General features: G+C 39.6%; 2 protein-coding genes across 2 annotated transcripts in view; both read right to left on the bottom strand.

Annotated features, from left to right (window-relative positions):
- Positions 1-26,646: 26,646 nt before the first annotated feature.
- Positions 26,647-28,320, bottom strand: LOC147608386 (uncharacterized). The gene is made up of 2 exons (XM_086789373.1): positions 28,150-28,320; positions 26,647-27,187 (listed from the first exon to the last, which is right to left on the bottom strand). The coding sequence occupies exons 1-2, from the start codon at positions 28,250-28,252 to the stop codon at positions 26,853-26,855; spliced, it is 438 nt and encodes a 145-aa protein (XP_086645499.1). The 5' UTR covers positions 28,253-28,320; the 3' UTR covers positions 26,647-26,852.
- A 43,726-nt stretch (positions 28,321-72,046) lies between these two features.
- The window catches only part of LOC147608385 (pentatricopeptide repeat-containing protein At2g13600-like), a 5,386-nt gene continuing 5,343 nt past the window's right edge, over positions 72,047-72,089 (bottom strand). The window contains exon 1 of the mRNA XM_086789227.1: positions 72,047-72,089. This exon is cut by the window's right edge and continues 5,343 nt beyond it. The gene's annotated coding sequence lies outside the window, so the exon portion shown is untranslated.

Here is a 72,089-nt window from a genome sequence, read left to right as displayed (position 1 = left end):
TATCTCACATACATCTTCATATTCATTATTCTACATACATATCCATGTTCGTACGTCCACATCATACATCCAATTTCACATTCATACATACGTATCTACATGCATACATCCACATCTACATTCATACATCCATACCTCCATTTCCACATCCACACATCCACATTCATATTCATACATCCACATTCACATGCATACATCCATTTTCACATCCTCATTCATACATCCACATTCACATACATACATCCACATCCGTATCTACATCCATACATCCACATCCACCTCTTCATTCACATTCATATCCATACATCCACATCTACATACATACATCCATTTTCACATCCTCATTCATTCATACACATCCACATACATACATACACATCCGTATCTACATCCATACATCCACATCCACATCAACATTCACATTCATACATATACATCTACATGTATACATCCACATCACATTCATACAACCATATTACATCCATTCTCGTCCTAACACATCCCATATACATCTTAACACATCCTAACTCATCTTAACACATTCTATCACATCTCATACACATCTTATCACATCTTTTTTTACATCTCATACACCTCTTATCACATCCTATCACTTTTCATACGCATCTTATCAAATCTTATCACATCTCATACACATCTTATCACATCTTTTTACATCTCATACACCTCTTATCACATCCTATCACTTTTCATACGCATCTTATCAATTCTTATCACATCTCATACACCTCGTATCACATCTTATCACATTTCATATCTTTAAAAAAAAAAGAGAATTCTTATATTTGATATAAGATTTCTCTACACATTTATTTATACATAAATTCCATTTAAGGAGACTAACACTTTCGAATTTAAAATCAATCTTTTATGCATCTTCTTATGCATACATTCAATTTGGTAGGAAATTACATTTTTAGAATAAAAGAATTTCTCTTATGCATCTAAGTTATGCATAAAATCCATTTATGAGGAAAATCACACTTTTAGTATAAAAAGAATATCTTTTATGCATACCTATATGCATGAAATCCAATATGATAAAAGTAACACTTTTGATATAAAACTTTTTCTTTTATGCATACTTCTATACATGAAAATTAAAAATGATAAAAGTAACACTTTTGATATAAAAAATTTTCCTTTATGCATACTTCTATGCATGAAAATTAAAAATGATAAAAGTAACACTTTTGATATAAAAAATTTTCCTTTATGCATACTTCTATGCATGAAAATTAAAAATGATAAAAGTAACACTTTTGATATAAAAATTTTTCCTTTATACATACTTCTATGCATGAAAATTAAAATTTGATAAAAGTAACACTTTTATGTTAAAATAATAATCTTTTATGCATACCTCTATGCATGAAAATCAATGATGCATAATATAAAAATCAATTTCTCTATGATTACAATGAATATCTTTCAATTAATCTAGGATGATAATTCCTAGAATATGGTAGGAAGTCCTCTTTTTATGCTTTGAATGAAATTATTTTATGCATAATTTTTATAAAAATTTTGCCATAGCTCCGCTGCTATGACTGATAAATCTCAATTTTTCTAAGGGATAAAGCTTATCATTAAGGAAATAATTAAAATGATCTCTAATTGGATCATTAATCCATAATGGATTGAATCATCAATATACATAAACTAAAAGCATAGAAAAAAGCCATTAATTTGGCCTCAAGCATAGCTTAATCTTGGGTAAAGGAAAAGCTTTATGAAAAGCTTGATTTGGATTGAGAATGGGTCATGAGTATGACCATTTCTTGAGTGAGAGAGAGAAATTACGTAAAAACCATTAGAATTTAAACATAAATGAAAGTTAACTTCAATAGCATTTATTAAATTATGTAACTCTTCACTACTATTCACCAATTAACTTCAATAGCATTTAAAAAACCATACCAATTAAGCTTCTCAAGCTTGAGAGGGGTTGAGAAGAGAGAAACATTGAGAAATTATAGAAAAGATCAATATTCACTAATTACCTTACAAATTGCTTGATTCTTTGTTCACGGTAGAGGCCCCCAACCAATCAATTGGTTAAGTATGTTGATGGAGCCACTAATTGGGATTGAAGAAAGAGGGAAGCTCCAAAAACTAGTGAATTATTAAATGAATTCACAGTTCTTGGCTTAGGTGGAGTAGAGTAACGATGCATAAACACTATATATTTTTCAACAAGGGGGAGGCTTCTATTTATAGGAAAAATTGAGCTCCTAACCAAACAAACTGATTCTAGAATTTTCCAAATCAGTTTGGTCAATTTTTGACCATTTTTAGGTCAGTTAAGCTAACTTTTTGGAACTAGACTTGAATTAGGAGAGAGGAGAGATGAAATATCTCAATTTTTATGAGTTTAAAACTCATTCAAGCATGTGAAATATGCACCTCCTTTAAAGAACTCCCCTTCCTTACATATGTGTCATAATGGAATCATTTTAATATTGCTCATAGTTTTTTTACTAATAAACCTTGTACATTTTCAACTCTTCATCTTATGTGAAATATGCACCTCCTTTAAAGAACTCCCCTTCCTTACATATGTGTCATAATGGAATCATTTTAATATTGCTCATAGTTTTTTTTACTAATAAACCTTGTACATTTTCAACTCTTCATCTTATGTGAAATATGCACCTCCTTTAAAGAACTCCCCTTCCTTACATATGTGTCATAATGGAATCATTTTAATATTGCTCATAGTTTTTTACTAATTAACCTTGTACATTTTCAACTCTTCATCTTATGTGAGCATTTACTCATTTTTGGATACCCAAAATATCTCATATTTTTAATATTGCTCATAGTTTTTTACTAATAAACCTTGTACATTTTCAACTCTTCATCTTATGTGAGCATTTACTCATTTTTGGGTATCTTCTTTTACAAATTGGATTTATCTCCTCCCTACACATGGATTGATGCTATTGGCCCATAGGAACCTTAATTGGACCATAATCCAAAAATTTCTGAAAATCTAGACCCTTAGGCTAAGGTCCTTTATACCCATTTCCAATTAATTCCAATTGCACATTGGAAAGTTCTTTTTGAATTTCTGTTTCAGGGAAACTTATTTTAATAAGATGAGATAATTTTCTATCCAAAAATATTAAAAATTTGAATATTCTTTCTCTAGAATATTTTCTCTCTCTAGGTTAAAACAGTTAGAAACAAGTCTTTTATATTTCTGAAGAGGGATTGATTACAGGGGAAGATGCTGGACATTTTGAGAGGCTGGGGAGGAATCTTACACACTTGACGGGGTATCCCCCAAGAGTACAATAGCCAAAGATTTAAGACAATGAGATTACTTTCCATTCATTAGAGTGCCTCTTCAATAGGCTGAAGGTACTCTTTAGAAGAGAGAATGGTCAAAAACTAATGAATTATTAAGAAATTCACAGTTTTTGGCTCTGGGGAGGAGTAGAGTAATAGTGCATAAAACACTATTTAGCTTCAACAAAGAGGGAGGCTTCTATTTATAGGAAAAAGTGAGCTTCTAACCAAGCAAACTGATTCTAGAATTTTCCAGATCAGTTTGGTCAATTTTTGACCATTTTTGGGTCAGTTTAGCTTACTTTTTGGAACTAGACTTGAATTAGGAGAGAGGAGAGATGAAATATCTCAATTTTTGGGAATTTAAAAGTCCACCACACATGTGAAATAGGCGCCTCCTTTATGAGGGGGAATCTTTTATGGTAGATAGTGACCTCTGGATATTTAAGCCGGTTGATGTACTTGCCCATCACCGAGTCCTTTCCAAGTCCTCCCACTCTTGACCCTGATACATGCACGAGAAAATCATCCTCATAGACCACTAGCTATAAAACAAAGTTGTCGATAAGCCAATAAAACAAATGCTTTATTCTAGAAGCTTCATCACAATATTCAAAATTATTATAAGCATACCTTTTTATTCTTATCATTAACAAGTAAATCGTTTGTCCATAAGTTGATTGATGACTCGGCAGCTTGGATAGTTGAAGACTCCTCTTCCCTTTGTTGCGGACTATTTAGTCTATGTTAAACATCTTGAAATTCCTCTTTAGTGGGAAGGTTGGCTTCATAGTGACAAGCATCCTTATACATCATAATATCTGAGCAGGAGTATGGTACTCATTGTTCTTGACATTTGAATCCAATAGAAGATACTTGTCAACACTTGGATTTATGAAATCATCATCTTCTTCAAGATTCTATGTTATGATGGTGAGACAGTAGTCCTCCGTGATGTCAAACAAAGCTTGAATACCTGTTATTAGGAGGACATACTAATGGTCACCTATTGGAAACATAGGGAGGACTAAGGCTGGAATGTGCCCTGTTTCCTCTACCTCAACGGGCTCCTCGACAGCACAGCTGTAACAACTTGGTGTCTTCTCTTTTAAAGGCATCAATATCAAACTGCTGACCGAGTTCCCTCACCGTGACCAAGTCTATCTCCTTCACAATCTCGTGAACCTCATCATCTTCTGCTCTTAAAGGTTCCTCTGACCTTTTCTCATCTCCTTCTGTTAAACCTTTCTCATCCTCAAGCAGCAGATGCAAATAGCAAATAAACCCATAGTGGTATTAAAAGACAACATTTGTGCTTATGTACTGGGCACTTATGTGTCTTCTTGTTGTTATCCACCGGCACCTTTGCAATATCCCTGTTCACCTTATCTCTTGAGGCTGTGGGGGCAGAAATAAGATCCTCCACGTGCACATACTGAACATTGTCTAGGATGACTACACATTTGAAGTTGTCCCCTGGTACTGCTGCTCTTTCTCTTGGAGATATGCGCATCCAGATAAGATCATACTCTCGATGGAGATGTTTCAAGAAAACATACATGAAATCTGAGGTTGGAGATGTTGCTGGTCGACTTTGTGAAGGAAATCAAATAACTTCTCATTAGGGGTTTCTTCAAACCCAGTATTGGGTTCAACCTTGATCTCAAAAAAGGATGCATTTACAAGTAGAAAAAGGTTGGTAAAATGATTGTTAACTACATACACAGCAATGAGACCTTCTATATTGCAAAGTCACTACAACGTGATTTACATTGGACGCTGATGAGGGGAGGCCTTATATCATGTTGTACTGACTTGCACTATACAAGATCTATATTACACTAATATGTAGCAAACATCATTACAACGCGATTCACGGTGGATGTTGGCGAGTGAAGCTTGATATCATGTTGTGTTGAACCGAAATATACACGATCTACATTGCACATATATGCATCAGAAGCTGGCGATACTATAACTTTTCATTACAACACAAACTATGTGGGTCCCAAATTCAAGATATACCATGTCTGCATTGCTAAAATTCCAGCAAACACCACTATGAGACACAGATATGGAAAAGGGTTCCATATTCGAGCTAAAAAGACCTTGTATATTGCAAGTCAACTACAACGTGATTTACCTTGGACGCTAACGAGGAGAGGCCTTATATCGCGTTGTATTGACTTGCACTATACAAGGTCTATATTACACTAATATTTAACAAATGGGCCTCTAAAGTTCATGATACTCAGTTTTTCGTTCTATACAAGGACCATACGGTTTCACATTGCACAAGCATGCAACGTAGCTGATCAGAAGTAGGCTTCCATATTCGCGCTATAATGAGAGCGTATATTCCAAGTCAGTACAAAGCGATATAGGGTGGATGTTAGCGAGTGAAGCCTTTTACTGCGTCGTTCTGAATTATAATATACTAGATCTATATTGAGCAAATATGTAAAGAATAATAAAAAGTGGCTTCTGAAAACGAGAGTATGGGTTGACCATCTCCCATATGGTTCTGAATTCGTGTTATACTGAACTTGTATAATGCAAGTCATTATAATGCGATTTAGGGTGAAAGTTCTCGAGGTAAAGCCCTACATCGTGTTGTACTGAAGCTCAAAGTCATTTCTACTAAAAATGAGAGTATGGGCCAGAGATCGCCCATATTTTTCTGAATTCGGGCTATACTGACCTTGTATAACGCAAGTCAGTATATCGCGATTTAGGGTGGACATTCTCAAGTGAAGCCTTACATCGCGTTGTAATGAATCTCAAAATTATTTATTAATTATACATGATTTGCATAGGAAAAGAAGGAATGGCACTCACAATCATACGAAAACGAACATTTTAAGACCGATAGGACTTGAGAACTCAACTGACCTTAAAATCACCCTAGGGTTGGAGACTGCTCACGAATTAGTGCTTGGGAAGGGAGAATTGCCAACATTGGTCGCATTGTTGGAGAGGAGCAAGCAAGAGCGCGAAAATAGTTGCATCGAAAAAAAGCCAAGTGTGCTCAAAACTCACGCTATAAATAATGGATGTGGGAGTACGTGCGTTATCCGACGGTCTTTACATGTGACATGATTTCATTGACGACGTCCACATTCATTCACACGAGTGATAGACACATTCATTCACACGAGTGATAGACACATGTTACTCATGCATTCGATCGTCATCATTGCCCGTGTGATAGACACGTCACTCATGCATTCATTCACACAAGTGATCAATAGCTACAACAACATTGTCAACATAATTATCGATTTATGTATTCCTAATAAATATCATTTTCACACTCCACTCTGAAATTTTTTAGACACTTTGTAGGTTTCCATCACCAATAATCTACTGGCAACATTCAATGGGCATTGTTAACAATATGTGCAGGTAGTTATGATATTTGTATTCTATGTTAGAGATTAGTTATTTGTAAGTAGAATGGCAGGTAGTGATGTATTTGGGATACTTTCCACTGAGGATAAGCTTCATGGGACAAACTACCCATGTAGTCTTATATGATGCACCATGTATTGGTCGCCAAAGGGATTTAGAATGTTGTTATTGGCATTGAGTCATGCATTGTCTTGCTAGCACAATAGTATAGTACATGAACTTTGGATGGTGATACAAGTTTTAATATAATTGTGGCATCACCTTTGCACCTCCCACAGTAGAACAAGCCATGTGGGATGGCAGGGATGGACAAGCACATGTATTAGTGGCACTTTTAGTAAAAAGGAGCATTATTCCTCATTTTTGCTCATGTAAACTATGAAACATGCTTGGGATCGTACACTACTTTACTAGGTGCATAACGAGGCACGAGTATGAGTATATGAATGAGGGAGATTTAATGGATGAGTTCCTCTCACAAGGATTAAAGATCTTAGGGAGTAGATGGTCCGTATTGATGAGGCCTATCTAAACAACTCTTTGGTATCTACTATTCTCACAGCTCTACTAGATTCATACTAGGGTTTTTATACTTTGGGGCTTATGTAATGAAGGGTAACCCCAATGCCTTTACTTTCCATTTCTCTTGCAAAACCAAACTAGTATGCGTGTGTGGGAGATCATGCATTTGCTACCAGTCAAAAAGGTAAAGGCAAAGCCTTTTCTCATGGGGTGGCTATAAGCCAAAGACAAAATTAGCCCAATCTTTTGGAAAGGATGCCAAGAAGGGGTGGGGGGTGGGGGTGATAAGACTAAGAAGAAAGGCAAATGCAACTATTATCAAAAGCCAATCCAGTACATCAATGAATGTAGAAAAAGGCTAGAGAAGGATAAGAATAAAGGGCCAGGCATGGCTGTGGCTAATGCATCAACACCAAGAGGTGCTGAAAAATAGAAGTCAATGAGTTAACTATGCACATGAAGACTAGGCATTCATTGTGCACCTGCAATTAGGAACCTTCTATCCAATGACATATGTATGTCAATGAGACAACAACATGAAAAGGACTCATGTTATGCATCTTATGTGTACCATGTCTTGCAGTAATTCTTTTAACATGAAATGCTTATTATTTACAGGATCAACTCATTTTTTAGGAAGGTAAATGCCCAAGAGCTATCACATAAGAAAACTTCTTGTGTCGAGATTGTATGATTGATGTGAAAAAATTTCTCCATAGGCTTGGCTATTGAACCACCCCAAGACCTAGCCATGCATTTCTTGGACATGTTAGAGTGATTTTGCAAAGTCCTAACTGTGAGAAGACTAGTTTTCTTAGCGTGGCTCTAATTCACTCCCTATTTGCTCGAACTTGACAATCTTTTGCATGGAGAAGTTCCTTGACCTATACTCTAACCTTGCCTAGATGGAACTTTTTGCATGGAGAAGTTCCTTGACCGATACTCTAACATTTTGCAGAGAGAAGTTCCTTGACCTATACTCTAACCTTGCCTAGATGGAACTTGATAAGAATTGCATGTCCTTGACCTATACTCCAATCTTTTGCACGGAGAAGGTCCTTAACCTATACTCCAACTTTATCTAGACAGAATTCTGACATCCAAGCTAGAAGTTGTGTCTAGGATCACAAAATGGGCCTCTCCCTTTAATTTTCCACCTCTGGCAAAATCTCCCCATCTAGGTAGGCTGACCTAGAACTGGGTATGTACATTAGTGTCGACGAGGTACCCATACATAAGGTTTGGTCCTGAATGGACAACTTTGAGGTATTGCCTATCTTTAGTCATTGTCCTTATCCTTGACTATCTAATTTTAGTAAATTGATGTTTGGAACTAGGACTTGAAGTTTATTATAACACATGCATGCTCAGATCCATCAAAAAGAAACCAGGGAGGGAGTTTAAGCGAGATGTGAAAAAATTGAAGGTTTTTGAGCATGCTAGATCTGACTGCTTATCTCATGTTAGTTTTTGAGCACGCTAGATATGACTTCTTATCTCATGTTAGTTTTTGAGCACGCTAGATATGACTTCTTATCTCATGTTAGTTTGGTTTAGATAGGGTTAGGGTGTGGGTTGAGGGCCTCCAATGTACAAAATATTGACAAGATTCGGGAATCAAGATTAGAGATAAATCTAGGAATGGAAAAGAATTTTCTTTTTTTTTAGTTTCAGCTCCCTTCATACACTTCCAAGGTCCATTTAGTGGTCTGTCAGGTTCTAGGGCTAGTATTGGCTCTAGGCACAAGAGTCCTACAAATTATGGTCCCAATTTGATAATCCAAGTGGCTACTAGAGCCATGTGTGGAAAATTCTCTTCTCCCTAAGTTTTGGGATTCCTAGACTTGGAAAAATTCAGCCCTTGTCTCAAAAGATTATAGATGCACACAAAACATGCCCAAATTCGGTTAATTTTTGCCCAAATAATACCAAATTGGACATGAGAGCTTCCCCCCATATCAAAGACATAGTCTGAGCCTAAATGGACAAAGTGGGTCAACTAGTTATTTTTAGCTATTTTTGCCCAAATAATACCAAATTGGACATGAGAGCTTCCCCCCATATCAAAGACATAGTCTGAGCCTAAATGGACAAAGTGGGTCAACTAGTTATTTTTAGCTATTTTTATCCATATCTAGTTAAATTTAGAAAACCATTGATTAGATTAGGACCTATGTGAATATCTCATCTAAGGCAAAAGCCTCACCATAACTTATCTCATCTAAGGCAAAAGCCTCACCATAACTTTCAACAACATAGAAGTCAAATATTCCTGGGAATGTGTGAAGGTAGCCCCCTAGTGGAACTTAGTATTTGAGACTACCAGAAAAAGTTTGTGGTCTAAAACCATTGACTAGATTTGGACCTATGTGAATATCTCATTTAAGGCTATAGCCTTACCATAGCTTTCAACAACATAGAAGTCAAACATTCCTAGGAATGTGTGAAGGTATCCCCCTAGTGGAACTTAGTATTTGAGACTGCTAGAAAAAGTTTGTGGTCTTCCACAACCAAAACTAATTTTTGTAGCTAAAAAAAGGCTAGAGGCTTTGGTGTTGGACTATTTTTGATTATCCAATCCACCAAAAGCCTAAGGATAATCCCTTGTGACAAGCCATGAAAAAATAGCTATTTTTAGTAGTCTTTGACTAATTGACTGTTGCTTATGATTCATGATTGGGATACAAATAACATTCATGATTCATGACTAGGATACAAATAACAAGGAACTAGTGTTGAAGGTGAATTTAGCAACATAGGGCTCATCTTGTAAGTTGAACTCTTATTAACCTTGAGTCAGATATCACTTTTACACTCATGATGTCAGCCATTGGAAACAAATGTTTGTTTAATGTGCCAATGTGAGATCTTAAATTTGGGGAATAAGACCTTTGAGGAAAAAGAAGGATTCATCAATGGAGATCTACGCATTGACCTTAAAAAGAAGGAGGCACAAGAAGATAAAGAGAAAAAGGAAATTGCTTTTATTCCTAGATCCCACTTATTATGAGAACTAGGCTCAGCTCTTGGCTACCCTTGATGTGTTCCAACACAAAGTGGGGCCCAAATTTATAAATTCCAAGGGTGAGGAGATTTCCAAGTACATTATATGTGCCGCATCTTATGAAGACATGCCTAGAAAAGAAGGATCAAATGAGAGTGAGTTTGAAAGCATTATACCATTGGTAGTTGGTATCATACGTGATTCCATAATTTAAATACTAATGAGCTACTGTTACTGGTGTATGTATATTTGGGGCCATGCTAGTGTTATTTGGTGTATGTATATTTGGGGCCATGCTAGTGTTATTGGTATTACGAGTGATTATATTTTGAGCTAGTGTTATTGGTGTATATGTTCGTACTTGTCCTATGTTGTCATGTTGGGATAAATTATGAGGAGTCCAATTGATTGTATGTAGCTAACATGGTTGGCATTGTTAGGTGAATGAGCACTATGATGGAGCTAACTACTAGGAGGTCGTATGGGTGCATGGTTATTCATAGTGCATATTTATCAATCATGCTATCATACAGAGCTACTTCGTTTATTTTGCCACACGAGTCAACATTTTGTTATTATGCCCCCGTCACCCATTTTATATAGTTGGTGCATGTAATATTTTGTGCACATATGAGTGCAATTATTTATGGTTATACAACCTTAGACATATGGTTACTTTTGTAAGATACAAGCTCAATAAATGACAAGCTTGATTTTGTAAGAAAATATATTTATGGTTCTTTAGCCTATTTTGGAAGAAATATCAAAAACACCAGCATGGTGGAATGTCGGGGGGAGGGGGGAGATTGCACCCAATGCTTTGTGTTGTGTAAATTTCTTCACCATTTTATGTGTTTTCTTATGCTTTTTCCATGGTTGATGTATTGGCACATGTCATCTAATTCTAATTTGAAAGGTGAGTGAGTGGTGAGAGATTTCTCCTTATACCAAGATCATGTTAGTGGTATGAGAACCAAGGTATCCTCTTGGGTTAAGTTGGCGATGGCTATCTCAAGAAAGAAAAAAGGAATGATATCAGGTATACAATCAACTCAAAGGTTAAGCCATCGGAGGACCAAAATGTGCCAATGGCATAAGAGTTCAAAAGTCAAGTTGCCAAGGGCCAAAATGAGCCTAAGGCATAAGAGTCAAGAGTCGAATATGCCCAAGTGTAATTCCTAAAAATGTTCACCTCACTTATACACATTAACATTACAAGTCAAGTCACTTGTGCTAGACAAATGAGCATAAGAGTTTAGTCGAGTTGCCTCTGCAAGATGTGGTAGTAGGCATAAGAGTCAAGTCCATCTAAGTTAGGAGAAGCAACAGAGCTAAGTCCTTAAAAATACATAAAAGTCACAGTAGGAACACTTTTAGTAAACCTTGCCAACTATCAAAAGCCCAAGACAAGAAGACCCTCTACACACAACTTTGCTTGCACCTCGTATGCTTGTTCGGAACATTCTTTTTAATGCATTTAGGTGTCACACCTAACTGACACAAGCATTAGGTACTCTTCTATCCTTTAACCTCTCGAGAACTTGCAAAATGTCACATCACTCATGCACTGTGAACACGGGCTACAAAACCTCGACATCAAAAGCCCATGTATCCTCACTAAGTGTCTTGCATAGCATGACAAAATTGCATGAAACATGACTAGGGCACTAGCATTAAACGATGTGGTATTAGGCATAGAAAGTTATTGAGACCTAAGCACCAGCACTTCAAAAATTCCAAAAAACAACTTCTTGGATCGAAATGATTCAACTCTCAAAATGATCATACTTCAAGAATCATGGATCCAACTCTAGGATCACTCTCGAATTCTGAAATTGTCATCACAGATGCGATCATATTTCATGAGTCACCAATGATCCAACTTCTTAAATCATTGAATTCTTAGATCACTTGAAGTTTGGGATCGACTAGTGTGATCGCCCGATTCAACTCCAAGTTTCATCGATCCAACCTTTTACCACGTCATCAAAAAGTACGTATAAAACAAAACTCGACGCTGATCCAACCCTACATTTAACACTTGACGCGCACGTGATTGTAGTGATAAAATGCTTGATTTAGGACAAGAAGTGACCTCTTCACGACCCCCATTGGCCCGTGTAGGATTGCAAGGTCCCGCTTCTACGATCATCAACATAGTGGAATCTTTAAAAGCTGAGTAGGATCACCATGATCCAAGCTCATTGTCACCCAACGATTTCCACAGATTAGTAGTTTTGGCCATTTGTTTACAAACTATTGTACTTGCCTAACATGAATGAATGCAAAGTGTTGGTAAATGCAAGTAGTGTATGCCCATTACTTGCACTTAACAAGTCAATGAAACTTAGCAGAGCTAAGTGCAGTGCAATCCCTTGTAGCCTAAAAAGGTATTTAGCACGATGACAACCAATACCCCTTCAAAAGGGAAGGGCATTTAGCATGATAACAAACTTTCTAGGCTACTGCAATCCCTTTATAGCCTAGAGAGGTATTTAGCATGATGATAACTAGTATCCCTTCAAAAGGGAAGGGAATTTAGCACGATGACATCCTTTCTAGGCTGCTGCAATCCTGATTAAAACCAGTACCCCTGTTGAGATATCGAGCTCATCTAGTGAGGCGGTGGACACTGGCCTGGGGGATAGGCCCCACACTTACACCACTGGCATGGTTGGTGAGATCATGGAAGATATGCGGCCAGTGGGATCAGGCTGTGTGACAGCCATTCTAGAGACTGGCATAGTTATAGCGCCAGCTCATTTAGTCGGGTTCACACTATAGAGAACCCGTGTATGTATTGGTTGAGTACCTTTCATATTGTGTGTACTCTTATCTTGTATATGGTGTGTTGAGTGTTGTGTAGAGAAGAAGAAGATTTTCAGCCTCTCACCTTGTGTATTCTCTATTAGGGTTTGTGAGTGTGTGTGTGTGCTTGCAAGAGCTCAAGCTCTCTTCCCCCTGCATCTTTTCATGGTATCAGAGCCTGGTTCGTGCTAAGGGCTGAGCTGCAAGCAAGAGAACCACAGGAAGCGGTACGAGGGTAAGAGCTTCAACTACTCTTCCCTATTGTGTTGGTGATTACACCCTTGTCGGGAGCTCTACGGGAGGCACCGGCAAACGGTCTCTGATTGAGGAGCTTTCTTCGCGGGAGTAAAGCTATAGGGCAACTATATAGTCCTTCGGACGACTGAAATTTTTGGGCCGAAAACGCGTTTCGGGTGCGTCTGGACCTCCGTTTTTCAGAAAGCAGGCGATTTCGAGCACTGCGGGTAAGTCATCGATTCTCTGCAGAACTCTGTTTTAAGAACTGCAGGAAGAGAGATTGACTGTGCATACACTGTGGGTGCTGCAAAGAGGTCTACAGTTGCCATTGGGTGTATGTATGTGCATTGAGGTCACTGGTTGTGACATTTGAGTGGATTGCAGTACCGCTGTGCAGAAAATACAGCAGTTGTGTAGGAAAAACCAGAGTGCAGTTTCTGGTAAAATTGTGTGTTTGGCAAGATGTCTAATGATGGCATAACACAGATTGTGGCTGAGAAGCTGGATAAGAATAACTTCCATGCTTGGAGGTTCAGGTTAACGAATTTCCTGATGGGAAAAGGCTATTGGGACTACATAGAAGGTGAGCATGAAGAGGCACCAGAGATACCGGATATAAATCCGACTGCTCTGCAGATGTGAAAGAGTTTAAAGACTGGAACCAAGGAGCCAGGAAGGTTATGTATTGGCTATCCATTAGTATACAGGACACCATGATTGGGCACATTCAGGATGCCAAGTCCCCCAAGGAGGTGTGGGACACCTTGGTAAAGCTTTATGAAACAAATACCAAGGCACGCAAGATACAGTTGAAGAATGAACTTCATACTGTGGAGAAAAAGAGCATGTCTGTGAATGACTATGCGCTGAAGATAAAGGGTATTGTGGAATCCCTTGCATCTATTGGTGTGTCAGTAGATGATGATGATAAGGTGGAGGTCTGTCTACGTGGTCTCGGGCCACAATACAAGGCGTTTAAGACGTCTATTCAGACTCGGGAAAACATTCCCAACTTTACAGATTTGGTGTCTATGCTGATTATCGAAGAGAAGAACTTGGGTGAAGACCAACAGTCTTCACAAAGCAAAAACAGTTCAGAGCAACAGGCCTTCTACACGAGTTTAGGAAGAGGACGAGGTAGAGGAGGCCGTGGACGCGGTCAAGGAGGTGGCCGAACAGGTAATCAGAATTATGGCCAGCATCAGCAGCAACAACAACAGTCCCAGAATCAACAACAACAACAACACGCAGGTGGAAGAGGCAAATTCAGAGGCAGGGGGAGTCAAAGAGGCCGTGGAAATTGGCAAAGGCAATATAATGATGCACGTGAATGCTATTATTGTGGTAAGCCTGGACATGTGCAGTCAGAATGTTATAAGAAGTAGGCTGACATGCAAAATGGAAAAGTGCAGCAAAACAACTATGCATCCTCAAGCAGAAATAATGAGGATAATGAAAGGTTGTTTGTTATGCAGCATGTCGTGAATGCCATGTCTGAAAATGTTGATGCAGCACAAAAAGATAATATATGGTATGTGGATTCAGGCGCTTCGAACCACATGACGAGTCATGGGGAGTGGTTCAAGGAGATGAAAAACCCGGAAAGACCAGGTTTTGTGGAAACAGGGGATGACACTGCTCATCCAATTGCCCACGTTGGAGATGTGCCATTGTCTATGCAGGATGGCAAAGTGAAGTACCTTGCAGATGTACCTTGCAGATGTACTTCGTATATGAAGTACCTTGCAGATGTACTTCATATACCAAACATAACAAAGAATCTGGTTTCAGTTGGCCAGATGATTGAGCAGGGGTTGCAGGTTCGGTTTAACCCCGCCGATGGTTGTTATGTCGAAGACTTCAAAGACAAGTGCAGGTTGGTTGCAAAAGGCAACAGAGTGGGCAGAATGTTTACGTTGGATGTAGACATGCCTGAGATGAGTGCTGCGATGTTTGCAAATGGTTCAAGAATTGTTGTAGACACAGACATATGGCATAAAAGAATTGGACATGTGAATGTGCAGAGATTGAAGTCTATGCAGACAAAAGGAATTGTGACAGGCTGCCAAAATTTAAAGTGGAAGGTATGCATAAAATCTGTGAAGCATGCCAATTTGGGAAGCAAACAAAGCATGTGTTTCCACGTAACAAATATGTGAGCAGAAATGCACTAGATGTTGTGCATTCAGATGTATGGGGTCCTACGAAGACCATATCTATGGGAGGCTGCAGGTACTATGTGACTTTCATTGATGACCACACAAGGAAAGTGTGGGTATATTTCATGAAGGAGAAGAGTGAGGTGTTCACTCACTTTCAGAATTTCAAAGTTTTGGTTGAAAAGCAAATAGGGAAATATGTAAAGTGCCTAAGGTCAGATGGAGGGGGAGAGTACTTCTCCAATGAGTTCTCTGAATATTTGAAGAAGAATGGTATTCGGAGACAGTTCACATGATGCAAGTATACTCCGCAGTAAAATGGAGTTGCTGAGCGAAAAAACAGGCACATTGCTGAGATTGCGCGAGCATTGATGGAAGAGAAGAATATGCCGCATTGCTATTGGGCTGAGGCTGTTTCTATAGCAGTATACATCATGAACAGGACTCCAACTGCAGCCATACATGATGTAACTCCTGAGGAGAGGTTTACTGGCAGAAAACCAGATTTGTCTCATCTGAAAGTCTTTGGATGCATTGCATATGTGCATGTGCCAGATGAGCTGAGAACTAAGCTGGATCCGAAAGCTGAAAAATGTGTGTTTATTGGATATTCCCTTGAGCAAAAGGGATACAGGTGTTATAACCCTGCTACACGTGAGTTGAGGGTAAGCAGGGATGTTGTCTTTGATGAGATGAGCAGCTGGTATGCTACTGAAAAAGAAGCTGTTGGGGCTGATGTGAGTGGAAGTGTGGTTGCACAGAATGCAGGTCAGCAATCACAGTCTTTGAGTGGACCAGGAGAGTCCTCATCTAGTGGGTCTGTTGATAGACCATGGAGTGGCAGGCTGCGTCATAATACCAGTCCTGCAAATGTGATTACTACATCACGTAAAGGAAAAGAGAAAGTGGTTGAGCCCCTTGGTATGCCTGACATTTCTGCAGGGCATTCTCATGTTGATGGAGAGTCTAGTGGCTCAGATATGAGCCTTGATGAGGAGCTTGGGATCCCAGCTTTGAGAACACCTGGTGTAAAGAAGGCTATGGAAGCCATGAATGAGAAGCTGCGAAGATCTGGGAGAGTGAGAAATCCTGTGCAGAGATTTACCTATGATGGTTATGTGGCACATCACTATGCATATATGGCAAAGGTTGTGCAGGTTGTTGAGCCCACATGCATTGATGAGGCTGTTGGAAATGTGTGTTGGGAGAAAGCTATGGATGAGGAGATGGATGCACTCTATGGAAATGAAACTTGGGACTTAGTGCAATTGCCTGAAGGCAAGAAAGCCATTGGATGCAAGTGGGTGTACAAAGTTAAACATAACAGTGATGGAAGCATAAACAGGTACAAGGCTAGATTGGTAGCCAAAGGATATGCGCAGACATATGGGATTGATTATGAGGAAACTTTCAGCCCAGTTGCCAAGATGGCAACGGTGAGAGTTGTGATAGCAGTGGCTGCGTCAAAGCAATGGTCTTTACATCAGATGGATGTAAAGAATGCATTCTTGCATGGGGATTTGCAAGAAGAGGTGTATATGTTGCAGCCACCTGGTTATGAGGATGAGGGTCACCCCGAGCATGTTTGCAGGTTGAAGAAAGCCTTGTATGGCTTAAAGCAAGCACCAAGAGCATGGTCTGACAAGATTTCTGAATATCTTGTCACTATTGGCTTTCATGTAGCCAATGCAGATTTCTCGCTGTATGTGAGACATGGTGATAGAGGAGTTGTGCTTGTTGTCATCTATGTAGATGACTTGATCATTACGGGGGACCATGATGCAGAGATCTTTGATGTAAAGATCCTGCTTAGACAGAAGTTTGAGATGAAGGATCTGGGGGAGCTCAGATATTTCTTGGGCATTGAGGTGATTAGGTCACCACATGGTATTGGATTACTGGAGAGACAGTATGGCTTGGACATGTTGTCCAAGTATGGTATGACAGGCTGTAAGCCTATTTCTGTGCCATTGGATCAGAATGGCAAGTTGAGTGCAGATTCAGGAGAGATCTTGGAGGATCCTACTATGTACAGGAGCATAGTAGGAAGTTTGATCTACATGACGATCACCAGACCAGATTTGAGCTATGCTGTTGGGTTGGTGAGTCAGTTTATGCAGGTTCCACGGAAACCGCATTTGGATGCAGTGAGACGCATACTGAGGTATGTGAAGTCTACTTTGCATTGTGGACTATTCTATGAGACTGGGACAGAGATATGTGTACATGGGTACACAGATGCTGATTGGGCTGGTAGTATCTCAGATAGAAGATCTACCAGTGGATTCATGTTTTCTTTGGGGAGTGCTGCTGTGACTTGGAGTAGCAAGAAGCAGCCTACGGTTGCTCTATCGAGTACAGAGGCCGAGTACAGAGGAGCTGCTATGGCAGCATGTGAGGTAGCTTGGTTGAGAAAGCTACTTGCAGATTTGGGTCTATCAGTGGATAGACAAGTTGTCATTTTCTGTGACAACATTAGCAGTATACAGTTGGCCAGGAACCCAGTCTTTCATGCTCGTACGAAGCACATAGAGGTCCACTACCACTTTGTCAGAGAGAAGGTCTTAGCAAGAGACCTTGACCTTGTTTATGTCAGCATAGAGGATCAGGTAGCTGACATCTTCACCAAAGCATTGGGTACAAAGAAGCTCCGCAGATTCAGGGCTTCGCTTGGTGTACATGAGATGGAGTTGAGCTCGAGGGGGAGTGTTGAGATATCGAGCTCATCTAGTGAGGTGGTGGACACTGATGACCCGCCTGGGGGATAGGCCCCACACTTACACCACTGGCATGGTTGGTGAGATCATGGGAGATATGCGGCCAGTGGGATGACAGGCTGTGTGATAGCCATTTTAGAGACTGGCATAGTTATAGCGCCAGCTCATTTAGTCGGGTTCACACTATAGAGAACCCGTGTATGTATTGGTTGAGTACCTTTCATATTGTGTGTACTCTTATCTTGTATATGGTGTGTTGAGTGTTGTGTAGAGAAGAAGAAGATTTTCAGCCTCTCACCTTGTGTGTTCTCTATTAGGGTTTGTGAGTGTGTGTGTGTGCTTGCAAGAGCTCAAGCTCTCTTCCCCCCTGCATCTTTTCAACCCCTTCAAAAGGGAAGGGTATTTAGCATGATGATAACTAGTATCCCTTCAAAAGGGAAGGGAATTTAGCTGCTGACATCCTTTCTAGGCTGCTGCAATCCTTTCTAGGCTGATTAAAACTAGTACCCCTCTAAAGGGAAGGGTAAGAAGTCGACGGAGCCAAGGCTCGTCGCGCCAGTCCCTTGCTAGAGCCGCACAAACCCCTAGAGCTCTTTGAAGCCAGGAAGAGTTATTTTGAGGTAGCAAGTATTAAAGCCATGGATTGCGCAATCATCAAATTCCAATTTTGGGACTCGCACACTAGCCTTCATGCGTTACTTTGTGGCAGTTCCCACCCTAGAGAATGCCGAAAGCTTACATTGGAAGATGAGACAACAAGATAGCTGCAAACGATTGCATTGTTGTCCCTATTTGGATTACTTCCATGGGGGATGGACCTAGTCAGGTGTTGCTAGGCCATATATTCATTTGACAATAACATAGAATCGTTTGTCATATAGCCACTTGGACCACCAAGCAACGAAAGAAGAATTGTGAAACTCACACAGACAAGAATTGATCCGATAGACTATTAACTTACCCATGGTCTCACCAGAGAATGGGATTTCAAGCGCATCAATAAAAAGTTACCCTGCTTCAAGATAGACATGCACAAACCACATTGGGAAGGTCACTTCATGCCTTCTTGTAGGTTGAAATCCTATTCAGGCAAAAGAAAATTGGGTCAAAATTGTCTATGCAAGAGATTAAGTGGGCGTGTACAATGAAGAACCCAAAGGAACCCTACTTTGGAATAGCTCCCTTCTTGCTAACAAGAGTAATTTATCAAGCCACTGAGATTGCAACAAGAGCTAAAGACACCAACCAAGGGTAAGAAGGACAAGAGGCCCAATGGCAGCAATCCACCTCCCAAAAAATACAAATTTGCCACTGATGATCACGAGAACATCATGATTGAGCTTGGGTCACAGCTTGAGACTACCACTGAAGTAGATATAAAGAAGCCCAGAATGAGAAAGAGAAGGGTAAAGGAAAGGTAGAAAAGGGCAAGGCTAAAAACAAACAGCAAGGCACATCAATACCGTAGCCAACCCCACATTCTGTAACGCAATCACCACCATGATGTTGAGCAACCCCCTCTGCACTATTCATGCAAATGCAAGTAGCCAGACAATTCCCTAAATTTTTTGAAATACCAAGCAAACAACACAATTGCTTATATAGGTGATGTTGTGGATTATGCAACAGTGCCAAGCTTGAGGCTAGAGAAGGGGTGTACAGAGGTAATAGTGTACAATACACTACAATTACATGTAGCGAAAGTGCAGATGTACAAAAATGTATTGAGAGATGCATAAAGCATAGAGAAAAGGCATGCACAAGAGGCTAAAGTGTGTGGAACAGAGCATTCTCGAAGACCAAATGCAACAACTAAGCGCAGAGGTAGAACTAAAAGAGGTGGTGTCTTTTGAGCTCATGCAAAAGATATCCCTACTAGAAGACCACTTCTCTAGGTCCAATAAAATGGTATAGCAAAAATTCAAATTATCAACAAATGTAGTGCAGATCTAGCAGAAGCACGCTCTAGGGCTGAAAAAATGTAGGTTAAAGCCGACAAGATGCAAAGAGCCCTAGAGAAGAGTACTAAAGATATGTTGCAGCGTAGCTGATGGTTAAGGATAGTGCAGATCTATGGTGTAGATCTAGCAGAAGCATGCTCTAGGATTGACGAAATGTAGGTTAATGTCGACAAAATGCAAAGAGCCCTAGAGCATAATACCAAAGATATATTGTAGCAGTAGTAGTTGAAGGTCAAGGATGATCGAGTAAAGGCCCTGGAGGAGGAGTTGCAACTCTCGCTAATAAAAGATGCTTAAAAGTAGGTCGAAGAGCCTGCAACACCTTATATTCCTGCCGGTATCCATGAGAAGAGGGATGCTACTTTAAAAGATGTAGCTTTGATGCTCTCCCCGACCTCCTATGCGATAGTGAGAGCCCACGTAATCACATGAAGCTGATTAGATACAACTTAGGCCTCACCTTTATTTGCCAAGAGATGTCGCGCTCAATGAGCCCCTCTCCTAATTGTAGTTTGCCAGGCTACGTAGGCAAGTATCCCAAGCACTAGAAGCTCATGTCACCATGATGTTCTTTCAAGGGACCTTGGTCTTGCAAAACTTTACAGACTTATATCAAACTGAAATGCATCCTGATAACGAGCTTCATTGCATGGGTTTTCTTATTTGAAAAGGCACCTTTGGACTTAGATGAAGAGTGCATCGAGAGCAACTGAGGAATACACCGCTCGAGTGCTAATGGACATAGCCATATGCCAAGCAGATTTAAAATGGTTGGAGTTGACTGCTAAGGCTTATTGAAAAGAAATGGCATGCTCGACATATGAGCCTGCCAATTTTTTGTTGCTTTATCTCAGAGTCCATAGATAGCTAGCATTGCAAATAGAAGAAAATGCATAGCATATCCCAAAACCATCCCACAAGAATAGCATGGAGAAGTAGAAGACTTCTTTAAGGAGCTGGAGCACAAAGGCCTAGAAGATTCGGGCAGCTCTGAAGAAGGGGAAGAAGAAGAGTACAAGGATAAAAAGGGGCAGGATAAGAAGCAAGATGACAAAGACCCCAAAGAAGATAAAGACAAGAATGGCCAAGGGTTAGAAGATTAAAGACTAGATCCAAAGATAGGGAAAGACTCCCAAGGCTAGAAAGATAAGGAACACTAGCCAAAAGGAGGCCAAGGCCAACCAGTCTAATAGGTCTTCATAGGAATTGCCAAAGCCGGACAGGCAAGAGAAACTGAAGGAAGAGGAATAGCCCGGGCAACCGCACACCAATTCGATTTCCCGCATCTACGTCTCTAGTAAGCCCACAAGCAAGCAACATAAGACTTGTCATTACCTGAACCAATGACATTTAGGATACCCAAGGCATTTTCAATTGTCATTCCTAAGGAAGATCCATGGCCAGAGCCCATAGCGCACCCTATTATTAGAACATGAGGAAAGCCCGGGAGAAGAAAGTTCATAGAGACGATGAGGGTAGAAATTCAAAAGACAACCTCCTTCATGAAAGAGATATTCTCAGGTATAACAATTCATTTATGCCATAGCCCACCACAGAGAACAGACTCTCATGAGTTTTGACATCTACAACATGGAGATGCCTCTGCTGAAAGAATACCTAGAATCAAGATGGTGGCAATGGAACATGGATCACCTATAACAGGAGAGGGTTGCCCATAGACCAAGCAAGGATAACTTTTTTACCAAAAGCACCATGGAAAACCAACCAGTTTAGAGGCTCATGTGGTTTGCCACACAGGCCCTCAATACATGAATACTTGCTGCAAGGCACCAATCCAACAAGAATAGCTTAGCAATACATGCCAATCAAAATCTATTCCTCATGAGACACAAGTACTTCAAGCAACAAGCAACAAGTTCCTTTTTGATTAACTTTCTGAAGCTACCCTCTCCACCACCACACCGGGTGAAGCCATAACCAAACACAATGGATGCTCAAGGTAATGATCGTGTTCATGGGTAAGCACAAAGACTCTGAAGACCTTGCGTGTTCAAGCCACCTGCAAGAACTTTCACACATTGGCTACCTACCTCGAAGGATTCAATGAAGTGAAGAGCTCTCAGAGGTGGCACATTTATCATGAAAGTGGTTCATAAATTAGCCTTTGACTTTGCCACCATCGGCCCAAATCTGAGGCAGATTTATGGCTACTAAAACGAGCGCGTCCAATACTTCCTGTCCATCATTAAAGGGCATTTGAGGAGTGTTTTATGATAGAATTTTTCCAATGAAACATGTCAAAGATTTCCCATCCATTTTTTGTTAATCCTCTACTTTGATATGACACCATCAAGAACTTCTCACACTGCTCATCGTATATAGTAATGCTTCCAAGGACACAAGCTAGGCTAGGTAAATATTTCACGTTATATATGGCCAAAGGCCCCGGCCATGGTTGTTACTCCTTCTTCGTACTCCTTCCAAGGACACAAGCTAGGCTAGGTAAATATTTCACGTTATACATGGCCAAAGGCCCCGGCCATGGTTGTTACTCCTTCTTCGTACTCTTTTTATAATCCCCACCCTACCTTAGATATTTCACATTGTATATGACCAAAATATGACCAAAGGCCGACTATATAAGGCTTGTATATGTAAAAAGAACATGTTTTGCTGGGTACCCTATAAAGTGTGGATGGCCGGAAAAATCCCACATGTATATAAGTGACTTATGAAGGTTTGTAAGGTCACTTTTTGATAATAAGTGTGGATGGCCAGGAAAATCCCACATGTATATAAGTGACTTATGAGGGTTTGTAAGGTCACTTTTTGATAATAATCTACTATTGAGCTCAAACTTGGGAGATCCTTCCTTCTTACTTGTCTTGTTCTCTTCTTAATTCTTGCATACTTCCATGTTTATGCTTGCCTTTCTTTGGCTATGGACTCTTGTAGAGTTTCTTGCATGGGTGAGTGTTGAGAGTGTGTCCATGCTTGAGGTGAGCTTGCTTGATTCTTGCTTGAGAATAGCTAGATATGAGAGAGAGAGAGAGAGAGAGAGAGAGAGAGGAAGCTTGCTAGTTTCTCCCTCATGTGATTGGATTACAGAGGTCTAAGAATTGGATCGGTAGAGCTTGAGGGCTTGACCACCCTTGAGGTTTCCATGTGTGATTGGAGGTCCAAGCATTGGATTGGTAGAGCTTGAGGGCTTGACCACCCTTGAGGTTTCCATTTCCACGAGTAATGCACTGTCACATAACTCTAAATGAGTTATACCCCTTGGTGTTGACATACTTGCTGTGAGATTACAACTTCTCCACATAGTGACTCTAAGTTTTGAAGTCATTTTTGTACTACACTCTTTGACAACTTAGGCACTAAGTTGGATTTTATGACCACATTTTGTCCAAAGTCCAATGGACAAACTGAAGGTACTAATAGTATGCCATATTGGGTATCCTAAATTCTTTCCTTCACATGGAAAACCCAACCTCATTCACAACCGCACTATTGGCTAGCCTCGTTACACATCAACACTCAATCTCCTACCCCAAACCATGTGTAAGAGTTGAAGAAAGTAGATAAATAAGTGTCCAAGAAAGTGGTGTGTTGGAGTTTTCATTGGAAGGAGCTTCTACATGGGCATACCTTTATCCCAATGGCCATGCGTGACATACACATGGGCTTTGTATTTATTAGACATCTCCAATAGGAATATGCACACGTATCTCAAGCACCGAAAGGAGCTTCTACATGGGCACACCTTTAACCCAATGCCAATGCACGACACCTGTAATATGTACAGATGCGATCTTCATCTATTAGACACATCCAATAGGAATAGGCACATTATATCTCAAGCACGTGCATTAAGCCTCATCGTTGATAGTCATCCAAGTACATTTGTGGATATGGCCCTTTGCCAAAGACAGTGTGTACTTATGAGAACTTGTTTTCTTGGGCTTCTTGACTAATGCATTGTTGAGGAAGTTATGTATTGCACTATGCCATGATCCTAACATCCTAAACCTTGATCTTGTCGCACATCTTCTTAAAATTATGGGGTCCAAAAGTAGCCTCCCACATAGTGGATGATAAGCAACACAAGTGTAATATCCTCATGGTAAACCTTACCTTCAAAGTACCTAAAAAGGGCACTTTTTGAGTGCACTTATTTTTTGTTGAGATTTACCCTTAGCATAGTCTTCATTTTTCTTTGACAACTAAAACAGAGAGCGATCTGAGCTCATGAATCTTAAAAAAAGGCCCTAGCTTAGTCTTCCTTTTTCTTTAACACCTAAAGCAAAGATTGATCTGAGCTCATGTATCTTTTAAAAAAGGCCTTTGTCTTTGGCCCTTTGAAAATTGACAGAGCTAAGTTCTCTTCTTAGACTCCTCCCAAGAAGCACCTTTAGTTTCTTTGAAGTTGTCCTTTATTCTATTTGATTTTTTAAAAGTTCCTTGAGTCTTGTCCAAACTCAAATTTTGTGTCACGAGAAATACGAGCATGCTTTATTACATCTTCAAAAGTTTCGAAGAAACCACATCTAAGCAATAATCTGGGTTTCATATCCTAAACTTTTCGAGTTCCTTCCCCTTAAGAATGTATTTCTTATAAAAGAGGAAATGAATTGTTGGTTTTTCGAGTACGGTTTGGCTGCATAAACTTGTGGGGTGGAAGATTGTTGCTACAAACACAAATGGCCTTTAATAAATTTTTGAATTTTAACTCTAGCTAAGGTTATTACCATTTTTATTTTATTTTTGTTGAGACCAATAATATTTATTTATATTAATTGTTTAAAAATTGGCATACATCACCCCCAAAGACTCAACTCTCTACTCTTTTCTAACCTCATTCAAGATTTTACATGAAATTTGCATCTTTCATCCTCACACAAGAAATAAGACTGATCCCACGAGTTAAGGTTATTACCATTTTTAAAGCCTGGGTAATATCAAAATGCTTAAAAGTTTTTTTTATTTTTTAAGTCGAGGTGATGGCGTTATAGTGAAATCGATGCGAGTTTCCTTTTGCAAACAAAAACTATGTGGAAAATAAAAATTGAGAGGCTAGAGAACAGTCAACAACCATGAGGTTCCATTAGTGTAACATTAGGCATCTCTCTTAAACCCTTAATTAGCTTCTCAAAATCTAATTAATAGGTAAACTAATTAAAAATAAACCTACGGCTCTCTCTCTGTGTCCCACCCAATTCTTTTTACTTGTACGACACTTTCCTTCAAAGCCCCAATTGAGCATTCCTACAAACGTGTAATTCTTCGTACACCCCCTTCGGCCTTTGTGCATCACCGTGGCCACCTTAAATATGCACTCATCCCTAAGGGAAACCTGTCAATACATGTAACATAGCATCAAGGCTCGTTGCGATAAGACCAAGAGCTGAGCCTATAACCATGGATCAAGTTCTTATCTCCACTTACATTCCACAATTTCGTAAGAGTGAAGATTCCAATGTATGACTTCTGAGTTCTTCATCAGTTTCTTATGGATGAATGATGAACATGACTCATGGGTGTTGGTTCTTACTAATAATGGATCTGTTGAGCTAACATGAAACTCCTTGAGTAAGCCACTAGAGTGACTGTAAATTAGGTGATGTGCCAACGAGGTGAATTGATGCACTATCGATGATGAGACTTGGGTGAGAGGGGCTGCCGATGGCAAGGTCACTTGGAGACCAATCCTAGGTACAAATGGAGTCACAGGTAGTTGCAGAAATCAATGAGAGAATCAAGGCTATGTCTTTTCGCACATATCAATTGATAAAAGAATGGGCAGAAGCTTCATGTTCCTTGAAATATATATACCTAGATGAATCCAGAAACATGCCCAAATTCACCAAACATAGGCTGCAAGATTGGCATGTGCCTGCAACAGGCTCACCAGTAACTCGTACACAGATTTGCCTCCAAAAACTTTTTAAAAACCCATATTACAATGGTAATGATTAGACAATCTGTACAATTTCCATAAAACGAGGAGCACTCGTGATCCTTAAAAATTCAAATTTCCTCTCGTTCAATTCCCACTCTAAGCTCAACGAGTAGTGTATTGTACCACATCCATGAAAGAAAGGAACTATTAGCTTCAGTATAGAATAGAAATGTACAGCTTGTGGTATGTATTGGTGCATGCTTCAGAGAGCCTTGCATTGGCACTCCATATAAGGACTTCACATGATATTGTTTTCTAGAGATTATCTCAACAAGCTCTTTACCTCATCCACAACTTTGATAGAAATTAAGAGATCTGCAGTAAAGCCATCACTATCACCCTTACCTCTAACTATGCTGTTCTTAGTATCAATGAGACCTAACGAAGCTCCCAAGGTACTTGCAAATGGCATGGTTCATAACTATTACATCAAAGCGGTACAACAGAAGGCACAACGACCAATTTCCAACCATGCAACCATCTCTTATATGAAACATGGTATACCATAAGATAGATTGCTTTGTAAAAGGGATACTGCACATTACTGACCTAAAAAATACTCACAACCAAACAAAGACACAGACAGGAAATATTGCGTGAAATCTATGGTCATGCCTGCTTCTAAAATTCAGTTTTTAAGACACAAAGGAGTCTCAGGCAATGATCTGTCTCCACACCCACCCAAAGCAAAGTCAGAAGTTTTACCCCCTCAATGAGATTAGCTGCAGTATTTGCTTCTAAGTACAAAGTGGATGGAGATTACATTTCACATTGCCTTCGTAGTCAGACCTAATTACATCAAACGTTCTTGAGCTTGGCCATCTTTGAAGGAGGCCACCTGCCCTTCTTCCTGAGATGGCGCTTTCTGACCAACCTCCTCCTTCGAAGCTCCGCACGCTTCGCCTTTTTCTTCAACAGGTCAGATTCGAGTTTCAACTTGGAAACTTCATCACTGGGAGCCTTCTCTTCTACTTCCACAGAAGGTTCACTGGTCAAGACGTCTGCCACTGCGTGCGTCACCATGTGGTTGCATTCATCCTTGTGTGAGAAAAATAACTGGCTGTAGGCTCCTCCGAGTTCAAAATTGGGAAGTGTGGTTTTCTCTGTGAGCGAGCAAACCCTAAACCTAGCAACTGAGCAAGGCGGCAGATCAAACACATCCATAAGGCCTTAATGATCGACCCTTCCAGAAAGACTAGCACTGAAAGAAAATCATATCAAAAGTGCAAGCACTAACAAGCCCTACACATAATTAAACAGATTAAAAATGTGAAATCAGAAGAATCCACATAAAGTTTATAAGGTTTCATGTAACCATAGCCTTCACCACAAGTACTTAGTACAAAAGAAAATCAGGGTGTTTACACAGTTGAATAGAATGACCAGTGGGGAATGACAATATAGATTTGCGGGTGCGACTAATGTGCGGAGTCTTTCCTTGTTCCATGCCAAGGGTGTAAAGCCCTTTAGGATTTGAACTTGATATATTTCTCCTAGGGAAATGAAGCCCTATACCTAGCGACCAAGAAAGAAAAACAGACCAACTGGCTGCAGCTTTCTCATTGAGCAAGTAAACCCTAAGTCAGGATGCATGAAAGAAAACTACAGAGAAAAAGAATAAACGAGTGCATGGTGATGTCTTCTGGCTTCTTTGTGTGATTGGGCACACTCTGTCGTTAATATTTCTGCAAGAAAACGTATCAAATTGAATGCATGTGAATGTGTATGGGAGCAGCATGCAGATGTAAACACCTCATTCAATATGCATAGACCGAGAAATCTAGCCCTAACCCTAAAATAAAAAAGATTAGGTCTGTGGTATTCATCATAAGATTCAACAAACAAAAGTGAGGTTTTTTGATCCTGCAAGAGACAATGTGATAAGGAGGAACCATGAGAAAGCTAACCGAGAAAATTAATCCTAACCCTAAAATAAAAAAGATTAGGTTCTGTCATATTCAATATTCATCATAGCATAAGAGGGCAACAAATCAGTTCGTGAGAGCGTTCTACTTTTAGGGTTTGAAGACTGTAATGTCCCGAAATGCTAAACAGACAAGCCGTTTCGATGACAAAGAGTAACCGAGGAGCTTACCAGGTGGATAAAAAGACGCTTGACGCAGTAGAAAAGAAGAAGAAGACGAGCAGGAAGATGAAGAGGAAGACAAGCAAATGGAAGACGCCCCCGCGTTCGCCATCCCTGCTGAGTACTCAGCCCTCCGCACAAACCAGCCGAGTTTTGTTATCCGTTCCACGACCCTTTTAAAAAAATAATAATAAACAATAATATGCACCCAAAACATTTTTCAATAATTAATTAGTTTGGAGGGAAACACAAGGAAGATGGGAAATGGAAAGGCTAAGGTTTTTTGACATTAAGAGATCGGATTTTGTAGGTGGGGGGATTTCGTGAAGGCACACATGGTAATTAATTTTTTTTTTGGATTTGACGTTCTCTTTACTTGTGTCCGTCTCTCTCTCCTTTTTTTGTCTAGTTTTTTTTGCACACATCTCTTTGATTCTCAGTCTCGCGCGTATACCTAGCATGCAACATTTTCTGCTGCGGCTATGCTTGTATCCTTTGCTGAGGAGTGTAGGAAGGGCGAAGAGGGGTTCTCTTGCGTGTATACCTGGCGTGCAGCATTCTCTGTCTCTTGTTTTTCTACAACGGTTACCCTTGTATCCTCTCTTGAGGTGTGTAGTAAGGGCGGAGGGGGGTGCGATGAAGGGCGGAGGGGGGTGCAGTTCACTGTAGAAGGGACGAGCCCTTAACCTTAATGGTAAAGGTAATATTAATTAATGCCCGCGGGCATTAATTAATACACCACGAATAAAAGATTGAATATACACCACCACGAATAAAAGACTGAATATACACCACAACCCTTTTTTTTGGGAACAATAATATGCACCCAAACGTTTTGTTTTGTTAGCATGCATTTATTAAACTACTGGCAAGATCGGTCGTGCCTCAGGACTAAGTGCCACGGGGTCTTAAAGACCCTTGTTAGATGATATCAATAGATGACATTGATCAAAAATCGCAACGCTTTTTTAGGTCGTCGGATAAAGTAAACTAGGGCCAGTAAACTAGGTTACTAAGCGATCATAGTTTACTTCCTAGTTTACTAAACGGGCATAGTTTACTTTCTAGTTTACTAAGCGATCTTAGTTTACTTTCTAGTTTCTAAGCGAGCATAGTTTACTTCCTAGTTTACATCATAGAATGAGGGTGAATTTGGGTTTGGGACTTAGAAAATTTTGGAGCAAAATGTTATGTGCAAAAGAGGGCTTGAACTCGAGACCTTGGGTCACCAGTGGAAACATCTTACCACTACACCATACCTTCAAGCAACCAAACCATGTGGTTTCAAGCCATTATGTTCTATGTTTTTCACCCCTAGTTTATTGGCCCTAGTTTACTTTATCCGATGGTCCCAAAAAGGCGTCGCGATTTTGATTAATGCTATCCATTGATATCATCTGACAAGGGTCTTTAAGACCCCTTGGCACTGAGTCTTGAGGCCGGTCGTGGGGGAGTCTTGAGGCCGGTTGTGGGGGAGTCTCCGGGTTGAGTTAAGCACACCATTAAAAAAGACAACTTTGTGAGGAGACAACACATTCCCCATCCTCCAGACATGAGAGGTTTGGATACCATAGAGTAGGCTTTAAATTTGAAGATAATCATGGACATCTCTCTCTCTCTCTCTCTCTCTCATATTTATACGTGCACACAAAATCTCTTTGCATATACATACACACATACATGCATACTTTAAGAACTGGCACACATTTAAACATATATAACAACATACACAGACACATATTTATTTATTTTTAAATATATATGTTCATATACATATATACATTATATATACACATCCATATGTACATTATAACATATATAACAACATACACATACACATATTTATTTATTTTTAAATATATATGTTCATATATATATATATACATTATATATACACATCCATATGTACCCATGCATAGAAGCAATCAAGTATATATACATGCATATGCATATTTAACTTAGCCTTATGTAAATGCATATATTTGCACATATATGTGTACATGGTACTCACATAGACTACCTATACATATGAACAACATCTATATATCTCACATAGACTACCTATACATATGAACAACATCTATCTATCTCTAGACATACATAAGTACAAACATAGCATACCTGTACCTATACACACACACACACTTACTTATTTACACACTCACATAGTTATATCCATACTTAGTGGCATGAGCCATCCTAACGAGCAAGAGTATTCTTGCATGTATAAAAACAAAAGGCTCGTCATGGAGAGTTAGTAAAGATAAGCCTTATATTTGAAGCCCATTTGGAGTCTCATGGTCCTCATGGTCCTCAACTTGCCAACATATATATACACACACACCATGCTTGCCATATATATCCATGTAGAAGCTCCTAAAGCACTTACATTTCTTTGAATGAAGTACCAAACTTGGCATAAAGATATATATCTAGTATTACCAACCAAAATAGTGTTGACAATCTTAACATACCTGAGTAAGCATTAAAACAATCTTCGGGCGATCGGATTATCTCTCCTTGGAAGCTTGTACTCCTCGCCTCCATCTATAAAAAATATATTTAAGATAATAACATTAGCTATTGCAAGATTTAAATTATGCCGAGAAAAAGCAAAAAGATAAAACCTTACAAAACTCATTCGGTGGATCAACATTTGAGACGAATGGCGTTTCAATAAGCTTGTAGACATCAAAGCAGAATATTATGTAATGTCCAGTGCCTATGCACCAAAGATCTAACTTATTAGGCTTTCTATAGTCTATAAACATTACATGTACATGAAGCTTATTCACAATCTTTTGTAATCTTAGCTAGTAAATTCCAAGGAGCCCAAAACTATCATTGTAAGTGTCTTGACCATACAATCCTAGCAATAATCCAGGTTCCAAAAAATAAAGATATTCCCTGTTGGTAAAAAAAATCAATAATAAATTTTATTGACATAAAACACAAAAGATACGTAAAAAGCTAGTTTTCATACCGTAATACACCTGTGCTCTCTAATAGCTCGATTATTAGAGATGATGCTGCTTGTCCTTCCCAAAATAGCAAGTCTACAATTGAACCATGAAAATTAAATAGCTTATGCTCTAATAGCTCGATTATTAGAGATGATGCTGCTTGTCCTTCCCAAAATAGCAAGTCTACAATTGAACCATGAAAATTAAATAGGTTATGGTAAACAATGATGACTATATTATAGTGAACGTCAAGAAAGATATCTTCAATATCTTGTCCATCACCATAAATAAATGTAAATGATCTCATTTCCACATCCATGCCAAGCAATATACCTATGATATCAAATCAAGATTTTGAGGTCAATCTCTCTCTCTCTCTCTCTCTCTCTCTCTCTCTCTCTCTCTCTCTCTCTCTCTCTATATATATATATATATATATATATATATATATATATGGGACGTTCAGTATTTCAAGTAAAGCAAGAAAATTAAATAAAGCCACGGTAAATGAAAGCAAGTCAAAAACTAAACATTTGCTTATCCAAATGTTAAAAAAAACAAACATGAACTCGCCGTGTGCCTACATCCATATCAACAATTTGAACCATCCCTTGAATAATAGATGGGTCGCTCTATATTGTGGATCTATATGGTGGCTTTACCTCAATGTTGGCCATTTAATCCACACAATGTAAGTAGATATGTATATATATATATATATATATCAATTCAATATTACCAATAAGGGTAGTGCCATTATGAGATAAATTAGAGGAAATTTATCATCCAACTCCTATTAAACTTCATGTCTTTTTGCATCACAATACAATAGTTATTATTCTAAAAGAAACATTAATCAACTAAAAAACATGCACACTTATAGAAAGACAACATAGATAGCACATGCCACATCTTTGCAAAGCATTCTTCTTTCAAATGCCACATCTTTGCAAGAGATATCTAGGAATGTTATTTCTGCCATTTGTAGGCTGTTGTATCAATAGCTCACTTTCTACCTTTTGGCCAGAGATTACTTTTATGTTCTTCTTCATGTCATTTGCAATACCTCTTTGTAGACAACATTGGTTGTGTAGACTTCGTTTGAACCTTCTATACTGCTTTCATATTCCACAGTATTCTTTACACACACTTTCACTGTATCAGATGATTTACACATGACATAGCAACATACAACTCTCCATGTGTGAATACTTGTGTGACCAAATAAAGTCCTAACACACTTAACCTTTGTCCTTGGGACTTATTTATTGACATTTCAAAAGCTAGCCTCATAGGAAACTATCTCCTTTTCATGTCAAAAGGCAATTCAAGCATCGTTGGTATGAATGTTATCCTGGGAATAAAGACCCTGTCTCCAATGTTTGTACTTGTAATAATTTTTGCTTCTATCACCTTTAAGTGAAATTGCTTGCATATTGGTCTGGTACCATTGCAAAGCCCCCGTCGAGGGTCCAAATTGCGGGAGCAATAGATAGGAGCATTCATCTTTAGAAGCAAGCGGTGAGGTGGGTACTAAATTCAAAATATTCAAGTACTCAATTGGATTCATTATTCTGTCATTCTCAAATGAAACAATCGTGTCTGCACTAAGGTATTCTCTTTCAGGACCAGGTAATACACTCAAGGATAGTTCATTGATCTCATCAACTTCTAGATTTTGTGGTGTAAGAATAGCACGGTCTTTAAAGAAGCATGCATAGTCCTCCACTCTTTGAACATCTTTGTACAGCCATTCAACCAAACTCAAAAGGGAGTTTCCATGGATCAACATTCATGGTGGAATTATCACTCTATCTTGATTGTTTGGATGGCCTAAAGAGCTATCTTCAATTTGTAAAGTCCATTTAACAAATTCTAGTTCTGTATAATCATATGCACTCTGTCTGACCCTCATGTTTTGGGTGAGCTTTAAAACTTTCATATATCTCTAAATGTATGATCGGCATAACATTGCATCAACAATATTCTCATACGACTCCTTTGCCACAACTGGTAAGATTTGCCTGAAGTCACCACCAAAGATCATAATTTTCCCACCAATCACAACATCACTTTGCATAATGTCTTTTAATGTCCTATCCAATGCTTCATAGGCATACCGATGCATTATTGGAGCCTCATCCCAAATGATCAACCTTGCAAGCTTCAACACCTCAGCCAATGGGCTATTACCTTTGATACCACATGTGATAGAAGCATTGAGAATCAATGGGATTTTGAAAAGTGAGTGTGTTGTACGACCATTTGATAGTAACAATGCAGCGATTCCGGATGATGCACATGCCAAAGAAACTTTATTCTCTCCACATAATCGAGATAGCAAGGCATTATAAAGATATGTTTTGCCTGATCCACCTGGTCCATTAAGGAATAAAACACCACCATTGTTCAAAGCAACAGCCTCAAGGATAGTACCAAATTCTCTTGATTTAGACTCCTTTCCATGGATATAGACAAATCAGCCTGTTGAACTGAATCAAACATCATCTCTTCCATCACAGCAAACCATTGTTGACAGTAGCAACACTTGATCTATCAGGAATAGGAAACCCTTCAAAATCATATAGCCGTTTGCCATATTGTTGTAAATGCTCTTGCATGTGCAATAGAGCTTGGTTCTTTGCTATAGAAAGATAAACACCAATATCAGCACACCCTCTCTTCCAGCTATGAAAAAAATCATCTAAAAATTTGGTGAAGTCCAAAGCTATCCGGGGGATATAAGCTCACAAAAAACCAGTATAGTGATAAAGTTGATGTAGTTGGAATCCTGTTTTCTGCAATGCAGCTTCTTGAAGACACATACATCACTTCTCATCACTCTTTAGCATTCCTCTAGCTTCACATGCAACCTTAAAGCATGGATACAATTGTCCACTCACAGTTCTTACATCCTCAAAAGATTTAGAGCCTTTACACAATGTGAGTAACATGCATAGGTAGTATCGCCGCTCACCTGCACTCGGGCTAACATTATAAATACGGCCAATCATATTCTCCCTTTTTCTTTTAGTCCATGATCGAAGAGCTGAATTCTAAACCCACTTGCAAGGGAAATCAACATATAGCAAGCTATTTGCATCTACATGATGCAACTCATTGGCTCTGAACCATTCGATGAGAGTAGTTCTTTGGTTTCTGTCAACAACTATAGCAATGTATTTGCATCTGCATGCAACTAATTGGCTCTGAACCATTCGGTGAGAGTAGTTCTTTGGTTTCTGTCAACAACTAGTTACATCATGCAAATCATCATGGTCATTAAATATCACATTATTTTGCATTGGAAGGTGAATATGCAACCTTTCCATATCAGGATTTTCATCATGCAAATCATATTGGTATAAGCGCCAGCATGCCTTAGATGTAGACACATGCAGTGCAACCAAATATTGACTAACCTCGTCAATAATCCCATGTGTATCTTCTTACAACTCTATAGTAGCTCTATCACGTCCTTTATATACATGTTTATACAAATACTTCACTGCTATAATAGTAGAGCATACTTCTATGTTAATATGCACTTTGTATCTCATAGAGAGAAAAGGATTATATAGAACAACCCATTGACTATCCACCCTATGATCCTTTACTTGGATGAAACTACCATTGTCTCGCCGCATGTATGTTGGATACCCATTGTCATCACCAATAGCAGTCTCAGAAAACTTCTGAGGATATCAATGCTTGCAACTCTCGTTAACCAAGCAAGGAGAGCGCATATTTAGTTCCCCACATGGTCCATGAATATTATAATGACTAATTATATTGTGCAACTCAGGAAACATCACCTTATTTGGAAGTTTAGCACATACCAACATATCATAGTGAGCAATCTTAGTTGGTTTGCATCCACTTTCCAATATCAATAATTTATATGCATGTGGCAAACCTCTTTTTTGAAATTCAATAACAGAAACAAATCCTAACATCCTTCCAAATAATGCTTTTTTCACCAATAAGTGCATCATATCCTTATGCTTCTCATAGAAGACCCGTGCCATCAAGTCCGGTCGATCTTGGGCAGTTTGACCTGACAGTAAAGCATTACTTATTTCATCCCACTTAGGATTGCAAGTAAAGGTAATAAAGAGGTCAGGTTTACCCATCTTCCTAACAATTTCCATTGAATCCTGATACAGTTGATGCATATATTGAGGCCCCCTACTATATGAAGATGGTAGAACTATCCTACGTCCAGCAATGCCTCCAGAGACTCTATCATTGCTTGTATTGACCATATCTGCAAGCCCTTGGTATACTTTGGCATGCATGCTTTCTGGTTATCCATACTAATCTTGATTCTTCCATGCTACTATATGCATTAACAATGTACTGTTGCAAAAGTCGACCACCACGCAGAAGATATGCATTTGTATCTTCCCTTATCTGTAATCTATATGTATAATATTTCTGTTGAGTTACATTCTTTGACTCCTCCTTTAAACCTTATCTATTCCTACCATGAAGTGGAATTCCAAGATGCCAATGGTCCTCTCTTAGAGGAAACAGAAGAACATATAATAGAGGCATATATGAACAATGCAAGCTAGATATTTTTTTTATAGCACCTGTGCGAGACATTATTTGGATATCTCTATGACTCACATGAAAATCATATCCTCGACCCGGCATGATAGCAGCTACCTGACTCCCTATAGGAACCAAGTATTGTCTTGAGGATGATCAAGCTTCTGTGATGACCATTCTCAAATCAACATGTGGGCTTGTCTGCAGCATTTCTCTCATTGTATGAAGTGCACGGGCATACGGATTATGTTCGTACAGCATTGTTTGCAACCTTTGAAGCATGATACAATTTAAAGAAGGCATATGAAGTCTATTCTCCAATTCATGCTCCGTATCATACATATATAATTGGGAAAATTGAGGAGCTACATCTCGTGTTTCATTAGGTATTACAAAACCAACACGATGATAGGTAGTATTGTGGATTCAAAAATTAAATACTCCTACCCCCTAGTGAATTGATTATCCAAGTGAGACAAATGCCAAGGCATTGTTATAAGACATATATTCTTTCTATATCCCTTACTTGCATTATCATTACCAAGTAATAACTCAACCAATGTAAAAGGAGGATTTCCCAAAGGCAGTAAAGAGATATTCCCACTTGCAAAACATTGTTTTCCCACATATTGTCCAAGCTTCCTTGACGCTTTACATTTCTAAATTAGTGCACCACAAAAATGGCACTTATAATCAAGGGCTCCTAATGAGTGAAGAGTACATTCCCCAGAGCATACTACCATAGTTTCTAGGTGCTTAACATTTCGAGGTAATGAAAACACATACCTTATAGAGTAACACTAGAATTTAATACCTTTCACATCGTCGTTAACAACACAGCAAACAGGTTGAGGATACAGAACCAATCTCATATATAGGTAGCTCATTCAAATCAAAAGAAACAGGGTCTTGTGTCATATCTCTATGTGCCTGAACATTCTAATGTTCATTGATAGGTTCTTGAAGTATAGTAGCATTGGGAGTTTCTCTATTACTCAAATCTAAGTGGATTCTACCATATAATTCTCTATGCTTCTCCTCATCTTCAACCCTTCCAAATGTTTCGATTTCATTTTCATTAAAGTACTCTGTTCAATTAGCAACAATTCATTTTTGAATGTAAGTCCTTGTCCACAAACAATTACTACGAGACACACGTGTTGTATCCAAAATTTGAATGTAAGTCCTTGTCCGCAAACAATTACTGCAAGACACACGTGTTGTATCCAAAATTCGAAGCCGATGAACTTGGCTCAAACTTAGATATGTGTAGCTCCTAACCATCTTCACCTTAGATATGCGTAGCTCCTAACCATCTTCAACTTCCTTTGAATGCAATTCCTTGTCCACCACGAACAATTACAGTGAGACACACGTGTTGCATCCAAAATTCAAAGCTGACGAACTTAGAGATATATACAGCTCCTAATGATCTTATACTTCCCTCGAAAAACAAAATAACAAATACTAAGAAGATCGAGAGAACAAAATAGAAAGAGAGATGTAAATAATTTGAGAAAATAAAAACTTCATAAATACCACTGAGCCGAATCTAGAAAGTTGCAATACAATTTGCCCCTTGGGCAAAAGCATCATTACTATCACAAAAATCTCTAAGAAACTACCCTAGTTTCTAATATACGGCTCATCTTTTTCATAATAGCATTGAGTTGATTAACAGATATCTTTAGACTCAATACCTCCAAGCCTAATGTATGTACTTTCTCTTTTAGAGAATCGACTTGTTCTTTACATTCCCTATTACATCCACCTAGACGTTCCCCAATTTCAACATGTATATTTTCCATGAAAGACATCATGTCTAGTTGGTTAGCCTCCATGCGACCACTACCGTCAAGAATGCGATGGAGATGATGAGTTAACTCATCTCTTAGCGTATCTCCTCTTTGGCTTCCACTTCCACGGATCTCATTCTAAAGAGCTTCTAAGTACTCCTTGCAAAGTAACCTGATTTTTCTTAGTGCGCTCGCATATGTCTGTAATAGTTTGTAGTCGTTTGAAGCTTGGCTGTTTAGATGGAATGTTTAACCGAGCAAGGTGTTTTGTACCTCGAACATTCATCAACTTAGGTGGCTACTTCGGTATTAGAAGCATCATTTGCGACCACTAAAGCATTGGAGCCATTGTTATCATTTCGGATCTCCATTTACTAAAATCCAAAATGAATATCTTAAGGCTCTACAAACATCTCTTTATATCTTTATCAACATATAACATAACTTTAATTGTATACCAATACTATATACATGTAGATACCTCGCTACTATAATTTGTATATTCTCTAAGGCCCATATATTATCTCTCTAGAACTCTCTATTTTCTTTTTAAAATTATGTCTTTCATTTTCCTCCAATTTTTTGACAATTTCTTATGAGCAAAGTTACTACAAATGAATGCTCGAGTGACCACCACATTTTCTTTTTCTAAAAAAAAATAAGCCTTTCATTTGCCATTTTTCTTATTATTATTGCTCAACGTTTGGGGTGGATATGCACATCTCATTAATTTCTATTTGCTTTTTTTCGAACTTATGATATGCAACCCATATGCACCCCAAACGTTTACCCCAAACATAAAACATATTATTTAAACATACTTATATATATGCACATCACATTGATTTTTAGTAGCCCATATTAATTCCAAACACAAAACTAAACATGCTTATATATATGCACATCACATTGATTTGTAGTGGCCCATATTAATTTCAAGTTTCAATGTTAAATATGCACCCCAAGTATATTTTTTTTGCACATAACATATTATTACAGCTTTATTGGCATGTTGTAGCTCTTCATTTCATAATATGCGATATATGTTAACAATGAAAACATTATTGCGCAGGATCTATACATCGTAACCCAAAAGGGAAACAACCCATGACAAATGAAAAGAATGTAGACTCAGAACCCTCTGTACACAAGATTCCTCAATTCCCACCAGAGAAGAAAACAAACCTCTTTGAAGTATCAATGATTATGGCTATAGGAAATAGAGACATACATCTCTCATGTTGGGATTCACTTGAAGAGTTTATAAGGATGGATTGTTTAAAAGGAATGTTTGCCTTAGAAAAAGGTGGTACTTTGAACCACTTACATTTTCAAATGGTTGTAAGCCTTATGACGCCATCACTCATAAGTGTAGGGAAAACCATTAAAAGATATTTAGGCTAGGATTTGTTCAAACGCAAGGGTGGTATTATAATGTGTAGAGGTTTAAGATAGATTAGAATGCATGCATTTGAAGGGATGATAGGATATTGTATATGAAAGATTTACATAAGCTGCGCTTCAAGTTCTTCTCACATAATATATGCAGTGATTGAGGAGATAACAAGAGGGCATTAACTCTACACTCTTTATGGACAAGCAGACCTGAAAAACAAAGTATGCTTGTCACCAATAAATTTGTTTGAATGGGCATATGTATACATGGACAACTACATAGCAAATAAACTAGGTGCTTCACTACAAAGTACTCTTCTTAAAATGGTTTGCATAGGGAAATACTATCTAACAGCTTCATGGATCATTCTAACGACTGGATCTTGTATGAGCAGGATAAGGTCCGCTACCGTTTGGAAAGTAACGAAGCTCCCTCATCTGACCCAGTGCATAGACATTAATGAAATTTTCTTTGCAGATCCTCCTAGTTATAGATACTTCAATCCTTTACCTACACAATGCAATAGAGAAAATCACGAAGATGATGAAGGTGAAGGTGCTGATGGAGGACAAAGCGATGAAGATGTGCATGGCAACCATAATGTAGAGCTCGGTAGTCATGGCAATCCTATTGTCATTGACGATGAGCAAGATAATCAATCGTAAGAAAACTATTACGCATCCTATCTTTCTATTTGGGAAAGAGCATACAAGTTTAAAAAAGCAATTGTGGATGGAGATGAGTTTGTTCCACTCTCACTAGAAGTTTGTAGATTTGTGGGCCTCACCAAGGAAGAAGCTTGCTTCTTGTAGATTGTGACTCTACCTTGTAATGGGTTGTGTTTCCGACTAGATTGGATTTTTCGGCTTGTATTGGATTGTGTTTCTGGGCTAGATTATAACTTCGACTTGTAATGGATTGGGTTTGTTGCTTGTACTGGATTGGGCTATCGACATGTCCTCTTACTTATAAATACATAGAATTGCTTTTATCATGCTTATTTAGAAATTCTTGTTGTTGAATTTTTTTACTTCATGGCTTACTTAATTTTATTTGCAAATTCATCTCTTGTTGATTTATTTAAATCATGGCTTATTTTTTATTTTGAATTTATAATTATCTCCTAATTTTATCTCTTACTAAGGTTATTGCTAAACTTTCAAACCTTACTATGCCTAAGGACCTATAGAAAAAAATTTGAATAAGCACCCTCAAAAAAATTAATCAATTAACATTAACAAACTTACAACAGTCATTTACAAAAAGCTTTCGCATCTATTCTTTTAGCCATCCCATCATATTAAGGAGATCACATATTAGCTCCCACTTCTCATCCTCCCACACCAAAGAGGACATGTCCCAAGATATATGAAACCCCAAGTGCATATAAGCAATCAATAAAACTTCATAAGTGAACCCCTTAGGACTCTGCTCTTCAAAATAATCCCCTTTTGTCCAGATCTTCACCACAAGTCTTCTACCCAGAGGATTTTCAATCAAGACCATAAAGATGTCCACAAGTTTCTTTTCCTTTAGGTATCACCTTTTAGATTTGGGCCCAAATTTGGGATATTTAGTTATGACATCTTTCCAAGTGTATTCCTGCCATCAACCAATTAACATTAGGGTACCCTAGTATGTATTAACATCTCATCATAATAAGCAGCCTAAATCACCTAATCCCTGCATGTGCAATGCCTGAACTACCTCATCAAACAGATTATTATTCATCCTATTAACACATAGTATATAGATCAACAAAAGTGCACACATTTGAACATCATCTTTGTCACATCTACCCCTTGAGTAGATCCTTTATTAAATATCAACAGATTCCTAGAAGCCCAAATCTCCCACAAGCAGTAATATCTTATAATACAAAATATTAAATCTATCTCATCTACCTCTCCTTGATTATTCTCCCTAGAAGATAGCCCCCCAAAACCCCTTCAACCCCAAGTTTTCTTCCACCCATTTACCTGTTCTCCCCTAGAACCCCCTTTCTATAGGACAGTCCCAAAAAGCATGTTTTTCCTCTTCAATTTTGCTGATTTGCATCTAGGGCATGTCCCATCAGCGAAGCTCCTTTGAAGCAGTTTAAAACCAAGAGGTAGAGCTAACAGACATACTCTCCAAAGGAATGTCTAATGGGGCCAGTGATTCCCAAATCAGGTTTCACCTCTTCTTCTAGATGCTCAAGCACCAACTGATTTTCTAGATTTTGTTGCAATATTTCACATTAGCTTCACTTTTACTTATCTATTCGTATAGTGCCTTGGTAGTGATTCTATCTAATATGACCCCATTGAACCAAACCCAATCCTGTAACCAAGAGGCTTCATTGAAAGCTATGGAAGTTCAGTTTTTCTCTACCTCTTCTAACACAAAACTCAGTATCTATACCTCACTCTATTGTATTCTAAACTCTCTCTCAACCTGTTGAAGCTCTTTGTTAGCCCATTCCTAGGGCTAACAAGAGCTACCGCCATTATCTTACATCAAGGATTCATGATAGATACACCAAAGAGTCATACATTTAAGATATGAAGCAATAGTGTCCAAAGCTACAACTTGGGCGGGCACTCGTAATGGTGTGATGGAGTATTAGACCTCTTATGAGCCTAAAGTGCCCGGCCTCCATAGCTTAAGTGAGTGTAAACACTTATGGCCATGTATGTAAGTGAATATCTCTCATAATACAACATACTCTCCCATTGTGCAATTAAGTCTTGCTCTTGCTAATCTCTCTCCCTAATGCTAGTGAGTGTGTGTGAGTGAAGTGAGGTGAGAGGAGGGACGAGTACCCATAGTGCAACATGGCAGTGTGACAATGCTCATGGGAGGCGCAATGGAATTGCTTAGAGACCTCCCATGTGCGTTGTCACACTGCCACATTGCAACTTCTAGGCGCGGTGGAATTGCTTCTCAACGAGCCATGAGATTGACCCTCTTCCACTAGCATCTTCTAGGGCCACTAATAAAGGATGAGAAGCCACAAAGAAAAATCAAAGGGACCAATGGACAACCTTGTCTCATAGACCTTCTGATATAGCAGCTTAGAATGTGCTTAGAAGGTCTATGGAGACAAGGTTGTCCTTTGGTCCCTTTGATGTTTTTTGTGGCTTCTCATCCTTTATTAGTGGCCCTAGAAGTATGAACATATTCCAAATAGACCTTCTGATAGCAGATTGAATATGTCATTCCAAATATTGATCAATATCCATCCTAGACAAGCCTCTTAGCTACCACTTCTTTTAGTGTATCCAACAAGTTCCCCCAATATTGCCTTTCCTATCCTTTTTGATGAGCCCTCAATTTACCCACCCTTATAATGATGCCTTGCATCTCATTGGCAAACTTCCTCCGCTCTCCCTCTCTCTCTCTCTCTCTCTCTCTCTCTCTCTCTCTCTCTCTCTCTCTCTCTCTCTCTCTCTCTCTCTCTCTCTCCCTTGATTTTTAGCCTACTAATAGCCTCTTCTGTTGAACAAATCATCCTTGAGCAAAATGTTATTCACCCTCAACTTCCTCACTAGAAGGTTTTTGAGCTCATCCTTCCCCCAGTCAGCTACCTACCACCCCCACATCAACAATATATGGTCAGAGAGAACATAAGAGGTTTCCAAATTAGCAGATAGTGTGTGTGGCACCCAAGAAACTCTTCTTGGAGGCATTGATCCGACACTTAGGGGATAGGACCTGTGGAACTTGCCAGAGTTTGAACGTAGCCCCGGGAGTCTATGCTTCCTGCGGTCTAAAGGAGGAGCACCATGCCCAAACTTTCTTGACTTGACAGATTCTATGTGGATGAGTGGGCTTGCGGTGTAGGGGCATGATTGGTATCTTGGTAGGCACTACCTTCTCTGATCATGCTTCAGTTATTCTATCCTTGGAGGACCCTTGGAGGTAGGACAACCACTTGAGCATTATGATTCCAGACAACCTCATACAGGATTCCAAGATATGCAACAAGATAGAGTAGATATGGGAGGGGCTAGATTTTCTCTCAAGTTTTGCCCCATAGGCACCTTGGGGATGCAGGCCCTAGCAAGATTAGTAGTGTACTACAAGAGGCAACACAAAGCAAATTGGAAGGATTTCGTGAGCACGAGAGGAGCATTTGTCAAGGTATTGCTTCTCTCCAGGAGAGTTCCCCAGATAGCCTGTGGATTGAGAGTTAACTGGTTGCCACAGACCTATAGAAGAGGAGGGTGGAGTATAAATACGAGTTGATTCTCAATCCGCGAGCTATCTAGGGTTGGCTCTCCATTGGCATCCAGTTGAGGCTTTCCAAGGGGCACCCAGTCCGTTATCTTGGATACCAAGTGGGCATCGATATCTCCCTAGAGCAACAGCTAGCCCCTCTTCTTTTGAGCATTTGGAAGAAGTTTTTATAGTGGAGTTCAACGAGGCTTTCCTTAGCTGAGCGAGTGGTGGCAAACCAGGTTCTTCTTGCCACCATATGGTATATTACTTGTTGTTAGGCCTTCTCTTGGGCCTATATTAGTCAGATTCAGCGAGTGGTTGATTCACAATTTTTTGTGGGTGGGTAGTGATGGGAGGCCTCCCATGCCAAGTTGGCTTGGAGAGTATAGCCACGTCATAGAGGGGGCCTAGGCATCATCAACCCTACCATTCAGAGCCGTGCCTTGCTGGGAAAGTTGATTGTTAAGAGGACTTCTCTAAGGCAGAGAGCCTTGGAAGGATTTCCTCTTGGCCAAGATTTCAGACAATACTCCAAGCCTAGGGGGCCCTTAGCCCACAGAGCACTAGATAGATCTTCACGGTGATGCTAGCCCATGGCTTTAGCCCAACTTTTGAGGATAGATTTGTTGCCAATCTACTACAAGATTGGGATCACCTTAGGCTGGCCCTCCAACAGTCAGTTCTAGTAGCCTCTAAGGGGTTTCTTTGGTAATCCCTAATCTGTCTTCCTAGTGGCCACATGCTAGGGGTGATAAAAGATTGATAATGAGAGAGCACACACACATGAGAGCAAACCCTAATTCATTAATGTAACCCTAACCATAGAGGGAAGCTATATCCACTCTCACATGATGCATAATAGAAGAGGACTACACACCACACATTACATGTGCTGTGTTCACACACCAAATAACCCTATCTAATGTCCACACACTGTGGCCAGCTGGATGCGGCCATTTATTGTCACACACATGCTACTATCTACCATGCCAGCACATATCGTGCCTGGCTCCAACTATCATCAAGATTCTAATCTCAACAACCCCTCTCAAGCTCATGATGTATAGCCATAGATGAAGATGAGCTTGGGCTATCAACACTCCCCCTCAAGCTCATCGCATGTACTCCCAACATGGTACGGAAGTACTCAAACTTCTCTCTCCCAAGTGGCTTCGTAAATTTGTCGTCAACCTACTCTTCAATCTTCACATACTTCAAATCCACTATACCATCCGACACTTTCTCCCTGACAAAGTGATAGTGGACCTCTATATGGTTGGTCCGCGCATGAAAAACTAGATTATTGGCCAACTGTATGCTGCTCATGTTGTCACAATAGGCTCACCCAAATCAATAGGAGTTTCTTTAACTGTACTCCTTCACATGCAGCCATGGCTGCTCCTCTGTATTTAGCCTCTGGTACTAGATAAAGCAACAGTGGGTTGCTTCTTGCTACTCCAACTCACCACGGCACTCCCAAATGTAAAGGCATAACCACTAATAGATCTTCTGTCTCATAAGAGCCACCTTCCCAATCTGTATCTGTGTAGCCATATACATCTAAGCCTTCACCATGCTCATAAAGAAGTCTTGACATAATGCATGATCCATCTCACTACGTCCAAATGAGGCTTCCTAGGGCTTTGCATAAACTGACTCACTAGCTCCACATCATAACTCAAGTCTGGCTGTGTAATAGTCATGTAAATAAGGCTTCCAATCATCTTCCTGTACATAGATGGATCTTTTAATTCTTCACCAAAATCAGCCCTTAACTTCACATTTTACTCCAAGGGTGTACTCATGGGTTTACACCCAGTCATTCCATATCTAGCCAACATATCCAATGCATATTGATGCTAGACTAGCCATATTCCTCCATAATCTTTGACCACTTCAATGCCAAGAAAATAACTCAAATCACCCGTCTTTCATATCAAACTGCCCACTCAATGCCTTCTTGACATGCATAATATCTGTAGCATGATCACCTGTCAGAATCAAGTCATCCACATAGATGACAACCGCCAATAACCCCATGATCTGTCTTCTTCACATATAGTGAAGAATCTGCCATAGAAACCTAAAAACCAATAGAGATAAGATATCGGCTTATTTTATCACTCCAAGCACGAGGTGTTTGTTTCAGCCCATAAAGTGCTTTCTTCAACCTGCATACATGAGTGGGGTACGGTGGGTGTACATAACCCTCTGGCTGCTCCATAAAAAATTCCTCTTGTAAATCACCATTTAGAAATGCATTCTTGACATCCATTTGATGCATTTCCCAACCATTTGCTGCCACAGCCATGGCAATAACTGACCTCATAGTTCCCATCTTTGCTCCACTAGACTAAACGTCTCATCATAATCCAAGCCTTGGGTCTGTGCATAACCCTTAAAAACCAATCGTGCTTTATAACGCTCAATCAAACCATCTGACTTGCATTTCACCTTATAAACCCATTTATAACCAATGACATTCTTACCTTCTTGTGGTAAGGTAACCAAATCCCAAGTATCATTATGAACCAACGCATCCATCTCCTCATCCATTGACTTTTCCCATACATGCTTTTCCAATAGCTTCTGCATAGCATGTAGGTTCCACATGCTTTACCAAAGAAGTCATATATACATAGTGCATAGAAAAACCACGGTATGTCAACCTATCAATTGGATACCTGACTCTTTGTGATCTCCTCTCAAAGCTTGTGAATCACTCTAGACACTTGTCACTCTAGCATGTGGAGGTACATATCTCTCTTGCTTCGCACTTGGTGTGCGTAAGACTAGTATGCCAAGTTCCTCATCCAAACTCTCTGAACTAGATGACTTATATCTTGTAATGCAAATACCTTCAACTTTCTTCTTCCCTTGTCCATAGCACTACTACTAGTGCTTCCACTATCATGCCTCAAACGCCCTGCTGACCATGGACGTACACTGCTACCACTTGACTCTTGTGGCCCAGACATAGAAGTAGAACTTGCTTGTGGAAATTCCACATGAGCATCATCATCCCTGGAATCACTGGCATCCTCATCTTTTTCTTTGTACCACAACAACTAGCAAGCTCATCAAACACCACATCTCGTGAAATGAGCATTTGCCTAGTATTTAGATTATAACATTTGTATGCTTTGCGATCCTATGCATACCCAACAAAGATACACTTTTCTGACTTTGGATCAAGTTTCTTCCTCTTCTCATCTGGCACATACACATAAGCAATGCTACCAAACACTTTTAGATGCCCAATGTCTTGCCTATATCTAGTAAGACGCATCTCTGGTGTACTTTCATGTATGGTAGCTGTAGGTGTCTTGTAAAGTAAAAACAACATTGTGGTGCATGCTTCTGCCCAATAAAAGTTTGGCATGCTCTTCTCATTTACCATTGTCCTAGCCACATCACTAATAACCCTATTTTTTCCCTCAGTAACACCATTTTGTTGAGGTGTGTACCTGCATGAAAGCTTCCTTCTAATGCCATTCTTCCTCAAAAAGTCCTCAAATGCATGTGAGGTATATTCACCACCTTTATCTATCCCTCAAGCATTTGTTGATCCACATGAACTTTGCTAACACTTTTCTCTTCTCTTTGAGAAAATAGATCCAAGTCATCCTACTATAATCATCAATGAAGGTTACATAGTACCTGTTGCCACTAATGGATGGGCTTTGTGCAGGCCTCCATACATCACTGTTGTGAACAATCTCAAGAGGCCTACTGCTCATGTTGCCTTCTCTAGGGAATGGCAACATTGCTTGCTTTCCAAACTGGCAAGCATCACATATATGCATACTCTCATCATATTTGAATTTGGGCAGCCCACCAACTATGCCTCTTGATTGCTTATTCTTCAACTTCTCCATGTTCACATGCCCAATACGTTTGTGCCACATCTCAATATCTTGGACCACATTACGGCTTTTAGAAAACATAGCCGACTTCAACTTTGGAATACCTGCATCCAATTTGAATAACGTGCCTTCCTTCTTACCCTTGGCAATGACTCTATAGCCATTCTTAAAGTCTTCAATGAAAAATCCATGCTCGTTGAATCATACCTGTAATCCTTGCTTAACTATTTGACCAACAGAAGCCAAACTCTTTGTAAATGGAAGGCACATACAAAACATCTCACATAGGCTTCACCAAACCATTATGCATCACCACTCCTAACATGAGTATTGCATGCTGAGTGTCATCACCTATCCTTTTTCATCCATTGGTTGCATATGCTCAAACCACTCACCATAGTAAGTCATGTGATTTGATGCTCCTAAATCCATATACCATGTATCATCATTGTCTCCATGTGTCATCATAGAACCCACTACATGCTTCATTATTACAAACAAATGATTTGCACTATCATCATGACTGCTAGATGAAAAATTACCACCATGTGCTCTACCCCCTCTCAAATCATGCAGTTTGCGATAACAGTCACGAGCCATGTGACCAAACTTTCCACAATTGTGACAATCCTCCACGTGCTGCATAGATGATTGTTGACCTTGCAAACGACCTCTTTCATGAGCATTACCTCGACCTCTTTGAGGTGCATTACCATGACCACCTCTAGCACCAAATTATGGCTGAAAATTTTGTTGAGACTGTGGTGACCTATCCTGCCAACCACGTCCACATGTATGTCCTCTTGGACTGAATCTTCCCTGCCTCTAGCAATGCGATAAGTATAAAATGCTTGATCCCTTACATTTTCATTTGTGCTAGATGAAGCACCTAGACCAAGTTTCATCTCTTCCAAAATAAGCAACAAAATTAGCTCATCAAAGTTTGGGGAGTCTCCACCTCTAACCCTGATAGAGGTTTCAAATGCCTTGTACTCTTTACCCAAGCCATTCAATGTAATGGCTACCAAATCATCATCATCCATGGAATAGATGCTAATGCATCCGCACATTCTTTGATCTCCTATACATAATCATTTATTCTTCTATTGTTGAGTCACACCATGAATTTTCTACTTGAATCGCATCTTCTTCCAAATGCTATAGTCGTATCATACAACTTTACCAAAGTATCCCATGCATCCTTGGGATTTTATGTGTGTCCTATATATGGCATAACATGGTGTTTGTTACACAAATTAAGAAGTAATGCAACACTTTGAAGGCCCTCTCTGTCCAATTTTGATGTGCTGTAAGCTGAGCAGGGGTTGCATTCATTTGGGGAACACCTGGCTCCGTCTCCCTGCCTGTCACACCAAGTTCCATAGTCCTTTGCCTTTGAGGAACTTTGTCATACGATACTTCCAGATGTGGAAGTTGTGTCTATCAAGCTTCTCACTAACAATTTTATCGGGACTATCACTCATGTTGCTTAGCACAATGTTCACTGAGGATTTTTAATAATCAACTCAGACATACACATACATACATATACCTCGGCACCAATGCTATCCACATAGCCTACAATTTTTTTATGGTGAACACTATTTGCAAAAGCTGAAAACAACTTTGCACCGCTCACAAATTCTAAGAAATGCATCTGAAACAGTCCTCCACTTCTCAAAAACCTTTAATTTGCTTTTATTATGCATACAAGATCATCCACATAGCATTTGAGCTCAACTATGTACGAACAATCCACTTTGCCTTGTTGTGATGGGTTTTGCCAAGCCTTCCCGATCTTCTAAATCACTGGGAAATGATCAAATCAAGTGTGTACCATGTGTATTGACATCCATACATTGTCCATGTTGCATATAAACATAAACTGAGATCATTACATGCCAAATATGGTACTCTGTTTTTTGATAAAAACCTATAAACAGTGATTTATAGTCACTAATCCCACTCTAATCACTTCAAATGAGATCCAAATGTAGGGCCCAGGCATTCATTAGCTTCGTATGATGTTGCTCCACCTTCATGTAAGAGGAATTGCTCCACCTCCGTGTACGAGGAATTACTCCAATTTTGAGTAGTGAATTGATGATTTAGTGAAGCTCTGCTCACTAATCTCAATTAACAAACTTGTTAATCTAGCTTGTTTTGCATCATTGCCTTCAAATTAGTGCTTGTGGGTTAATTGTTCTATCCAAAGATACACACATATGTGGAGGTTAATTGTTTGCTAAGCTCCTCGCACAAGATATACATCAATTTGAGTTTCATTTAATTTTTCCTCTCCATGGTGGATTTCTGCACTGATTTCTGGCCTCCTTGTAGATGATTTAATTCCTCCACTATGCTTGGGTTGAGTATGGCAAGTATATGGGATAAGATAGAGGACCTTTTTCTATACCCTAAGCACATCAATATGCATAGATTGACCCTCTAATGGCTCTAATTTCTTGCATACATTCTCTGTTCTTGTGTAGCTCAAAAACCAAAATTTGACCTCTTCAATAACACATAGATTTGCCCAAATCAATCAAGGGATCGCATATGCGTTGCTACTCCATCTACATGTGCCCTTCACCTATTACATGCATTTGCCTCTTTCCAATCAAGCTTTCCATTAAAGCTTGAAAAAAACTAAAATTTTCACTTGCTTTGGGCAACTCAAATCCTGCTTTGCTTGTGTCAAGTCATCTACAATCCACTCAAGGGTGTTTAGCTTTGCTTACCTGTGGTCCTTAGCTTTCAAATCTATTGAGTAAGTGTGTGCTCCAAGCTCCAATGATGGATAGCTCCAAAACAAAAAATTTTCCTTTTCTTCACTCACTCACAAAACCCTAATAGAGAGCACCAGGCTCTGATACACCAGAATAAAAGATTGATAATGAGAGAGCACACACACATGAGAGCAAACCCTAATTCATTAATGTAACCCTAACCATAGAGGGAAGCCATATCCATTCTCACACAATGCATAATAGAAGAGGACTACACACGCCACACACTACATGTGTTATGTTCACATAACAAATAACCCTATCTAATGTCCACACACTGTGGCCAGCTGGACGCGGCCATTTATTGTCACACACATGCTACTATCTACCATGCCAACACATATCGTGCTTGGCTCTAGCTATCATCAAGCTTGTAATCTCAACAAGGGGCATGACCTCATGTTTCCTGGTGGGGAGCATTGAGAGCACATGACCTGCTAGATCCCTTGGAGATTGGCTCACATTCAAACAACTTCCCCCAGAGGCTCAGGAGAGAGGCCTGAATGATCCGGGGTAGAGGCAGACTCAGCTTTGACATCAACTCTACTATTCCTCCAAAGTGGCTGATCCCTATCCCTAACCCTACCCCCCGCAATGCTTAGGAGTGTTTTACCAGACATGATATTCTCTTGGTAATCCATGGTGCGGGTGAGAGTTATGTCTTACTTTTTTGGTTGGAAATCATGGCAAACTAGAGAGATTAGAGCCCCCCTTGGATGATTTCAATGGATGCACCTTACAGAGGGTGATGGTGATCGTATTTCATGCACATGAATGGCACATTGACCCTCCTTTGACCAAGGTGGCTAGGGCGAGACTCTGGCAATTATGGATTTGGGAGAGCCAGCCCATCACGTGCCATCAATGGCACTCGAGGGAGTGGACTTGGCATGATCATGCGGATAGGGAGGAGATTCTGGGGAGTGGACTTGGCATGATTGTGTAGACAGAGGAGACTTGGCATGATTGTGTAGACATGATTCTGGGGAGTGGACTTGGCATGATTGTGTAGACAGAGGAGACTTTGGGTGTAAGATTCCTCCCTCTAGCTTTTGAGGTGTAAAGATGTAATAACCTCCCCTTTTGTTCTTGAAATTATTCCCCTCTCTGAAATAGGAGAAAGATCCTGTTTTGGCCTAGAGAGAGAAAATGTCTAGAGAGAGATAATTCAAAATTTAGATATCTTTGGATATAAAAATCCTCCTAGTGTCTAAAATGGATTCCCCTGACACAAAAGTTCAAAATGAACTTTCCAATGTGCATTAGGAATTAATTGAAAATGGTATAAGGGACCTTAGCCTAAGGGTCTACATTTTCAGAAATTTTTAGATTATGGTCCAATTAAGGTTCCAATGGGCCAATTGGATTAATCAAAGTGTTGGGATGAGATGAATCCAAAGAATAAAAGAAAATACCCAAAATTGAGTAAATGCTCACATAAGATGAAGACTTGACTGAGTACAAGGTTTATTAGTTAAAAATTATGAGATATTACTAAAAAAAATGAGATATTTTGAAATAATGACGCATTTTTGACACCTTGGTAAGGAGAGGGGGACTCTTTGTTGAGATATCGAGCTCATCTAGTGAGGCGGTGAACACTAATGACCCGCCTGGGGGATAGGCCCCACACTTACACCACTGGCATGGTTGGTGTGAGATCATGGGTGATATGCGGCCAGTGGGACGACAGGCTGTGTGACAGCCATTCTAGAGACTGGCATAGTTATAGCGCCAGCTCATTTAATTGGGTTTACACTATAGAGAACCCTAGTATGTATTTGGTTAAGTACCTTTTCATATCGTGTGTACTCTTATCTTTGTATATGGTGTGTTGAGTGTTGTGTGAAGAAGAAGAAGATCTTCAGCCTCTCACCTTGTGTATTCACTTTTAGGGTTTTGTGAGTGTGTTTGTGCTTGCAAGAGCTCAAGCTCTCTTCTCCCCTGCATCTTTTCATGGTATCAGAGCCTGGTTCATGCTAAGGGCTGAGCTGCAAGCAAGAGAAGCACAGGAAGCGGTACGAGGGTAAGAGCTTCGTCTACTCTTCCCTATTTGTGTTGGCAACTACACCCTTGTCGGGAGCTCTATGGGAGGCACTGGCAAACGATCTCTGATTGAGGAGCTTTCTTCGCAGGAGTAAAGCTATAGGGCAACTACAGGGTCCTATCGGACAAAAATTTTTCGGGCTGAAAACGCGTTTCAGGCGCGTTAGGACCTCCGTTTTTCAGAAAGCAGGCGATTTCGAGCACTGCGCGGGTGAGTCATCGATTCTATGCAGAACTCTGTTTTAAGAACTGCAGGAAGACAGATTGGTTGTGCAGACATTGTATGTGTTGCAAGGAGGTAAAACAGTTGCCATTGGGTGTATGTATGCACATTGAGGTCACTGGGTGTGACATTTGAGTGTAGTACAGTACCGCTACAAAAGATACAATAGTTTGTGCAATAGGACAAACCAGAGTGCTGTTTTTGGTAAATTTGTATCTGGCAAGATGTCAAATGATGGCATAAACCAGATTATTGCTGAGAAGCTTGACAAAAACAACTTCCATGCTTGGAGGTTCAGTTTGACAAATTTCCTGATGGGAAAGTGTTATTGGGACTACATACAGAAGGTGAGCAGCATGAAGAGGCACCGGAGATACCGAAGATCAATCTGACTGCTACAGATGTGAAAGAGTTCAAGGATTGGAACCAAGGAGCCAAAAAAGTTATGTATTGGCTCTCTATCAGTATACAGGACACCATGATTGGGCACATACAGGATGCCAAGTCCCCCAAGGAGGCGTGGGACACCTTGATAATGAAAGCTTGTTTGTTATGCAGCATGTCGTTAATGCCATGTCTGAAAATGTTGAAGCAGTACATAAAGATGATGTATGGTACGTTGATTCAAGTACTTCAAACCACATGACAAGTCATGGGGAGTGGTTCAAGGAGATGAAAAACCTTGAAAGACCAGGTTTTGTGGAAACAAGGAATGACACTGCTCATCCAATTGTTGCCCATGTTGGAGATGTGCCATTGTCTATGCAGGATGGCAAAGTGAAGTACCTTGTAGATGTACTTCATGTTCCGAACATAACAAAGAATATGGTTTCAGTTGGTGATTGAGCAGGGTTTGCAAGTTCGGTTTTACCCTGATGGTTGTTATGTTGAAGACTTTAAAGACAAGTGCAGGTTGGTTGCAAAAGACAACAGAGTGGGCAGAATGTTTACATTGAATGTAAACATGCCTGAAGTGAGTGCTGTGATGTTTGCAAATGGTTCAAGAATTGTTGCAGACACAGACATTTGGCATAAAAGAATTGGACATGTGAATGTGCAGAGAATGAAGTCTATACAGACTAAAGGAATTGTGCCAGGGCTGCCAAAGTTTAAAGTTGAAGGTGTGCAAAAAATATGTGAAGCATGCCAATTTGGAAAGCAAACAAAGCATGTATTTCCACGTGACAGAAACGTGAGCAGAAATGCACTAGATATTGTGCATTCAGATGTATGGGGTCCTACGAAGACCATGTCTATGGGAGGCTGCAGGTATTATGTGACATTTATTGATGACCACACAAGGAAAGTGTGGGTATACTTCATGAAGGAGTAGAGTGAGGTGTTCACTCATTTTCAGAATTTCAGAGTTATGGTTGAAAAGCAAACGGAAAAACATGTAAAGTGCCTAAGGTCAGATTGAGGGGGAGAGTACTTCTCCAATGAGTTCTCTGAATTTTTGCATAAGAATGGTATCCAGAGACAGTTTACATGCAGATACACTCCACAGTAAAATGGAGTTACTGAGTGGAAAAACAGGCACATTGCTGAGATTGCACGAGCATTGATGGGAGAGAAGAATATGCCACATAGCTATTGGGCTGAGGCTGTTTCTACAGCAGTTTACATCATGAACAGAACTCCAACTACAGCCATACATGATGTAACTCTAGAGGAGAGGTTTACTGGGACAGAAAACTTGATTTGTCTCATCTGAAAGTCTTTGGATGCATTGCATATGTGCATGTGCCAGATGAGCTGAGAACTAAGCTGGATCCAAAAGCTGAAAAATGTGTGTTTCTTGGGTATTCCCTTGAGCAAAAGGGATATAGGTGTTATAGCCCTGCTACATGTGAGTTGAGGGTAAGCAGGGATGTTGTTTTTAATGAGATGAGCAGCTGGTATGCTACTGAGAAAAAGAAGCTGTTGGGGCTGATGTGAGTGGAAAGGTGGTTGCACAGAATACAAACAGGAGAGTCCTCATCTAGTGGTTCAGTTGATAGACCATGGAGTGGTAGGCTGCGTCATAATACCAGTCCTGCAAATGTGATTAGTACATCACATAAAGGCAAAGAGAAAGTGGTTGAGCCCCTTAGTATGCCTGACACTTTTGTAGGGCATTCTCATGTTGATGGAGAGTCTAGTGGCTCAGAGATAAGCCTTGATGAGGATCTTGGGATACCAGCTTATGAGAACACCTGGTGTGAAGAAGGCTATGGAAGCCATGAATGCAAAGCTGCAAAGATCTGGGAGAGTGAAGAATCCTGTGGTGCAGAGGTTTACTCCTATGATGGTTATGTGGCACATCACTATGCATACATGGCAAAAGTTGTACAGGTTGTAGAGACCACATGCATTGATGAGGCTGTTGGAAATGTGTGTTGGGAGAAAGCTATGGATGCACTATATGAAAATGAGACTTTGCCTAAAGGCAAGAAAGCCATTGGGTGCAAGTGGGTGTACAAAGTAAAACATAACAGTGATGGAAGCATAAGCAGGTACAAGGCTAGATTGGTAGCCAAAGGATATGCGCATATATATGGCATTGATTATGAGAAAACTTTCAGTCCAGTTGCTGAGATGGCAACAGTGAGAGTTGTGATAGCAGTGGCTGCATCAAAGTAATGGTCTTTACATCAGATGGATGTAAAGAATGCATTCTTGCATGGGGATTTGCAGGAAGAGGTGTATATGTTGCAGCCACCTGGTTATGAGGATGTGTCACCCCGAGCATGTTTGCAGGTTGAAGAAAGCCTTGTATGACTTAAAACAAGCACTAAGAGCATGGTTTGGCAAGATTTTTGAATATCTTGTCACTATTGGCTTTCATGTAGCCAGTGCATATCTCTCGCTATATGTGAGACACAGTGATAGAGGGATTGTACTTGTTATCTCTATGTAGATGACCTGATCATTACGGGGGACCATGATGCCGAGATCTTTGATGTAAAGATGTTGCTTAGATAGAAGTTTGAGATGAAGGATCTGGGGAAGCTCAGATATTTCTTGGGCACATTGAGGTGATTAGGTCACCACATGGTATTGGATTACTGAAAGAAACAGTATGGCTTGGACATGTTTTCCAAGTATGGTATGACAGGCTGTAAGCCTATCTCAGTGCCATTGGATCAGAATGGCAAGTTGAGTGCAGATTCAGGAGAGATTTTGGAGGATCCTACTATGTATAGGCGCATAGTAGGAAGCTTTATATACATAACGATCACCAGGCCAGATTTGAGCTATGCTGTTGGGTTGGTGAGTCAGTTTATGCAAGTTCCTCGGAAGCTGCATTTGGATGCATTGAGACGCATACTGAGGTATGTGAGGTCTACTTTGCATTGTGGACTATTTCATGAAAGTGGGAAAGACAAAGATATGTGTACATGGATACACAGATGCTAATTGGGCTGGTAGTATCTCAGATAGAAGATCTACTAGTGGCTTCATGTTTTCTTTGGGGAGTGCTGCTGTGACTTGGAGCAGCAAGAAGCAACCTATGGTTGCTCTATCCAATACCGAGGCCAAGTACAGAGGTGCTGCTATGGCAGCATGTGAGTTAGCTTGGTTGAGAAAGCTACTTGTAGTTATCAGTGGATAGACAAGTTGTCATTTTCTGTGACAACATTAGCAGTATACAATTGACCAGGAACCCAGTTTTTCATGCTCGCCGCACGAAGCATATAGAGGTCCACTACCATTTTGTTAGAGAGAAGGTTTTGGTAAGAGAAGTTAATCTTGTTTATCTCAGCACACAGGATCAAGTCGCTGACATCTTCACCAAAGCATTGGGTACAGAGAAGCTCCGCATATTCAGGGCTTCACTTGGTGTACATGAGATGGAGTTGAGCTTGAGGAGGAGTGGAGATATCGAGCTCATCTAGTGAGGCGGTGAACACTGATGACCTGCCTGGGGGATAGGCCCCACACTTACACCACTGGCATGGTTGGTGAGATCATGGGTGATATGCGGCCAGTGGGATGACAGGCTCTGGCATAGTTATAGCGCCAGCTCATTTAGTTGGGTTCACACTATAGAGAACCTTAGTATGTATTTGGTTGAGTACCTTTTCATATCGTGTGTACTCTTATCTTTGTATCTTTTAATATCATGTGTACTCTTATCTTTGTATATGGTGTGTTGAGTGTTGTGTGAAGAAGAAGACGATCTTCAGCCTCTCACCTTGTGTGTTCTCTTTTAGGGTTTTGTGAGTGTGTGTGTGTGCTTGCAAGAGCTCTCTCGTGCATCTTTCCACTCTTGAGATAGGCGCCTTTTTCACATGTGTGGAAGGGTTTTTAATTCAAAAAAAATTATGATATTTTTATCTCTCCTCTCTCCTGGAAGGGAGCCAAACTGGTCCATATCTTGTCCAAATTGAATCAAACTGAACCTAGAAAATTCTAGAACCAAATTGGACTTGGTTAGTGGCCTCCCTCACCTATAAATAGACCCTTAGTCTTTTGTAAAAAAATATTGAACTATACCATGCCAGTATTATATTAAAATAATCATATTTTCTATTATCCCTTAAATTTTTCTCTCTCTTGGGAGCTTGGAGCTCTCTCTCTCTACAACAACTCTTGGAGTTGCTCTTCTCCTCTTGGTGGACTAATTGATTGGTCGAGGGCTTCACTGCTAATAGAGAATCAAGCCAAATTGGAGGTAACATCAAATTTTATAGTTTTTTCCAATTTATCTCAATGACTTTCTTCTTCTCAATCCCTCTCAAGCTTGAGAAGCTTTCTAAATAATTGTTTTAATTCAAATCAAGCTTTTTCCTTAAAGTCTTAATGCTTAATTAAGAGAAAGTTAATCTTTATGCTTATTTGTAATGCTTTCTTCAAGTAAATCTCTCTCTCTAAAAGAATAGCTCTTTATGGCTAAATCCCTTGAAAAAGGACGCTTCTCAATGATAGTCTCTTAATTCAAAGCTAAACTCTAGGCTTGATAAGCTAGAGATTAAGAAAATGATATTTTTATGATTTTGTATTAACAAAATAATGATTAATACTTTTAGATTATTTATAAGTAGTTAAAAACTACTTTGATTGATTCTAAATGAGAAATAGATTATCCTATCAATTTGGGAAAAGAGAAATAATGGAATTAGCTTAATCTAGTGAAATAATCATAATTAAGATTATGATTATGATTTAAATTATGATTTAAATTCATAATTTAATTTTAATCATAAAAGAGGAACTACTATCATATTTTCATTACAAGCTTTTATTCTTTAGAAAAAAATTAAGAATTATCAGTAATAGCAACGAAGCTATGGTAAATTTTTTAGAAAATAATACATATCTTATTTTTATGCATAATGCTAAAAGAGGACTTCCTACCATATTCTAGGATTGGACATCCTATGCAAAAAGAATGATTTTCATCATATTCATGAGAAATAATTTTTTTATAATTATGCATAATTAATTGATTATGAGAAAAGAGTAAATTTTGGTAAATTTATTTTATGTAAAAAGAGGAATTCCCATGATAATTGAGATCCAAGTAATTAAATGGTAAAAGATGAATTTTTGATAAAAAAAATTATGCAAAAAGATAAATTTTTGGTAAATTTATTTTTATGCAAAAAGAGAAATTTCCATGATATTTGAGATCCAAGTAATTAAATGGTAAAAGAGAAATTTTTGGCATGATTCAAATTATGAGTATTTATCAAAAGTGGAATTTTGGGCATTATTAATTTTATTGAGAAATATGTGCAGAATTGATTTTTGTAAATCTCATGAATCTTTTACTCAAAAAGAAGAATATTGAATATTTCACTTGAGAAATTTGAGAAAGAATATGAAAATATCCATCGAGAAAAAGTACCTTTAACTACTAGGCCAAGCAATTGGCAGAAACTTAGAAAAGTCCCATCGGTATATCGAAAGTAGAAAACGGTACTTAATGTGAATGCGATGTGAGTGGATGTGGATGAGATGTGGATGAGACGTGATGTGATGTAAATTGATGTGGATGTGAATGAATGTGATGTGATAAGGATAGATGTGGATGGAATGTATGTGATGTGATGTGGATGCAATGAATGTAATGGATGTGAATGGGTGTAATGTGGATGCAATGAATGTAATGGATGTGAATGGGTGTAATGTGGATGCAATGAATGTGATGGATGTGAATGGGTGTGATGGATGTGAATGGGTATGATGAGATGTGAATGGGTGTGATGAGATATGAATGGATGTATGAGTGGATGTGATGAGACGTGAATGGATGCGATGAGATGTGAATGGATGCGATGAGATGTGAATGGATGTGAATCTGATATGATAATATCTGAATGGATGTGATGTAATATGGATGGATAGATGTGATGTGATGTGGATGTGATGTGATGTGATGTGATGTGGATCTAGGTAGATGTGAATGGATGAGATGTGATGTGAATGGATATGATGTGATGTGATGTCGATTGGGGTAGATGTGAATAAATGAGATGTGATGTGATGCGACGTGGATATGGGTAGATGTGAATGGATGAGATGTGATGAGGATGGATGTGACATGATGTGATGAGGATTTGAATAGATGAAATTGGATGTGATGAGATGCAATGTGGATGAATGCGATGCGACGTGGATATGGATAGATGTGAATGGATGAGATGTGATTAGGATGGATGTGACGTGATGTGATGAGGATCTGAATAGATGTAATTAGATGTGATGAGGATCTGAATATATGTAATTGGATGTGATGAGATGTGATGTGATGTGGATAGATGTGATGAGATGTAATATGATATGATTGTATGAGAATGGATGAAGGACAATGGGAATAGATATGACTGGATGTGGAATAAGCAAAGTGAATTGATTTACAAAAATGTGGAATAATGAGAAATGATGTGGAACAATGTGGAAAGATGAGAGTTCGTTAGAAACTGTATTTATGACTTGTTTTTAAATGACTGTTTTATGTCAAGAATGCTGGGGAAGCATTTTGACCATCTTGTGAATGAGGTCGTGGAGACTTAAGTGATAAAGTTGCAACAGTTGACGGAGAGTCAATGGAGGACGTTTCGCGTAGCAAGGTCGGTCGAGATCTTGACTAGCCTCGGTTCGAGATCTTGACTAGCCTCGGTTCAATTTAAATGGTGAGCTTCCGTACGGTGGATGAGGGAACAAGGAAGCGGCCTATGAGTGAAGCACTAGGTGACCTGCGAAGGAGCCTAGAGGGTGCTGACCATACGGTGCTCGGGCTCTGGGGTCGCCAAAGATACCCACGCGTGCGTCGAGGAAGAAAAATGGAACACTTCTGCAACGTGCCTATTCTTCCTCTCATTAACACCATTTTGACAAGTGTACCTACATATGAATTGCCTCTAAATTCCATGCTTTCTCAAGTACTCACTGAATTCATTTTGGTGGAGAAGTACTCTCCCCCTCAATCTGACCTTAGGCATTTAACTACAAATGTGTTTGCTATTCTGCCAACATTCTAAAATTCTAAAAGTGATTAAACACTTCACTTTTCTCTTTCATGAAATAGACCCACACTCTGTATGATCAATGAAAGATATATAGTAATGACATCCTCCCACCACTGATGCCATATTTGTTGCCCCCCATACATCTTTACATCTAAATTAAACATTATGTCCACTCTTTTGCCCGTTGTTGCAACCAAACTACATTTGTTGTTGAAGTCCTCAACATAGCAGCCCTGAAGGTTAAAGCGTACCTGCAAACCCTACTCAACTATCTACCCAATAGAAACCAAATTCTTTGTTATGTTAGGCACATAAAGTACATCAGCCAAGTACCTCATCTTGCCATCCTATATAGCTAATGGCACATTCCCAATGTGAGCAATAAGATGAGTTATGTCATCCCCATCTCTATATAGCCTGTTTTTTCTAGATTTTCGACATCTCTAAATCACTCACCATAACATGTTATGTAGGTAGAGGCTCTTGAATCCACATACCATACATCATCACTGTTTGTGGATACATATGCAATCTCATTGAATTCAAAATGTTTTGCATAGCAAACAACTACTCACATCTATCTTTAGCTTGCTTGCTTGAAGATGCATAACAAAAAATTGCTCACATCTATATTTAGCCTGCTTGCTTGAAGATGCATAACGAACAACTATAATCTGTCATTTTTTATGTCACTCTGCTTCTTGCGTCATTCTGCTGTGCAAAGTGGCCTAGTTTGCCACAATAAAAACAATCCTTTGAACCTGACCCTAATTATTGTCTTTGTCAAATAACTTGGCCTCTCTAGCTCCCCCTGCCTTGAGACTAGCCTCTTCCACCTATGTGTGTTTACTGGCGAATCATTGGACTGTTGTGCTCTCCATAATTATGAATTCCAAAATGGTTGCCACCTTGGTCTCAATCGTGACCTCTACCTAAATTTGAGTAGAAGGTTTATTCTGAAGATAAATCCAACACCACATTACAATGGTCATTGCACCTAATCCTCCTATCTCATAAGAATCCTGAATAATAGCCACACCATGCTGTGGTGTACCATGGCATGACACATAATCATATATCATGCATCTCAAGTAACATAAGATGCATGTGAAAGTGAATGCTCCATTCCCATAGATCATAGAATCATATTGGCATCCACAAAATGTAAAGGCACATGCCTCATAGCTAGCATCCCCCCATAAGCATAAGTGTCATCCTCAAGATCGGCAAGTTTACTATCAATGCATACTTCATCATCAATATGTATAGCATGCGTAAAATCCATGTGATAGCCATGATGATCAATAGGAGTAGAATATGTCACCTCAAGACTATCATCATCTTCATGAACAACATGTGTACTACCCATATATGCATGATCATCAACACATGTATAGATAATCTTGTCATGAGAAAGTCCTATCTCATATGCATCAAGATCCACATCTTTCAAGTCCCCATAGTCAAATAATAGACCATCATATGTTGTCCAATCTGACCTCCAGAATGGACCATACAATGCATTCCCATAGACCTTCCATCATGAGTCTCTCAATGCATCACCCAATGCATAATTATCTAAAGTATAGTCATTGGCCGTTGAGTTATAGGGTTGTAGTGCTAGGCACCCACCGTGGTTGCCAGAGTAGACATGTGGATAGGCATGTCTTTACTCATGGGATTGGGGGTGGTACGACTCTCATTGTTTACACGCTATTCTTGATTTCTAGTAGTGTGTAGACACTACTAGAAATCAAGAATAAGATTGGGGGTGGTACGACTCTCATTGTTTACACGCTATTCTTGATTTCTAGTAGTGTGTAGACACCGTGGTTGCCAGAGTAGACATGTGGATAGGCATGTCTTTACTCATGGGATTGGGGATGGTACGACTCTCACTGTTTACACGCTATTCTTGATTTCTAGTAGTGTGTAGACACGCTATTCTTGATTTCTAGTAGTGTGTAGACACTATCTCTACGCTTGGATGTGAAATCATCCAAGCTTTCTAGGCTCTTTATCGAATATCTCTACAAACTATATGGCCTGCTGCCCACAGATATAGTGTCTGATAGAGATAAGAAGTTCGATAGTACTTTTAAACAAAAATCTTCAAAAGTTGAAAACTACTCTGGGAATGAGTACGGCCGACCATTCGTAGCTCAATGGTCAAGCAAAGAGAGTCAACCAAGCGCTAGTACATGGCAACCCAATTGAAAGGAGTTCCTGCCATATTTGGAATTTGCTTACAATAATTTGAAACATTTAGGGACTAGATTTATTCCATTTATTTTGATATATGGATTCTAATCTAGATCTCCTATAGACATAAAGCTAAGATGGTAGTGTAGTCTACAAACTTGAGTTGTCAAAGAGCTCTCTAGTGCATCCAGTTTTTCATGACAATGCGAAAAATAGTGATCTACAAGACAACGTAGTTCGTCCTAAGTTTTAGTTGAGTTCTTGGAGCCACAAACACTTCCACATGAACCATAGATAATTCTTGGGTTTAGAGATCGGAACACAAGGTATATTGTGTATCAATAGGAACTTGTTAAGTGGAAGGATGGGCGGGAGGAAGTCTCAACATGAAACCGACTAAGAACCGGGTGGTCGACCAGTGTGAACGAACAAGCCTACACATAACTAGGTGAGTGTGTGTGGACATACACACATTATCTCTATGGTTGGGTGGTGAATCTGAGCCAAGTCTTCTTCCCCTCCTCTCTCCCATGGCTATGGTGAGGCAACGATGTAACATGTAATGTCTTTAAGCAAGAACTATCATACCTTGGACACGTTATTACTATTAATGGTGTCCACTTTGATATTGAGAAAATCGAGGTGCGTGAATGGTCAATCCAAAATACCATTACCCATCAAGTCCTTTTTAGGATTTGTCAACTTCTTCCACATATTTACATGGAATTATGCAAAGATTGCATTTCCCATATGTATCTCCCAAATCGAGTACGTATGCATCATGTTTTTCATATTAATAGACTAAAAAAGGTAATAGGTGCAAGAGAACTTAGGAACTTACGAGACTCAAGGATTTAAATGTCCCGCGAAGCAATGGCCATTGTGGATTGTAGAGAGTGTATCCTTAGAAATTGGATTATTCTTGAGTAATTGATTAGATGGAGGGATCGTGCTATGCTTGCAAGAGAATTAGATGAACAATTCTGAAATTCAGAAAAACCAGAGTGGAACAAGGCATATACATGAGAGAAAACAATGTAAAAACATGAAAAAAAATCATCATCTACCATGCACAAGTCTGGGAATCCTAATGTGACATAGCACAGCAGACCAATCCTGAAGTTTTTTCACGCCCGAAGGTGATGATGATGAAAAGACCCCATGCTACTCTGTTTTTATAAGGAAAAGATGCTTTCCAATTTTTGCGTTATTGAAAAAAACAAAGAGAGGGATTTTCTACAACTTGGGTGCGCTAGAAAAAAAATTTCCCATTACAAAGCTTAAATTTTTTTTCCTTTAATCAAAACAACAAGAGCAATGTGTTATTTATAAAGCACGACCTTGATTTTGTGTTAAGAGCGCGTGTGAACTGCCATGTCCATGGTAGGAGATCGGTCCAAGCACAAATCATCAACATACCAAGTTTGATTGAATGAATCACAATACCCCATATAAGTCACCTATAATGACCACTGCACTATAAACAACAATCCAGCTATAAATAACACTAATAATGAATCCTAGCCACATGCAACCTACCTGTGGCCTTCCCCCTAATCTCAAGGCTACCCAACCATATCCAGATTAGTACTAATCCCAAGGATTAGTGTATCCAGATTAGTACTAATCCCAAGGATTAGTGTTAGATACATAAGCCTTACATAACAAGGCCAGCTAGACATCACCACAGATGAGGTGAGAGATGATCAAAACCTATGTACCTTGTAAATGTTGACCTTTAACTTACCTTACATACAATAGCCTTTTCATAGGCAAGAATATACTTTACTTGCTATTTAAGGAAAACAGATGAGGTGAGAGATGATCAAAACCTATCTCTCACCACAGATGAGGTGAGAGATGATCAAAACCTATGTACCTTGTAAATGTTGACCTTTAACTTACCTTACATACAATAGCCTTTTCATAGGCAAGAATATACTTTACTTGCTATTTAAGGAAAAAATTAATCAGCAATGCCAATGGGCGCACAGCCTAGCGGTGCAGGTTTGGATCTCGCACAGGGGAGGTCTGTTATGGGTACACGTAATGCGCTCGATCCCGTTTCCATCCTTGACCCCATGCGGGCCATTTCCACCTTGCTTGCCTTCCAAACCATTCCAACTTGCCATTGACGCCTCACCATAATAGAGTTTCACATAGCTTTCCAATTCCTAGCCCCATGGCTCCATGAACGGTTCCCACATCTCATGTTTCCCTCTTGTCGACCCGGCCTCATGTCTCGGCCTGTCGGCCTGGCTCACCTCGGCACATGCCTTCCAACCCAACCAGCCCGGTCTCCATCTTGGCCCCTCAGCACGGCTCAAACCATAACCAAGCCTTCCACACAAATCCGACTTCATCGGCCCAACCCCGCCCCATCGCTCAGCGTCATCGTTTTGCCGTTTTTGCCATTTTCTCCGTTCTTACCGTTTTTAGACTGTCACTTCACTGTTTACCCGACGAACCCCCTTTAGGGTGAGGGAGGAGCATTCTCGTGGGATGTGGATTTGCCCACTCACACAGGGGGGGTGCCTACATAGTCAAGTCTTGCCCCATGAGTGAGACTATCATCCCATAATATACACCCACCCTTCAAAAAATTGGCGTCCATGTCAATCTACTAACTTCGATTTTTACATAGAGGCAATGTGTGCCAAGTTCTTCTAATATTTGCCCCCCACTCGCCCCCCTCCCTTTCCTAATGAAGGAGTCTACATTTACATATATTCGTGGGCGGTCTGAACCTTACCTTATAGCCATGAGCAAGGCCAGCGTCTTAACCCAATTACAAGTGCATGTTTTTGGTATTTACAATTTTTGAATGAGTTAGAATTAAGTTCCCCCAAACTTCAAGTCTCCCAATTCCCCACAAAAGTTGGCGAGGTTACCTGCATAGCCCTGGAAGCTCCTGTCTGAGCCAAGTTACAGTGATTATCTTAGACCATGGAGCTTTCCCGGAACGCATAAATGTTCATAGAAGTAGACTTGTTTGCCGAGTTGACACCAACTTAGTTGCAACATCTTGCTTTGAATCTAACTTTGCACTCCTTGTGGTTGTGTTGGACATGTTTGCCCTGATTCAACTTGTTTTGCACTTAGGTGCATTAGTTTCCCTGCCAAAAGTGCCTTTGGTCCACTTGACTCCATGACAACCAAGTCTACTTAGGCCACCATGACACCATGACAACCTTCACATGATCTCTTGTTTCATGACTCTACACGATCACCTTGAACCTATAAGTTCTAAATGTGTCTTGTAGCTCGTTGAACATTATAGTCTTCTTTGACACAATCCCAACAAGTTCTGCTTGGTTGGCTGTGTTCCAAGTTTCACCCGCTCGAACGATGTCTCTGGTTGTACCCTCCTCTTGGCCCTTTGCTTGATTTGAGTGCTTTCCACAACCAAGTTTCCTTTAAACTTTAGTGAGACAACTGCCACTTTGCCTCACCCAACTGCATGCACACTGCCACTTGCACATCCAGTTGTTTCCATCTTTAGGCTACCTAGATCAAGCCTAAAGCAAGACTTCAATGAAGAAACTGCAACTTCGTCTCACCCAACTACCTGCACAACTGCCACTTTGCACAAACAGTTGTTTCCATCTACCGTTTGCCTTGGTGGAGCTAAACAACTTGGTTCCACCTACTTAACTTTAACTATACCTGTTCACCCTCTTATATAGAGTGCTATGTGCCTAGCACTACGGTTCCATGTCCTACACGAGAGTTTACATGTAGTCGTTGTGAGGTGATAGCCGTAAAATCAGTCTTCGCCTCTGTAGCTAACCTTTGTTAGTCTCTCAACCCTTAAAATACACTTGAGGAACCTTCTTGACTCTCTGCTGATGCAGTTAGATGCTTGATCATCCTCAACCTGAATCATCTGACTCACCAGCATGTCCTCCTGGGTCAGATTTAACTCCCAACAACCCCAATCTTTAGTGATAACACCCAAGCTGACTTCCTCTGATCATTGGCTGACCTAAAATGATCCTAGCTGAATGTATGCTGACTCCTACTGACCTCTTAACTGATTTCGGGTGACTTTTTCAGACTTTCAGGCAACCTTTTGTCCTCCAGACTCCAAGATTCTCCTCCAGATCCATCAATCCTCAAATCTCTTGCTCAATGACCCTATTGAACATGTGAATACCTTTCTGCTGATTCCTATCTAACTCAATCCTGACACAGCTGACTGTCTGATTCAGCTCGAGTTCAACTACCTACAAATATTTCTAGTTCTGTATCCTCTGACACTCATAGACTCAAACACCCTAGACCCCACAACAATTCATTACTATAACCCCTTATCTAACCTTAACTGACTCTCAGGTGACCTATTAGACATCCTTCAGCTCACAAAGCTGTGTCCGATTCTGATAGACCTCTGACTGAGATCTGACTCTAGTTGATCCCCCCTCAACTTAAAAATAATAATTCTAGCCTTTTATACTTTCAGCTGACTCCCTCTGATACTCTGTTGACCCTGTTTGATACAGCTGACTGTCAGATGCTATCTGATTGATTCTAACAGACCTTCGATTGTCAAACTTGACCTTATCTGGCTTCCTCTCAACCCAAATAGATTAATACAACCCTTCTACTTCTTTAGTTGACTCATCCTAACATTCAACAGACTACCTGAACATAGCTGACCTTCAACTGCCTGTTTCCAGTCAACCAACTCTCAACACTAACTTAGACATTCCTCACAGTTGATCTTCTCAGTAATTATAATAAAAACACCACCACCATTACAAGAAAAACACCAAACCCCAAACTCAAGCATTCCTTCACAACCTGTTCAGACCCAAACACTCTATATTTTGCATATAGATAAGATCAAAAAATAGTCCCAACAACCTTGAGACCCTGGGCTCAAACAAGAGAAGAAAACAAAAAAACCAAGAGAACCTCCACAGCTTCAAACCTCTTTGTTGAATTTTGCAGACACCCCTGCAGGTCTTCCTCTTTAAACACAAACCCTATCTTCTTCTTCTTAAACCCTGGGTAACACTAAGTTCCTACAGAGATGCAAACAGAGATCCTAGGCCGAATTGATCCTTTTAACACATATGCATTCCCTCTGCTCTGATCTAACCCACTCCTACTCACACTACTTTGAGTTCTTCAAACACAAGCTCTTCTCCTAATGAATGTATGCACCACTGTGTAGTTCTCATTGCATTCCCTCTTCTCCTCTCGCACTAGCACACACCACTCACACTACTAACAAAAACTCCTCTTTTACAAAACAAAAAGCGATGAACATTTCCTGCATTATTTCTTGAAAAGTAGATCGCCACCAGATGCTTTCATTTTCGCCATTCTCTTTCCCCTTTTTCGACGCCTCCATTCCTTCTGGATCACTGCCCACATCAACGCAATTAGCCTCCCTTTTTAGCAAGCACATGGTCTATCCATATGTCCCCGCTTTTTGACTTCAAACTATAGCGACCATCTGGGTAACCACCTCAAGCCCTTACACAGCTAGGACCAAACCATATCACCCAAACTCTATTCACTTTTGTTGCCAAGACTCTAGATACCAACCAAATGTCATTGCTTGTTGGCACAAAAAACACCATGACACTACACATATATACATGTTTTTTTGGTTTGATTTCTCAACCTCACATACTTTGCCCTTCCCCCAAACTGCTAGAGAATTCATGCTCAACAGTATAGCAGAGAATAAAACACATATGCCAAAATTCTTATCCTTCTTCTTGTTGTGTAAGATCTTCTTTTACAACCTGTGTCCAACACATTTCATCTTCCATTATGGTCATGAGACATGCTATGTACTTCAATCTAAAACCATTTACTAGATCTGCAAGTTGATATGTTTCATTTCTGAATCTTTCTATTACATAAAATGGTCCTTCCCACTTGATCTGAAACTTTGTTTGAAAGGTGTTGTCAAGCATGTTATTGTATCCGAGTACAAGATCACCTTTCCCAATGTCCTTGTCTTTGATTTCCTTGTTGAACCTCTCCTCTGATTCTTTAGCAAAACGTGAGCATAATGCTCAAAAGCTTGTATCTTGTCAAGTTGTAATTCATGCAAATACAAACGTCTTCATTTGCAAAGCATCAACACATTTATTCATGCTTCATTAGTACCTTCACAGTTGGTATCACCACTTCTATAGGTAACACACTTCCTTCCCAAAGACCAAATTAAAAGGAGAGAACTTGGTTCCCTCTTTAATTGCAACTTTATAGGCCCATAAAGAACTAGGAAACTCTAAATCCCATGTTTTTCCATATCCTTTCATCATTTTGGTCAACATCTTAATAATCTCACCATTGAATCTTTCATTCATTCCATTACACTAAGGATAGTAGGGAGTAATGTATTTACATTAGATTTTTAGCTTAGCACACAAATGAGTTATGAGATCTCCTCTAAAACCTGGTCCATTATCTGATAAAAGCTCCAAAGGTACACCAAACTTACATCAAATGTCTTCATACATAAATTTAGCTACATCTTGGGCTTCAATTTGCTTCACAGCTCGAGCTTTCGTCCATTTTGAAAGGTAATCCTTAGCAGTAAGAATGTAACACTTTCCTTTGGATGTCATGGGCAAAGGCCCCACTGCATTAATACCCCACCTTTCAAAAATATCAAAAGACAAAAATGTATGCCCAAGCTCATATTTCAACACTCTCTTGCCTAGCTGTTGACATTGTATGCAAGACCTACATCAATGTGATACATCTTTCTAAATACTAGGCCAAACATAACCTTCCACAGAAACACTTTATGCAGGGTTATTTTCATAGCATAATGACCACCACATGCTCCTTCATGGTTGGCTTCAAAAATCTTGTAAATTTCATCTCTCCATGGTATCCTTCTAAGTACCAAATCTGCACCCTTCATGTATAAGACATCATTAATCAGCATGAATTTTGTTGCTTTCTTAACAAAGGTATACTTCTTGGATTTCTCAAAGCCTTCTGGAAAATGACCTATCAACAAAAATAGTTCCTCATGTTCTAAGCTTTCCCTCCCTGAATACAAAGGGGGATTAACCTTTACAATAAACACGTAAAGAATCATCTTTGATCTTCAACCTCTTAATTCCCATATCAAGTGCAAGGAGCAAACCCTTTTCCAAACTTTGCATATTCAGCTTCATTATGAATTGCTACCTACAATTTTACAGTTAATTGTTTCACTTTGTTCCCTCTAGGATTATACAAAACAATCCCTCCTAAAGCTTCATTGCAATTCTTCCTGTAAGAACCATAAAAAAACATGGTAAAAGCATCTTCCATCCTTGCATCTTTTCAACTTGTTCCATCTTTGGTTCTACTTGTTTATAGTAAATGGGACCCTCCTTATATGTGAGCATATTTGCAAAGGTAGCCAACTCTTGTTGACTCCTCAACTAGAAAAGAGTATTGAAATTCTTGCAACTCCACAATCCACTATCATTCTTTTTGACAAAATCACATTGTTTATAAGCTGAGGAAGTAAAGCATAGCTAGTCAAGAACACAAAAGGCTTTGGCAGGAGATAATGTCGAAATCCCCTACAAGCAAATATTACACTAACCATCACTTATTCTGCTTCACTATAGTTTCTTTCCACCTCAGTTTTCACCCTGCTTGCATAATAAATGGGCCTCATGTAGAGACTCCCCTTTCCTTGTTGGAGTAAAATTGCACCCACAACATCACCATCTATTGAGGGATTTACATAAAAAAACTTTATCCCAATCTGGAGCTTGCACAGATGAAAGGCTACATTAAGTGGCTTGTAGTCCACACAAATTCTCCACCTTCCACCCTACTTTGGTCTAATGACAACTAAACTCACCCATTCAGAAGTGATGACTAGCTAGATGAAACCAGCCTTCAATAACTTCTCCACTTCTTCCTTTAGTACATCTTGTTGACCTTTTCCCAAATGCTTTAGCCTTTGGCACATTGGCTTAGCACCTTCTTTGAGCTCAATACAAAAGCCTCTCCTTTGAAACCCCAAATCTCTTCATAAGATGTGATGAAAAGATTAGGAAACTCCTATAACATGGTTTTGTATTGATGTTGTTTAACAGAAGTAAGATTACTACTTAACATTTTATCAACAAAATCATCTTTTTTGGGTTCAAGAAACTCCTAAATCTCTTCAAAAGATCTCCTTTCATTGCCCATCACTTGTCCTATATTCCCTTCATTCATGGGTTCCAAAGTACGCATAGACACATAAACATCACTTGAATATGAACCTGTGCTCCCTTCATCACTATCCCTTTCACTCTCATCCTCACTCTTAGTGTTTTTCCATTCCTCTTCATCATCTTTCCCTAACAATTTTTTGTCAATCATACTAAACTTTTTCCTCATTCTTTTTTTGTCATAAAGTGTAATTGTCCCCTTTTCCCCCAATCTTGAATTGCACCCACCAACTTGAGCCATGGCCTTCCTAAAATAAAAGGGAAAGCACCCAACCCTGCAAGCATAATGTGACAATTCACTTTTACAATGACACCAAACACCTTTACATCAAGATCCTTGAGGATACCTGAGCACCTTACTTTAGCACTAAACCTTGAAATCCCACTTGTCTCTAGCCCATTGTCTCTAGCCCAAGCCTCTCCACACAAGACCATATCTATGGACCCCCATAAATATATGCTTCTCCCATACCTTTATCCTTGTGCCAGGCATCAATAACTGGGCATATATTAGGAAGCTCTTCTAATGAGCGCACCTTGACATTGTCTTTCTTTGGTTCTTTGCCTTTTGGATTTACAAACCTTTTCCACTCCCTTCTTAGTCTTGGACAGAGCTTCATGAGTTGGCCATAAGATATATCTACCTTCTTGTTAAGAAGATACGCCCTTAGCAGATAGTTTGCTTGACCATCTCCCAGAGGCAAGTCTACTGCTTCATAGTGTCTTCTTGGTTTAGTTTTCTTCTTGCTTGTTAATGCTTCTTCTTGTCATTCCCCCTTCTTGGCTTTTGCTTGGTCACCTTTAGATTCTTTCTCTCGAATTCTTTTCACATGCATGACATCAAGCTCTTGATATGTTGTTACTTCTTCCACTTATATTGAGCTTACAACTCCTCTACCTTTCTCCTCAGGTGTCAAACCACTAGAGCTTGGTTGGTCCTTGATTTTCACTGCAAAATCATTATTTCGATTAGGCAAAGCCGATGGTAAAGGGTACATGTCTTCCCCTCTTCTGAAAGGCTTATCACAATTAAAGCTTGTATGGCTCCATTCACCATAATTTAAACAATTATAGGGTTCAAATCTCCTTCTAATCATTCCCCTACCTCTACCTCCCACCATTTCCTTCACTATGACCTTCATCATATGCTTCATACCCTTGATCAGGTGGCCTATATCCTCTACCTCTTCCTCTTCCACCCCCTAACAGGTTCAGGCAAAGGTTCTTAAAGAGGCTGACTACATGCATTTTCTTTTTCAATTCATCATCATTTTGATTCTTTACTAATAGTTGGGGTGAGGTTGGCACTAAATTCTTCACTACTTCTTTGACTCCTTCCTCTATGGTTTCCACACCATGGCTTAATTCCTTCCCAAGCTGCCCCAACCTAATCATCTTCCATGCTTTCTCCCTCGCTAACTCCACAGCTTCCTCAAAAGTTTGAACATTTTTAAACTACACCTTCAACCTTTAATTCCCTCTTAGACTAGCAACAAACCTATCTTTTTTTAACATGGCAGGAGGGGTTTCACATCCTAAAGCAACACACCACCTATCCCACATTTTTATGAAATGTTGTACATAGATGTCCACCCTGTCTTTTTTAATTAATCCCAGAATTCCATGCCACACCTGATTACAATCTTCAGTCTTTTGATGATGTTGCAAGAACTCTTGCTTTTTGTAGCTTCATAAATGAGCTCTCGTGGAGAATCTCTTGCTTGCAGAGAAGCTTTATAACCCTATATCTAACCTCAACCGACATGTTAGACATTCTTCAACTCACAAAACTGTCTGTCCAATTCTGACAGGCCTCTGACTGTCAGATCTGACTCTAGTTGACCCCCTCTCAACTTCAAAAAAACTAATTCTTGCCTTCTACACTTTTAGTTGACTCCCTCTAATACTCTGCTGACCCTGTCTGATAAAGTGACTCTCAGCTGCTATCTGACTGATTCTAACAGACCTCTGATTGTCTGACTTGACCTTATATGGCTTCCTCTCAACCCAAACATATGAATTCAACTCTTCTACTTCTTCAATTGACTCATCCTAACATTCAAATGACTACCTGAACATAGCTTACCCTCAAATGACTCTGTTCCCAATCAATCAGCTCTCAACACGAACTTCGTCATTCCTCACGGTTGATCTTCTCAACAATTATAATCAAAACACCAAACCCCAAACTCAAGCATCCATTCACAACATGTTCAGACCCCAAACACTTTATATTTTGCATATAGATAAGATCAAAAA

The sequence above is a fragment of the Cibotium barometz genome, chromosome 53 (assembly GCF_041138505.1).
Source record: "Cibotium barometz isolate CiBa-2024 chromosome 53, ASM4113850v1, whole genome shotgun sequence".
NCBI classification, from domain to species: domain Eukaryota; kingdom Viridiplantae; phylum Streptophyta; class Polypodiopsida; order Cyatheales; family Cibotiaceae; genus Cibotium; species Cibotium barometz.
This window is presented reverse-complemented; position numbering and strand designations above follow the sequence as displayed.

Coding starts and splice junctions, on each gene's coding strand:
- LOC147608386 (XM_086789373.1), bottom strand. CDS start 28,252: ATGGCGAACGCGGGGGCGTCTTCCATTTGCTTGTCTTCCTCTTCATCT. Junction 27,188..28,149: donor AGCGTCTTTTTATCCACCTG/GTAAGCTCCTCG, acceptor CGCCTTGCTCAG/TTGCTAGGTTTAGGGTTTGC.